The sequence below is a fragment of the Podarcis bocagei genome (assembly GCF_964188305.1).
Source record: "Podarcis bocagei genome assembly, chromosome: 14".
Classification (NCBI taxonomy): Eukaryota; Metazoa; Chordata; class Lepidosauria; order Squamata; family Lacertidae; genus Podarcis; species Podarcis bocagei.
In genome coordinates, this window is record NC_138139.1 from 30,475,169 (window position 1) to 30,547,098 (window position 71,930).

Sequence of the window (71,930 nt, forward strand, 5' to 3'; positions counted from 1 at the left end):
CAAGTTCAGGAATGATGAATGGAGCTTCAGAGCTCATAGAAACAGCAGCACAGTACAGCGGGGAGAGCCTAGAGGGGGAGGGAGGAGATAACTGGCCCAGAAAATGAGAACTTGGGGATTCTACCTTCCTACAAGGTGGAAGAGTTATGACAGACAAGGAAGTGGTGGAGGAGAAGAAAAAGAGGGCCTTGCATGCTCTGCAAATGATATGAAGGTGATTGGGCTATATTGAGGGCCTCCAGCCAGGGGCCATATCCCATCTAGAAGTTTTGTAACATGAAACAATTGGAACCTGTTGCCTTATGGAAATCTCATTTGTTTTCATTTTATTTAGAAATATTTTTGTGTATGAGCTGGACTCTTGTTTGCCTAGTTTGATGTGATCCTTCTAGGGCTTCTTGCTAGTTCCATGGGTGGGAGGACTTTGGAGGCTGAAGCTTCTTCTGGCATTGCATAATTTGCATAATCAGCAAGCTCATTGGGTAATGGTTTGCTGGTTGGACTAGCACCAGAGCACATTTGCAAGGACTTTTCATTCAAAAGAACTGATGCAAGGCAAAAGTAACTACATGACTCTGAACTCAAGAGCAGGACAGTCAGTGCTTTTCTTTCTAGACAAAGAGGTGCAGGAACTTCTACTTTTTTTTGACAGACAACTCCAAGTTGCTGAGATTTTTGTAGAAGGAACAAAAGCTCAACAGCCTCTAACATCAAAGCCATAAGCATCATGCAGCCCAAAGCCTCTGACACGCAGTTATGGGTGCTGTGTCATAATACAGCTGCCAGTATGCTACAAAGAGGTGCTGGAATACACCAAAGAGGTGGTGGAACTCAGTTCTGGTGAGGTCTGCCTGAAAAAAGCCCTGAGGACAGTGAAAACCAAGCCATGTTCACATGTGACGTAGGCGAGGCACCTTAAGCCTCTTTTCATGCCCTGTGGTTCAGATTCTCCACCCTCCAAAAAAGAACCCAGCACCCTTCACTTCCTCACTTTGGCAGCAAGAAGCAAATCCTGGAAAATCTGGTGACCTCTTTATGTACCTATAATTTTTGCAGTCGGTGATCTATAAAACTCCTTCATGTGTAATAACTCTGGCAAAGAATTAGCAGCCGCCCTTCATCGCCTCTTTATCTGTGCTTGTCAATGCAGCTCTCGCCCCCTTCCACAATCCCTTGGCCATGCCTGGAATAATAACGTTGTTAGAGGTTCTTGTGTTGTTTTGAAGTTGGGAGAGAAGGGGGGTGGATCTTGTGAGCCATCTGAGGGTTTACCTTGAAAAAGTTCTTCCTCCCTGCCAAGGTGACCCACTTGACACAGGGACTCTTTTGAACTTTTGATGGAACATTTACTGAACAGAAATAATCCTGGGACACAGACGACTCCTTCCACATGCTGGAACAGGCAGGCATTTGATCAAAATCCTCACTATTTGTGTTCCTGCCTATTCACGTGGGCCTTTTCACAAAAGAACACCACTCCGTACTTCCTCTGTTTTTAAAAAATCACATCCCTTCTTTTCAAGGCTGGAGGTGAATTCCAATAAAATACTAAAATGAAATCAATACAGTAATTGTTACATGCGATAAAAACCAACAGGAACAGCAGCACAGCCCCACTCAGTAGCCGTTGACCTGCAGAAACAGTACACATTTAATCCTCTCCAAAAAAGAAATGGGAACAGATGGGCCCAAATTTCGCCCAGAAGGTCATCCCACAGTGTATTCCACAGCAGAGAACTGCCCCAGCCCCCATTGGGACACTGTCTCAATTTCCCCCAGCTCTGATGTGAGAGATTCTCATTTGCATAGGTTTATTCCTGTAAAGTTGCCTTTGACACATGATAACCTTGTCATGCCACACTCCCATCTAGGCACGGAAAGCAACCAGGATATGCCATTCTTCTCACCCAAGTTGGTGGCAATCAAATGCAAGGGAGTTGAGTCTGTTGCAGAAACTATTAAGCAGTAATTTTAGCATTATATTTTCAAGGCATGGTGCACATGCAAGGAATGTTTAGAGACAGAAACTTTTCCAGCTCTGACCTGGAATTCATCCGCACTTCCTCTTCTCTCACTGCTCCCCCCCCCCCCCCGCGAAAAACCACTCTTTAGCACTTAGTCAGGGCAAATGGCAATTTAGGTTTTCCCTGGAGTGCCATTTGTTCCAATCTATCACTAGAGAGTGGGTTTTCCCTTGGGAAGGAGTGGGGCTAGGGGAAAACCACTCAGACCCATGCTTTCTAGGCATGGCATAAGCAGAAGTGTGGATGAACTCTTGTTCTCTGTTTTCTCTAAGAATGCACCCATTCAAACATTGCATCCATCTAAGGTGGAATGTGTTGACCTGGACCTGTAAAAATTATGGTTGGTGCTGACAGCATGCCTTGACCTTGAATCAGTGATGAAGGGCAGCATAAAAGCAAACAGAATTGGCCTCCACATACTTCCTTGACTTGTCTTTCTTGATCTCTTTTGGACATCTCTGCATAAACATCTCTGTAACAACATCAAAGCTGGTGCTGGAAGCCTCTCTCCTTTTGCATTCCAAATGTCAAAGGATGTGTCACAACAGTAGTCAGCAAAATATCCAAAAGTTTGATCATCTTTGAGCTGTTGGATCTTGGAACAGATATGATACAATCCATCGACCCTCAAGGTGCATAGGGGAACCTTTCCTGGCCGTCACTCACTCAGCCCTTGATGTGCCATTTCTTACTCTTTGCTGCAGGAGACTTTTGGGAGGCAATACCCAGGGGCAGACCTTGGCAATATGTCGCCCTGCTTGAGGGCTTTGGGAAGGAGACACGAGGCTCTGGCAGGGTCTAGGGGGCTGGGGGCTGGAAGCACCAGTGGTGCTTGTGCTGGACCATCTAAGCCCATCCTGTTGCAAAGTTCTGCCCATCTCAGACCTCTTGCCCTGTGCCCTGGAGGAGCTAAGGGGATGGAGGGGGGTGCTTCTTACCTGCCCTGGTCTTGGCTACAAAGCGGGGACTTGATCCTACTTCCTCAGTTGTCCACCATTTCTTGAAATAACACTGGCTGTTGCCCATTTGTCTTTCAGAGATTTCTTTTACCCTTTGAATTTAATTCTGGTTCCTGGCACACTCTTCCTTTTTGGCTGAATCTGAGAGAAGCGGCTCATTAGTATGCAATCTCACCTGAACAAATACCAGCATTTGTTGTCTGCCTTTATCTCCTGTATCACATACAGAAACCTGATTATGACTTGTTGCAATGTGAATCAACTTCTCATTTTTAAAAATCGAAAATGGATTCACAAGCTTTCCTGTAAACACCAGAGTAATTCTTCAGGCAGCTGGTGCTCCACGGACTCTCTGCTTCTGAGTCAGCTGCTTGCATTTTGTCTGCCCCACTCATTTAGGCCCATCAACAAACCAAGAGGGACCCTGGATGCTGTCATCATTTCAGCAACACACTGACTGCAACCCCCTCTCCCTTGCAGGCTATGTGCAGGTTGCCTCCAACTGACTCCTTTTGGGATGGCCTTTTAATGGCAATTCGAGCTGAAAGGCAAGGCCAGTGTTGCTGTGGTGGTTCTGCATGGCTGTTGGCTGCAATCCTTGACACGTGGGGCTGTGAGGAAGCTTTGCTACAAAACTTGCTTCTGAGTCCCTGCCTCGGATTGCCCTTCTCCAGAGACGCCTTCCTCTTGTAGTTCTCCACACACTGTCTGCACAGTGTCAGGGAGACTTTGCAAATATGAAAGATAAACAGCCAACCATATTGTGTAGTTTTGTTCGCCCGAAGCAACAGCAGATGGAAGCAGCTCTGGAGCAGCTGCAATTTTCCATTGGGCTGCAAAGCAGGGAAGAGAGAAGGGAAGGGGCAAAAGTCATAGTGCCCCGCAACCCTTCCTAGAACTGAATACGATCCAAAGAAACAGAACTGGGAAAGGCAGGTGGAGAGGAAGAGAGAGCCTGGTTTGGGGCTGTGGTGCCCATAGCTGCCAGATTAAGGGGCCACAATTCAACTTTTCAGCAGCACGCTGCCATATTTCAGTATTGAAGGAGCAATTGTTGACAAGCCTGGCAGGTCTTCAAATCCAGCAGCAAAGGCATTTCTTTGTTGACTGCTCCTCCTTTCAATATGGGTTGGGCTGTAACTGGCTGGGATTTGTGTTTCAGTTTCTGAGGCTCAGCACCAGGCAGAACTCTTCTATTTGCCAGGGGCAGGGAGCTGTGAAAGGGACATGTCTCCCTGCAGCTCCAATTCATAAAAGGCAATTTCTGGGGAGCCACATCACTCTGTGGGCATTTCCCCCATGGAGACATGGTCTTTGTCACTTTGCTGGCTGGCTATTCTGTTGGAGCAATGAGTTTAAACTTGGATCTCTCTCTATCACAAGGGGAAGGCTATGATTTTAAAAGCTCTTGGGGAGAATGGCTGGCACTGCTTCTCTCTTCACAGCTCTTCCAGCCCATGCCCTGTTCTTTTCTCTCAGTTAGGCTCACTTCCAGTATTAAAGTGAGAGGGAAAGAAATGACCCGGGTGAGTTGGAGTTGATTTTAGACATATTGCATTCCAGAGGCTCTCAAACAGGCACAGGCCCCGTGACTGATGAGTCCTAGATATTTCACTCAAACTCTGAATTGAACAGCACCGGCAGCTTTAAGAATAGAAGCCCACAGATCTTGTGAACAAAACAAGAAAATGATGGACCTGTAGAGGAAGTATAGACGGACAGAGTTACACAACCGCTAGTTGTGGTGGCTCCCCTCCTTGACTACAGGAGGGACCCCCAACTATCTCCTTTCATGGCCATTTGTCTGTGATTCTTTAGCTGTGATTCTTGTATTGTGGGGGTTGGACCAGGTGACCCTTAGTGTCACTTCCAATGCTACAATTCTATGTTTCTATGATTCCCTTTTCTTCTCTTCCCTGCTTGTAGAATTGGCCAATGGAGAGTCTTCTGGTTATTGGCCTTGGTGCCAAACTGACTCTCTTCCAAAACTGCATCTCTTTCAGACACCCCTCATTCCTTTTTCACTTCCCATTAATCTCACCACATCCTCCCCCCACCATTAAGTGCCCTCACCACTTGTGATGTTTTCATACCAACGTTCTAAGCCTAACCACATTGTCTAACCCTATTAGTTTCCTGCTTTTTGATGTACCCGCCTTGAGTTTCCCTTTATGAACTGTACATACTTCCTCTGCACTGTTCTATGAGTCTTGATGCTTGTCCTTTATAAACTTATACCTATAGAAGAGCATACAGAAGAGCCTGCTGGTCCAGGCCAAAAGGGGCCCATCTAGCCCTCTTCTCACCATGGTCAACCAGATGCCTCCAATAGGAAGCTCACAAGCAGGACCTCAAGACACGAGCACCCTTCTTTCCATGGTTTATATAAGTAGAGCCTGCTGGATCAGGCCACAGGGGGCCCATCTAGTCCAGCATCCTATCCTATCACAGTGGCCAATCAGATGCCCCAGTGGGGAACTGGCAAGCAGGACCAGAGCACAAGAGCCCTCTCCCATCTTGTGGTTCCTGACAACTGGCATTCAAAAACAAGACTGCCTCCAATTGTGAAGGTAGAAAATCAGGGTTAGGAGCCACTGCATGATTAATGTATGTGTGTGATTGTGATATATGGGAGCTATATATCTACCATTATCTGGGATTTATGCTCAACCTATCTATCCAATATTTGCCCAGCTCCTGTCCTGTGGCACCTCGTCCATTTCCCAAAACTTTTCACCCATTATCTGGGATCATCTTCCATAAATTTCTCCAATTCTTTTCCTTTAAGGTCCCTAACCTATTGGTGACTGTTAGGAGGTTTCAGCACCACTTTTGCCCTTAAAGTTAGACCTTTCTATTTTCCGCTTCTGATGTGACCATCACATGTCAAGAGATGCTTCTGCTTTCTTCGCCACTCACATCCCCTTTGGACTAAAGTTGCTTATCTGGCCCTCAAAGCACTCAGAGTTCATACAGGCTCTGGGTTTATCAGTTGGGGTCATCCGTCTCACTTCTTTGCATTTATTGAAATAAATCATTCTCTGCCCTTGTTCAATAAAGTAGTGGCATTTGAGCGCTCCCTTGTGCTTCTTCTGTGGTTTAGGGAACCAATAGGTTAGGGAGCTTAAAGGAAAAGAATTGGAGAAATTCATGGAAGATGATCCTGGATAATGGGTGAAAAGATTTGGGAAATGGACGAGGTGCCACAGGACAGGAGCTGGGCAAATATTGGATAGATAGGTCAAGCATAAATCCTGTCTGACTTATCACTTTTGTTGTTAGCTACTAGTTTAGTGGATTGTGGGAATGCTTTGGGTGTAATTTCTCTTGCCTCCAGCAAAGCATTTGACATAGTTCGTCACCCCAATCTCTGAGTGGTGAGAGATTCCAGGGATTCCTTTGCCCAGAGTTAAGTTTCCTTGGAATGAAGCAAAGTCGGTGGTGTCTTTAGGATATATGGTTTTATTTACACTTATATACAACCTGAACATAGGGTGGAGGGGCTCACAGCATTGACACCCCAACAGATCTTGCTTCCCCATTAGTTGCAGCTTTGGATCCACCACAGAGCAAGCATGTACCTATGTCTCCAGCTTCCAGTCTGCTTTCCACTTCCTCACACCCAAGAATTGGAAAGGACTCAGGGAATGATCCAGACTGACCCTCCCAAACTCATAACAATAATTTTGTTAGCAAACTGGATAAATGCATGTTGGCACACCTTGTTAGGGAAACAAGTTGCCTCATCCTGACCCAGATCATGGGTTTATCCAGGAGTGTCTCTACACTAACTGGCAGCAGTGCTTCAGGCAGGGAACATTCCCAACTCTGTCTAGAGATGCCGCTGGGGATTTAACCTGGGACCTTCTGCATGGCAAGCAGGTGCTCTATACCACTGAGCTGCTGCAGCTCTTCCTTGTATGGTGAAGGCAGTTTGACAATGGAGTCCATGGCCTAGAGGGGTGGGTGGACTTGCCCCCCCTGGAGGTCTTCAAGCAGCAGCTGTTGGGGGGGGACAACAATGGGTGGTTTGGCAGCTCTCATGGCCAATAACCACTGATAAAATTAAGAGGAGCCTCCATGTTTAAAGGAAGCCTACTTTTCAGTAGCTTTTCAAAAGGCACCTGGCCATTTGCTGCTGCCAGAGAGAGATTTCTGGATTAGATGGACAGGCAGTTCTTTCAGTTTATTTTTCTGAAATCTATGGGGTGGTTTGGCAAACTGTGGCATACCCCCCCCCCGATGTCATCTGTATGGCACAGGTAGCCCTTTCTGCTGCATCTTCCTCATTGCTCAGGGCTGTATATCTGGGTCTGGAGAACCCCAGGGGCTCTGGCCAGGCTCTGCTTCCTCCGCTGGCCCAGAGATCTGTCTGTTTCTTTCCTTTGCATCCCAGGGTTGACGATGCAAGGCATTGTGGATTCTGGCAATGAACCAGGAGTGCAGGGGAGGAGGGAGGGCAAGGCAGGATGGCTGGGCTGGGCTCTCGGAAACGTCTTGATTAGGCTCCAGTGGCAGCCAGAGAGAAGAAATGTCAGAGGCCCCTTCGCGTGCAGCTGGCGCGGCTGCTGAGGAAGTCTCTAATGCTGCCTGTCACTCAGCAGGTCGAGCATGAACCTCGCAAGACCAACGGCAAAGGCTCAGGAAGATTTATTCTCCCACACCTAATTGCCCTTTTTGGTTTGTAAACATAAAGGTTGAAACGGAGGCCCTGACAGCCGGGGAGCCTTGGCTTTTTTTTTTATCGGCCTGAAATGACATTCATCTTGTTAGCAGATCTTCCTTTGCCTCCACTCTCTAAAATCTCACAAAGCCCACGTGGTTCCTTTATTTTAAAACCACCGAAGCATTACAACTCCCCCCCCCCCCCACTGAGGAGGAGAAAAGGCCAGCAGACAGGAGGGGAAGAGATCTCTTTGAAGAAGAGGAGGCATCCAGCTGGCCTGTTTATTTATTAAATTTCTCTTGTACTTCCTCTTGAGGAATGACCTCTCCAGGCAGGAGAGTTGTCGGTTATTAGGCTGTGTACACAATGGCAAGCTTAAAACACAGCGAGGCCATTCTTTTTTCTCAATTTGGATTGAAGCTGGTTTGGAGGAAAACGCATCAACATTCAGTATTTCTTAAGAAAGGAGTGTGGCGGACATTGGGTGCACCGTGCTTCCCAAACCAGCAGTGGGAGTGCACCGGATGCAGAGTAAACAGGAATGTGGACGAAGCCTTAGGGAATGTCCACACTTCCACCTGCCCTGTGCCTCTAGATCTAGAATTGTGGAATTGAAAGGGACCACGAGGGTCATCTAGTCCGACCCCCTGCAAGGCAGGAATCTTTTGCCAAATGTGGGTCTCGAACCCACAACCCTGCAGTTTCCTTGGAAGTGTGGACGAACCCTTAATTTCTCATACATCTATGAGTGAAGTTGTGTCCCTGTCTGGACTTGCTTTGGTTACTCACTAGATAGTTCTGAACCCGGATACTCTGGCTATTGGGATACTGAGTAACTCTGCATTCACTGCACCCTATTACCTGCTTTGACCCAACTTGGGGGTGGGGTTGCTGTCCCATTGGCTATTGCCTCCTTGGGAGCTGGATCTGCTGCCTTTGCTTGAGGGCTGAACCCCACAGGTCACCGGAGCCTTTCTCATTCTATGTTGCTGGAGTTCTCTGGGTGCTAAAACTCTCTGTGTGTCCAGCTGCTGGACACAAAGCCTTTCCTCCTTCTGGCTCAGTGCTGGGTGCTATGATCACATAAAGGTCGCATATGGGGCTGCTGCAGGATTGGGAAGGGGTCCCTCCTTGTGTGCTGCCATTGCGGCCTGTTCTGAAAGGCAACTGGGACGGGGAGGTCACTTGCTGCCAAAAGAGGAGGGCAGCCTCGGGTTCTTACCATGGGGATGGGAGTAGGTGCATCTGAAGGCAAACTTGCCAGTTCTGCACTCCTGGAAACAAGATGCAAACTGAAACAGAGAATCAGTCTTTGAAATTTACACTTCTCTGAATTTTGCAATGTAGTTCTCCAGTCAGGTTATGGGTAGAGAATTGCATATTATAGTGCTACTATTGTTGTTCTGGTTATTATTAATTACCTGTCCTTCACCTTAAGGTCCTGGGGAGGGTCACAACAATTAAAACACAATGTTAAAATAGTATTAAACAAACTTTGTTGTTGTTGTTGTTTAGTCGTTTAGTCGTGTCTGACTGACTCTTCGTGACCCCATGGAGCAGAGCACGCCAGGCACTCCTGTCTTCCACTGCCTCCCACTGTTTGTTCAAACTCATGCTGGTAGCTTCGAGAACACTATCCAACCATCTCGTCCTCAGTCGTCCCCTTCTCCTTGTGCCCCCAATCTTTCCCAACATCAGGGTCTTTTCCAGGGAGTCTTCTCTTCTCATGAGGTGGCCAAAGTATTGGAGCCTCAGCTTCAGGCTCTGTCCTTCCAGTGAGCACTCAGGGCTGATTTCCTTAAGAATGGAGAGGTTGTATCTTCTTGCAGTCCATGGGACTCTCAAGAGTCTCCTCCAGCACCATAATTCAAAAGCATCAATTCTTCTGCAATCAGCCTTCTTTTTGGTCCAGCTCTCACTTCCTTAAACAAACTACAATCACAGAAACAAGGTGGGTCCTAAAATTATACCTCTCAAGTCTCCAAGGCCAGGTGCATTGGTCAGTGAGGTCCATTCAGGGCCTGATGAACCACCAGTTTGATTCAGTATAAGGCAGCTTCTTACACTGCTATCTCTCTGATCCTTGATCCCATTGGCTCTTCTGGCTGGAAATTGATGTACAATAGCATCTGGACGGTACCATATTGCCTCATCTTAATGCTGGTAAAACAGGCCTAGCTCTGTAGGGACTTGTGGGTCAAATGTTTCCCAGTTCAGAGCATGCCTGGTTGTTTTTACTTATTTATTTATTATTTATTTATCCTGATTTCCAAGCAGACCTTGCAAAGCAGTTTACATAAGATTATCACAACAATAAAACATTGACTGAAGAAAAGTGGCAATGGAATGGAGAAAGGAATTTGTTTACTAAAGGCTGTTCTTGCTTCCTCTCCCTCCCCTCAGGGTAAGAAGGGGCAGCAGAAGCCCCTGGCCAGTGTGGTGAGGTGAGGTCTGGGTGCTTCTTCCCAGCAAGGAAAAAACAAGAAAAGCAGATTCTTGAAAAGCTGCTTGAGAGCCCAGACTGTCAAGCTTCACAGTGTCAGATTAATCAAACTAACTGCTGCAAGTTAATTTGTCTCCCCGTAAAGTACATTCAATAAATGTAAAACAAAAGTAATTGGTTCCATTCCATACAAATTTAATCATACCATAAAGTGTGATCAATGCAAATAAAAGCATTGAGTAGGTTAAGCATCAAGAATCTATAAAGGCAAAATATCCATGTACGTTATATTTGCAGGAATCGAAATCCTGGGCCGGTGCCTGTCCCGGGCATTCATCATCTCTAAATCCCGCCCCACAATAATCTACTGTATTTTACCGGCTGTGATTTCCTCTCTGCGTGGCGCGTACCTGAAATAATTTCCCATTGACTCTTTGTAGCTCTTGTTATCTTTTAATAACTTGTGGATGATATCGAGGAGACGGCGCGTTTTGCATTCCGCGGCAGAAAAGGCCTGCCTCCTTTTCCTATTAAAAAGAAATCCCACTTCAAGGCTTGCTTCCCCAAACATGGCCAGATAGCATCAGCGCCTTTGTGAGGCAGACAACACAATCTGCCCCCGAGCCAGGCAGGGCTACCTGAGCTGGATTGAGAGCTGCTAAATTCCTCCTGAAGAATAAGGCTGCTCTCCCTCTGCCCCCCTATTTCACCCCCCCCCACGCATAATAAAGTCCAGATTTTGCTGCAGCATAGTTGGAAAAGGGCCCAGTCCTCACCAGGTCCACTTCATCTACCCAAGGGAAGGATTCCAGTAGTTTCTTTGAACTTGGCCTTACTTTTCCAGCTGCCAGCGATGATGGTGATGGTGATTGCTACTACTACTACTTATTTGCAATAAAAACAGACCCTCCAAGTGTTCCAGGGCAGTGCTGGAATGACAAAAGCTGCCTTGGTTTCTGATTTGATCCCAGAATGTCCTAGGTTTCCTTTTGGATGTCCCTGTTTTCATCAGAGAAATGTTGGAGGGTGTGTAAAATCAAGGGCCATGCTACTGTGGGCCTCTCAGAGGAAGGCATCCCATAACCAACTTCAGATGGCATCAGCAGGGCATGCAACTGACAGCACACAAAAACATAGGAAGCTTCCTTACTTCTGAGTCAGACCACCAGGGTCCATCTAGCTCAGCATTGCTTACACTGGCTGGCAGCAGCTCTCCAGGATTTCAGGCAGGGGGCATTCCCAACCCTACTTGGAAATGTTGCTGATGATTGAATCTGGGACCTTCTGCGTTCAAGGCAGGTGCTCTACTGCTGAACTATGACCCATCTCCCCAAAACCATGGGAAGTTGCCTTATATCAGACCATTGGTCCACCTGCCTCTTTACTGTCCACATTGACTGGCAGCAGCTCTCAAGGGTTTTGGACAGGGGACAATTCCTTGGAGATGCCATGGGAGATTGAATCTGGGACCTTCTGCATGCAGATCAGATGCTCTACTGCTGAACCGAGGCTGCAGGGATACAGGGCAGCCAGAAGCTAAGGTCCCTTCCCCCACCTCATGGAAAGTGATCCACTGCCAGAGTGTAGTTGGAGTGAAGGGGTGGGGGCTGCTCTGCTATGGTGCCTAAACAAGGCCCACACTCTTGTATTGGTGTGGATTTGTGCAGAAGGTGTCTTAGCCCAGCTCTACACACACACACACACAGAGAGAGAGAGAGAGAGAGAGAGAGAGAGAGAGAGAGAGAGAGAGAGAGACTGGTTTGCTCTTGTGCCCTGTGAAGTTCTCTGCTCACTGGTTGGGCTGCATTAATCAGTTGTAAGAGCACCCTCTGCCCAGATGTCATACTGAGAGAGCTGACAGCCTCCTTCAGCATGTGGCCACCCTGTAGCCAGTTGGGTCCTCCTAATCCATTTAAATGTGCAGCTCTGGAGCAGGAGGGTTCACCTGGATGGGGTGAAGGCAAAGAGGGGTCAGGAGAGAGTGCGTTGCTCCAGGCAACTGTTGCCAAGGGGACTGGGATGCTGGGGAAAAGGAGGTTGTTCATTAAACTGGGGGGAAGAAGGAGGGGAAGGGTGTGAAGCCAGTGAGGGGAAGAGGAAAAGCCAGCATTGCTGGAGTCCTTTAGAGGGATGAGGTTTGTGAGTTGGAAGCAGCTGGCACAGTCTGGTCTAGAGATGTAGTAACACAGCCTGATCTCAGTGGTGGGGTGGGACCTATTTGACCGTAAGAAGAGCCTGCTGGTTCAGGCCAATGGCCCATCTAGTCCAGCATCCTGTTCTCACCAAGAGATGCCTGCAAGAAACCAGCAAGCAGAATTTGAGCACAAGAGACCTCTTCCCTTCCTGTGGTTTTGAGCAACTGATATGCAAAAGCATTGCTGCCTCCAGCTGTGGAGGCAGGGCATAGCCATCATGGCAAGTTGCCATCAATTGCCCTTTCCTCCATGAATTTGTCTAATCCTCTTTTAAAATCACCCAAGTTGGCAGCCCTCCTGTGGAAGTATGTTCCACAGTTTAACTACGTGTTGTGCAAATAAGTACTTTCTTTTATCCTGTTGAGCTCCCACTGTAGATTGTCTATCAACATGGCCAAGGTAGCTTCAGCCCCCAAAGTGGAACAGAAATGAGAAGGGTTGTCTCTAGATCCTGTTTGGTTTCATTCAGCAATCCCTGGTGTTGAGACACTGCCCCTTGATTCCTGCATTGCAGGGAGTTAGATTAGCTGTGATTCCTGCATTGGAGGGGGTTAAACTTGATGAGCCTTTGGGGGCCTTCCAACTCTAACATTCTGTGGTTTTATGGGTGGCTCAGAGTCTGGGTCAGCTTCTATATGCTTCCGTGGAGCCCCCAGTGGGAGATGCAGCCTGTCTGGTGACATTCCCATCAAATTGGGCCTTCTGCTGACCAGCCAAGGCAACAAGGTGGAACTTGCTACCTGAGCAAGCAACAGGGAGTGGATTGTGGGCAAGGCAGTCAAGCCTACACCTGGTTTCAAAGGAGCCTGCCCAGAGCCTCTGAGGCTGCTGCACTCAGCAGGGGAGTCTGGAGCAAGCAGGGCAGTCAAGGCTTTGAACCAGGGGCCTGCTGAGCACCCATCTTTGGTATACAAGGCCTGTGTGCTTCCCCTTGCCTTGGGGATGCTCTGCCTGGAGGAGGGAGGGGAGGGGAGCTCCCAGTCACGGGAAAACCTTTGAAATGCAGATATGGAGGAGATGAAGGGAAGAAGAGAAAGAAGAGGAGACCTGAATGTCCAGGCCCACCTGCCTGCCCTTTAATATTTCTTTCCTCCCAAGTGGCAGGCATGGGGTGGCAGCATCAGCCCCAGAGAGGGGAGGGCTCTGGTGTAGGCAGGGCCTTTGCATTGCTGGGAACACCCAGAAATGAGAGCCTGAACTCTCTGCCAAGCTGGCAAAGGAAAGGAGGAGGAGGAGGAGGAGGAGGAGGAGGAGGCCCCTTCTCAAAAATGGATAAAGCCAGGTTAGGCCAGGGGAGTGTTTGTCTGGTCACCCTCCAGTACTGTCTTACCCCAAACAGAGGAAACCCTCACAGACTGCAAAGGGTGACCTGGAGGGCCAGGCGTCCGCACCTCCTCTGTGGTCCTGGCTCAGTGCTGGCCTCTCTAGCAGATCCTGGGCTGCAGCACCAAGTCCATCAGGGCCATCAAGATGAGGTTTGGAGAGCTGGGGGAGGGAGGGTGTCAAAGTCATGAAATGTAGCTTCCGGTCCATCCCATGTGAAGGATCTCTGCTCTTTGTAGGATGGAGGGAATGGTGAAAGGCTGAAGGTAAAACTGCAGGGGAAGTCCAAGGAGGAGTTTCCTGCCACTTCCTCTCTTAAGACAGAAGCTCCCTGGGAGCCACAGCTGGTTCAGGACTTTTTGCCACCCCAGGCAAAACTGAAAATGCTACTGCCTCCCTCCTCCTCTGCAACTTCCCTTGTCTTTGGTTCTTTCGTGATGGGGAGGGAGCTGCCTGTGATGCTGAGGAATCTCTGGAAGGTGCACAGACCCCTCTTTGCATCCGGCATGAGACTCAGGCCAATGACAAGTCACTTATAATTATGCCTCCCACTCCCTCCCCCAGCTGGCCTCCAAAATGTGTACACAGCTCTGCGTAGCCCCATCGGCCTGTGGCACTTCTGGTTCCTGAGGATGTCAGGGTCAGTGAGCACCGATGGTATTTAGCTTTGCTTTTTATCTGCGCGGTGGTATTTGGGAAAGTGGCTGAGCTGAGCTCCTTCGGCAGCATCACGGCAAATGACAAAGACCCCGTAACTTGCCTGGATCAACAGCGCCATCTTCGCGGTGCCTCCCCCTTGAAAAACTCCAAGGCTACAGCTGCACCTTTGCAGAGATCAGGACAAGCACAATGGCAGCGATTGGAGATAAGTGGCAATAAAGAGCGAGATGCAGAGCGGATGGTTGGCCTTTGAAAAGATGTTCCGATGCTTAAAGAAAGTGCCGTATTTTTAGAACACATGTAAAATTGTTCAGCTTTTAGCCATCGAAGACTCTGACCTTGAAGTGAGAGAAGGAACAGCTGAGACATCTGCAGGAGCTGCAGAGGTATGCCAGGGCGGTGGCGGCAGCCAGGAGTTTGGTCAGGAGAAGCAAATGTGTGCTCTGAAAGGAACCACAAGCATCCTGGCTCAGCACCTTCTTGGCTCAGCACCCAAGCAGGGAAGGCCTTGCTTTTGGGGTTAGTGCTGTCCTTCCTTCCTTCCTTCCTTCCTTCCTTCCTTCCTTCCTTCCTTCCTTCCTTCCTTCCTTCCTTCCTTCCTTCCTTCCTTCCTTGAATTGTAGAATTGGAAGAGGATCATTTAGTCCAACCCCCAGCATTGCAAGAATCACAGCAGAAATGTCCATAGCAGACGACCATCCAACCTCTGTTTGGAAACCTCCTGTGAAGAAGAGCTCACCACCATCCAAGGGAATGTGTTCTGCTGTCAAACAGCTCTTAGTGTCAGAAAGTGCTCCTTAGTGTTTAGTCAGAATCTCATTTCTTTCCATTAGAATCCATTGATTCAGGTCTTACCCTCTGGAGCAGCAGAAAACAAGCTTGCTCCTCCTCCCTCCCTCCCTCCCCTTTGATTGCTTGCTTGCTGTTCACCATAAGGCCCCAGGGTAGGTCACAACACTATAGCATAATGTAATGGTTCTAGGGGTTGCTCGTGTGTAAGCCGGTGGAAACACCTGGCTGGGTTGCCTGAGTGAACCTTTTCTGTCCGGACAGCCACTCTCCCGTGGCTGTCTCAATCGCTGGCAGAATCCGTCAGTGGGCGTTTCTTAAACTTCTTCCAGCAAAGAAGCTCTTTGACGCCTAGTCTCCTTCTACTCTCTCTGCGCGAAAGCCTTCTGCGCAAGGAGGGCGTAGGCAGCGGAGGACCTCTACTCTCCCCGCTGGTCCCCGGCAAGGAGTCATGGGACTGCCTCGCCGATTCCCCCATCTGCCCCCCTTCTCCACTGGTGCTACGCTGATTCTCTTCCCCAGAAGATGTGCTGCTTCTCCCGATCCCTGGACGCTCTCTGGAATCCCTCTGGATTTTGCTCTCTCCCTCCGGCACTGATGGCAGTTCCCTGACACATAATTAGATAAATAATGTTACAATGATAAAACAAGGAAAACCATCCCAGATGGAACAGAATAGGATAGATTCGACAAAATAACAGGTGTATGTGTATGGGGTTTGGGGGAACGACAGAAGTATGTGAAGGGACCATTTCAGACCAAGACAATCCAGCCCTGTGTGCAGGACCCAGCAGGGCCTCTAAGGAAGGAAAAGGTAAAGGTAAAGGTACCCCTGCCCGTACGGGCCAGTCTTGCCAGACTCTAGGGTTGTGCGCCCATCTCACTCAAGAGGCCGGGGGCCAGCGCTGTCCGAAGACACTTCCGGGTCACGTGGCCAGCGTGACATCGCTGCTCTGGCGAGCCAGAGCCACACACGGAAACGCCGTTTACCTTCCCGCTTGTAAGCGGTCCCTATTTATCTACTTGCACCCGGGGGTGCTTTCGAACTGCTAGGTTGGCAGGCGCTGGGACCGAACGACGGGAGCGCACCCCGCCGCAGGGATTCGAACCGCCGACCTTTCGATCGACAAGCCCTAGGCGCTGAGGCTTTTACCCACAGCGCCACCCGCGTCCCTAAGGAAGGAAAAGGGAACCTTTATTGCTAAGGAGCCAAACTCCTCTCCTAAAATTCAGAAGGGATGGGTGAATATGTCAATTTTGGTGTCTCTCAGTTTCTTGTTTTTTCCAATCCTAAATTCATTTCTCATTTCCACATTGGGTTGCATTTTCTTTAAGTCCTCATGAAAATTCATTAGCATTTTAGTTTGAATTTCTCCTAATAGACACATTGTTGTGTGCAGTTTTGCCTAATCTACAACTTTTTTTTGCAAAGCAATTTCCTCACGCACAATGCAATGTCGTATGTTATTTTCATTGATAAATGCATATTTATGCACACTTTACTTAAGTATATTCATTATTGTACACATCACTTGGCTGGAAAAATACATTGTAAAAATCAGAGAAGTCTAACTTTTCAAGTATGGCATTTCCTTCCTTCCTTCCTTCCTTCCTTCCTTCCTTCCTTCCTTCCTTCCTTCCTTCCTTCCTTCCTTCCTTCCTTCCTTCCTGATTTAACCTGTAACCTGAAGGTCTCCAAGCAACTTATAACACTGTTAAAAGCACAAATAAATGTATTACACTACAAAGCAGAACAACCCCCCCCCCAACAACTCCCATAACAACCACAGGAAAGTTTGACTGCACACTAATAACAAACATAATCTTAGTCTATCAAAAGCCTGGGAAAAAAAGGAAGGCTTTATTTTCATTGCACTGGAAAGATGTCAATGAGAGCACCAGGTGGACCCCGCTGGGGAGTGCATTCTACAGAAGGCGAGCCACAACTGAAAAGGTCTTGCTCTCCCAACTCTCCCTCCCTCCCTCCCTTGACCACCATCCTTTGAGCCTCCCTCCAAGAAGGGACCTGGTGAAGGACCTTCCTAGGAAGACCAAGCAGGGGTTTGGAAAGTGCCAATTGGGTCAGCTTACATTTAAACACAAACAGGATAAAATCTCTCCCCCATTGCTACTGGTGAGCCAGATCCAAAGTTGTGTCAGTACACAAAATGGCCAGGAGATGACTCTTTGTGGTGTGCCTTTATTTGGAGCTCCAAGGGAAATAGGAACTGAAGCTAAAGCCCACCCTTTAGGGTGTGCTCTTTAGGGAATGCTGCCCTTGAGATGCTGGTCAGTTTGAAAAGGGAAGCTTTGATCATGTTGGGAGCTGAAAAAAACAAAAAAGGGAGAAAGTGGCTTGGGAGACAGACCAGCCAAGCATAGGCGCACCTAGGGGATGATGAAACCAGCCCCTGCCAGGGGTGCAGGCCCAAAGGTGGCTGCAAAAATCACCTATCAGACTAGGGGGTGCATGAAGTATACATGTGTGGCAGCATGTCATTGCTGTTGTAGTGAAATCAAACAAGGGAAGGCTTTGTTTCCTTCTTGCACTGTGGCAAAAAGGCGTGCGCTAAAGTGATTTTGTGTGTGGGGGTGGGGGTGCTGATACAGCTCCTTGCTGGGGGCACTAATACAGCTACTTGCAAAGGGTGCAAGAGACCCTAGGTACGCCTCCGCAACCAAGGAATGAGGCTCCTCCCTCCTGCCCACTGAGCCAGCCTGCTACAGCCAGAGGGTCAGTGCTGTGGGCATCGGATGGGAAATTAGCCAGAATTTGGGGCGTAAATCAAAGGCTTCTTCATCAGTTCGCATCCCCCATTCTTGGCACCGTCTTTAATTGTATTTTGAGTGGCTTACTCTATATGTAAATGCCAGCTGAAATTGTTTATAGCCACATGGCCTGTTTATGCAAATTGCCTTCTAAAACCACAGTGGTCTTGTTGCAGAATAAAAAATGCCTTTTGTTCCATGCCAACCATGTCTCCACCTCTCCCTCCTTTCTTGGGCACATCTGGGTCTGCTGTGCAGAATAAGAGGGAGGAGGAGGCTCACTTTCCCCAGCACTGTTAGCAGGGACACCAGGAGCCTCTTTTACACCAAGCCAGACCATCTAGCTCAGTATTGTCTACACTGACTGGTAGCAGCTCTACAGGGCTTCAAGCAGGGAGTGTATCCTAGCCCTACCTGGAGATTCCACCAGTGGGGAATGGACCTGGGACTTTCTGCATGCCAAGCAGGTGCTCTATCACTGAGCTACAGCCTTTCCCTAGGGGCGACTGGAAGAAGTGATCAAGGGCCTTCATTGCCTTATTTAAAGGACTGGCACGGATCTCTCATCCTCCTCCCTCCGTGGGCCATTTGTCTTGTGCCCATGTGCTCCCCCAGCATGGCATGTTGCCAGCGGCCAGAGACTCAGGCACGGCCGTGCGCCTGTTGCGGTTAATCAGCCAGGAGAGCCTGGAGGCCTTTTGCCCACCAATTAAGCTGCCTTTTATAGCTTGTCTCTGCAAGTGGTTTACGATCCATGATTTTTTCGCCAGTTAAATACCACTAATGTTAACCACTCCCACATGGCCTCTGCGGCACACTAATGTTAAAAGCCTGATTATGAAATTAATTGCTTTGGAAGAGGTTACTGCAGATTTCTAACCCAAAACGGCAAGTCTTTGAAAAGAAGATGCTGGTCAGATGCTGCTGAACGAGGCCTGTCAGGTGAGTGGCTGTGGATCTCAGGCACTGAGAGTGGCAGGGAAGAAAGCATGGGCGGGGAAGGCTGGGACACTCTATAGCCTGCAGAAGGCTCTCATCCCTGGCCTCCCAAATACAAGGCTCATATCCTCCTGTGGTGAGATGTGGGGGCAGTTTCCTTGTCTCACTGTAGAGGAGATGGGAAAGTTCTGCTTCAGACATTATGGATAAAGGTAGGGGTAATGGTTCTCCTGTATATCCCCCCCCCCGCCCTGTATTGAAGCTGCTCTAGGGACTGTATTTATGTGGTTTCCTCATGTGCTTTCTCCTCCACTGCTTCTACAGCACATAGGGATGTGGATGGCACTGTGGTCTAAACCACTGAGCCTCTTAGGCTTGTGAATCAGAAGTTTGGCAGTTTGAATCCGCACGACTGTGGTGAGTTCCCATTGCTCTGTTCCAGCTTCAGCCAACATAGCAGTTCGAAAGCACACCAGTGCAAGTAGCTAAACAGGTACCGCTGTGACAGGAAGGTAAACAGCATTTCTGTGCGCCCTGGCCCTCGTCACGGTGTCTTTTTGCGCCAGAAGAAGTTTAGTCATGCTGGCCACATGACCTGGAAAGCTGCCTGTGGTCAAACGCTGGCTCCCTTGGCCTGAAAAGCGAGATGAGTGCTGCATCCCATAGTCGCCTTCGTCTGAACTTAACCACCCAGGGGTCCTTTACCTTTTACTTCTGCAGCACCAGAAACTGCTACAGCTGGAGGTTGAAACTGAGTCATTTGGGAAGGTTTCCTTGGGGTGAGCTTTCCTTGCCAGTGGCTGGAAACTGCTGGAGGGGAGAGTTGCTACTGTTGCCCTCAGATCCTGCTTACCATTGGGGCATCTGGTTGGTCTCTGTGAGAACAGGATGCTAGACTAGAGGGGGCCCTTGTTCCTTGATCCAACAGGTTCCGCCTTGGTGCTTAGGAACTGATGTAATTATATTTGGTTGTTGTTGGGGGGCGGTTTGTCAGGACGCATCACCTCCTCCACCATACCCTGGTCAGCCTAGACAGCAAATACTGGAGGGCTCTGGATTGTGGGAAATAATGATGCAGTCCAAATAAAGTTTCATGTGTTGCTAGATAAGCAAAGGGTTAGGATACATGGAGTTCCCCTGTAAATTTCAAGAGAGGGCACTCTGTGGGGTCACATCCCCTGTTTGTCTTGGCGGGGGAAACGTAACAAAAGGAGAGTTCCTCCCTGCTCAGATCTCACTCTCTTTCTTCACCATGTAGCTGAAAGGATGCTAGTCCTGTGTTCTCCTGAGCACAGACTGCATTTTGACCTCACCTCAGCCATCTATTTTGTAATGTACAAGTCTTCTGCCTGTCTTATTTTCACTACTGCTTACTGCTGAAGCAAGTCTGAAGCTTTATGTGAGTAAACGATATTTTTATTCTCACATTACAGACTTCTGTGCTGTTCTTTTGTTTAGAGGAATGAAAAGGCGAAGCTCCAGTCTGCTTAAGCATCCTGGATAATTACTAAGAAGGTTAAGAAGGTTTGCTAACTATGGGGAAAGGGTGCTGGACTAGATGGATCCCTTTGGCTTTCTCCAGCAGGGTCTTCTTATATTCATATGTTCCTTATTGTGAAAAGTCTGATCTTTTGGGGAAGCAGGTTTGTTGTGCAAGAGCTCCCAACCAACCACCACTGCACAACCTGAATTTCCTAGTTATGTATTTGATTTCCACTCCAAAATAGTGATGGGCTGGAAGCACCTAAGGGGAGCAAGACTGCAGGATCCGGTTCCACACTGGAACTGCGTTCCCTTCCTCTCTCTGATGCCTTTGCTTCCTCTGCCCTGAGGAATGCACAGATGTATCTTCTCAGAGTTGCTCCAGTGTGGTGCAGCCAAAGGGGGAATCTAAGCAAAGAACCAGGGAAGGAGATGCAAGGGGGAATGGAGGAGGAGAGAGCTGAGCTGGGCCTCAAGTCAGCAGCAGGTGGTGAAGCCCTTCACTCATGGGGAGAGCTGTCAGTTCCTGCTGCTGCTGCTGGGGCAGATAAAATGCTGCAAGAAGAAAACGGCCTCAGGAATGGGGCTGCATACAGGACTTAGCCATGCGGGAAGCAGAAGAAACCGGGCGGGAGATGCACTGGAGTGATGAAATCAACAGTTTGCCAGACTCTTCAAAGGCCTGGTTGTACTTTCTGTCTCATAAGCTGCCAAATACACATGGCAGAACATTTTCTGAGCGCGGCGTTTCGTGCAGCAAAGAGGTTTTCAATCTCTCTGTGCTCTGTGTTTACATGAAATACTGAGAGTTGTTGCGAAACCTTTAGAAGCCATCAGCTTAAGCATGTAGGTGATTCTGAAAAGCTCTTGTTTCCTTCTGAAAAACAAGCAAAGATTACCCTGTAAAAGCCCACTCCATCACAATAAGTAGATGAAGCTCTCTTCCTGCCTTGTGTAAGGAAATGCAAGGCCAGGAGTCGTCTTCTCACCCTCTCTCTGCCTTGCTGTCACTCCTCCAGCTCGAGGGGCCTGCACAGATGCCGATGTGGCTTGTTCTGATGCAGCCTGGCCCTTAGGGGTCTTCTATGCTGCCTTATTGTGGTCTCAGGTGTCCCAAGGAGATTGCTCTCAGTAGCCCTGTGGACTCTTTGGGCTCCCCACCTGTGATTCCAAGCAATTGTTATTCAGAGACAGAATACTGATTCCAGCAATGGAGGTAGAACATAGTTATCCTGGCTAGTTTTATTATCCCCCATGAATCCAGCTGACCAGTATGGTTCCCTCTGCCAAGGTCACAGGTAGAGAGAGGTCCTTCCCATGGCCCTGACTTTCTGAGAGTGCCAAGGACTGGACCCTGAACCTTCTGCCTGCAAAATAATTGCTCTCAGGCACAGTGGAGACCTTGTCCACCAGCCTGAACTGCTTCCTATGTGCTACTGACAACCCTGGAGAGGTGAGTTAGGAGAAGAGAAGAGGAGGCAAGCAGCCCCCTCCGTCTTCAAAGTGCGGCTCTTCCTTTGAGCATAGGGAGCCCAGCTGTGCAGCCACAGGCCTGTCATTCTTGATGGGGCTGGGAGGGGAAGATGCTGAGAATATTCATATTGTGTTGTTTATTCAATACTTTCTCTCCATTGATTTTAATTAAGTTCACTCTTTGCTGCAAAGCCCGAGGAGACAATGAGCTCAAATAAAGCTGCCCCATAATATTTCAGTGGCTGCCCGTGTCTCCTCAGCACGAATGCAGAGGAAGGCATGCTCCATGCAGCCCGGGCAGAGCCTGGCTCGGCTGGTCTCCGAATAATAAACATAAAATTAAAACCCTGTTCAAGCAACCCGCAAAGTCATTACGAAGCACTGTACCAATTGTGGCTTTGATCCAATCTTTCATGCAATTTCACAGCGTTCAGGAGGAATTGACCACGCACATGCTGATCATGTTAGCTCTGGTTTGATTTTCTGCTCCAACTGAAACAAAGCAGCAGGAATGGCAGAAAAGCAATCTCATCTCTCGATTTGGGCTTCTTTCACACTTTTTAAGGCCAGCTGCAGCGTGGCAAGCTCAGCCGTGGAGGTGGAGCTGGCAGAGGCTGCTGCTGGCAGCCACACAGGCCTGATGTTGTCCCACACCTGTCCCAGGAGCCATGTGCATCTCAGCAGCAGCTGGTTGCATGGGCTGCTCTCCTCATGCAAAATGCACTCAAGCCTTGCCCAGGTTGGTGCTTTAGTGAAGGTGGTTCAGAAGATCCAAGATGAGGCACCTGCTGGAGCCAAGAAAGACCACAGGCATGCAGGGAGGCCACCAGGAGGGGAATAAACCGCCTCTGACCTAAATAGTAATTAAAGCAACTCTTTGCCCAACCTGGAAGTGCCATGGGAAAGGGAAATTCTACGGATGGTTCCAGTTCTAGCAAAATGCACAGAATGACAACAGCAGTCAGGACAATTTAAGGCACAACTGGCTTTGCAGCCTCTAATCTTTCCTGCCAACTTGAGCCCTTCAGCTAGTTTCCTCTCTCAGACCAGGGCGTCCCTTGTGGCTTCAAGCTTTAATTAGCCACCAAGGGCAAAGATCCAAAGATGCACACTGAAGGCTGTATTTCCGAGTAACCTGTCCACATCCTCAGGCTTAGCGAGTTGAAATGTCTCCATAACAACCACCAGACCAGATGGCTCCCTGGCTGCCCTCCTCATCTCTTGACTGCACTGTAACTGTGGCATCATAATCCAAGTCAATGCTTCTTTTTACTGTCACTGTGCAAGAGTGAAGAGGGGTTAGAATTAAACTGATGAGCTGCCCGTCAATTTTGCTTCCTTTCCTCCTGGGCCTCTGCTTCTTTTTCCACTTGCTTCCTCCTTGTCCTGCCTGCCTGCCTCCTTCTCCACCCCCTTGTGTTCTCATCTTTCATTCTCACACGCGCGCACGCACACACTATAATTTTCATTTATATACATTTCAACAATAGTTCAACAATAATTCTAACATTTCGAACCTTGACTTCTTTCCTCCTCTTTCTGCGGTTCCTTAAATTTATTTTCACCATTCCCTGCATATTCCAAGTTATCTTGACTTTTATTCATCTGTTCTCATATATGTTTTTTGAAGCTGCAAGTTATTACAATAATCCTGCCAATATCTTAATCTGTTTACAGTTTGTTTGTAAATATTCAATAAACCATTTCCATTCCTTTATAAAAGTTTGTTGTCTTGATTTCTTATTCTTCCGGTAAGTTTCTCAATTTCTACATAATACATTGGTTTTTGTAGCCATTCTTCTCTCGTTGGGACTTCTTTCCATTTTTGGGCAAATAACATTCTTGGAGCTGTAGTTGCATACATAAATAAATTTCTATACTGTTTAGGTAGTTCTGATCCGATAATTCCAAAGAGAAAAGCTTCTGGGTTTTTGGTTTGTTTGTTTTTTACAAGTGTTATCTTAAACATCTTTTTCAATTCATTATACATCATTTCCCAGTAAGCTTTAACCTTATTACAAGACCACCACATATGAAAATCACTTTTCATCTTTCACCTCCTCCCCTCATATCTTCAATGCTTCTCAGCCACAGCTCATTCTTATGGACATGACATGGAAAGGAAGCCACATGCATGGAAATGTGGCTTCCAAACAGGCAAGGCTTTCTACCATGAGCATCAAGAGAGCCTGGTTGCAGCTGGGTCAAACCCAAGGCTAGTCCAGCATCATCTGCTCCCACTGTTCCCACAAGCAGAATCTGAGTGCAACAGCATCAACTCTACCTACTGCTGATTCCCAGCAACTAGAATCCAGAGGCAATATGGCAGAATTGCATCTGTTGCAGAAGAGACCTTGCTTCTCTTTGTTTCCGTGCATTCAGGCAGTCCTTGTGTTCATTGCCTCATTCATTCTTGGCCCTGTTCTGTTCCTGACTGCATAGGCTGCAAGGGAACCACTCTCCCTTGTCCAAGGCAAACATCTGAGAAGAATCGATGTCTGTTGACATCTCAGAAATGGTCAGGCCTGTCTCAATGTCTTTCTCTGTTGTACTTCTTGGGGAAGGTGCATGGGAAAGTGGTCTTCCAAAGGCAATAGCCTGTCACCTTTCTGAGAGCTTGTCTCCAGCTTCACCCTCATTCCTTTGATGAAGTCACCCATGTTGGTGGACACCACATCATTCTGTGGCAACTGAAATATGATTATTTCCTTTTCACATGATGGGACTGATTTCTTCTTTCCCAAGTATTCCATGGGAAACAGCAGCAGCAGCAGCAGCTCCCCCTGGGTCTCCATCTCCCAATTCTCCTCCCCAGGCCCTCCCAAAGGGACCAAGTGTTGCTTGGATGTCTTGTGATGCCACCAAGTCACAGGCAATTAATATCAATTTCCTGTCTTTGTGCGAGTGCTAATAGCTTGAGCAAGAGGGAAGGCACGTTGGTCAATTAGCAGCAATTTGATCTGACAGCCCAGAGAAAGGGCAACAGCAGGAGCTGCCAGTCCTTCCTGGTAGAAGGCAAGAAGTTCAGGAACCTGTCAGTGCTCTCGTTAATGCAGTGATGGGGAACCGGCACTGATGGGAAGGGACCCCAAGGAAACTGGCAACCTTTGCTCAACCTCCCAAGAGCCAAGGGTGCCACATCCAGAGTGGCTGCTGTGAGGTCTTCACTCCTGACTGACTCTCTCACCCTCATATTTGCTGAAAGATGACACTCGTTCCCTGAGGTTAAGCGGGTGCTGTGGGAGCTGTGGTGATGGCCCAAGAGCGACAGGCCTCTCCTGGCCACTTCAGGGATGCTGCAGCAGAGCTAATAGCTAATGGAATTCTAGGCTGCATCAACAGAAGTGTAGTATCCAGATCAAGGGAAGCAATAGTACCACTTTATTCTTCCTTGGTCAGACCCCACCTGGAGTACATTGTCCAGTTCTGGGTACCACAGGTGAAGAAGGACATTGACAAGCTGGAAGGCATGCAGAGTTGGGTGACCAAGTTGATCAGGGATCTGGAAACCAAACAGCACGAGAGGCGGCTGAGGGAGTTGGAGACATTTAGCTTGGAGAAGAGGAAATTAAGAGGTGATGTGATAGCCTTCTTCAAATATCTGAAGAACTGTCCCATGGAAGATGAAGCAAGCTTGTTTCCTGCAACTCCCAAGGGTTGGGCCTGAACCAATGGATTCAAATTGCAAGAAAGGAGATTCTGACTAAACATTAGGAAGAACTTTCAGATGGTAAGAGATGTTCGACTGTGGAATGGACTATGTCAGAGGGTGGTAGGAGAGTCTACCACCTTCTGACATAATCCATTCCACAGTCGAACATCTCTTACCTCCTTCATTGGAGGTTTTTAAACTGAGGATGGATGGCCATTGGTCAGGGGTTTCTGGACACTGTGGGGGGTTGAACTAGATAACCCTTGGGGTCCCTTCCAACACTACAATTCTATGACTTCCTGCCTAGGCAGGACTGGGTGGCCTTTGTGGTGCCTTCCAGCCCCTTGACTCTGTGGTTCTAGGTCTGGATCACAAAGCTTGCAAACCTTCCACTGTGCATGACCCAAACCTGTGTGTGTAGATGGCCCCCACAATTATTTTTTTAAAATGAGAAGACTTTTACAAAAACAATAAAAGCAAAATCATTCTGACGTTCATAACGTTTCTCAGTACAAAAAAAATTAAGAATGTCCCCCTTCCCTTCCTTCCTACCCCATTAGTCATTCCATATCAATATTTTCACCATAAATATTCAAGAACAAATTGCATCCCTCCATTAATATGTATATATTCTCTTGTAAATTTGTGATTGAATATAAGTAGATTGCTTATTGTTCAACTTCACTATGAATAGCCACCAATCTTGTAAGAGAGGATTCTTCTTTTTCGTTTGCTGTCCAAATATGACTCTTGTTGCAAAAAATGAGCACATCACGGGAGTGTCTTAGAGTTTGTGTCCCCATTTCACCTGCATTAAAAGGTTTCTGGTCCCCCCAGTGCTGAGCAAAGTTGGCTCAATTTCTTGTAACTGTATGAAGCAGGTTCCACATCTGCATAATCCAATAGCATTGTGAGAGAGTGAAATGGAATTCCAATAGGAACCTCTTGATATCCATATATTTTTTAATAGATGGGGTAGGTAGAAATTCTGGGTAACAGAAGTTGCCCAGCTGGAATGTAAAATAGATGCCCCATTTTCTGCTTGGCCTCCAGCACTTCCTAGACTGTAACCCTGTCATGTAAAGTAATATATAACTTTATTAAAGCCATTTTCTTTGGCTGCATACACACCAGACTTCTAAACCACATTCTGCCTACGCCCAAGAATGCTGTGAGTTGTGGTTTACCCCTCACAGAGTTCCCAGCACCCTTAACAAACCACAGTTCCCATGATTCTTCAGGGGGAAATTGTGTTCTGAATGTGCTTTGAAGGTCTGGTGTATATGCGACTCTTAAATTCATGCTTTGAAACCTTGCAGGGAGAATCTTCCTGCCCACTCTACCTAGGACTGGTTGCTCTGAGAAGCTTCCTTTTTGCTGTCCATATGTGCTATTTTAGAAGCCTGAGTCTGGTGGAGCAGCAGGTGCAGAAATGGAGCCCCAGGCTAGATCCATAGAAGAGTTGAAGCCCAGCTTGCAGCCGGGATTCCTGAAATACCATCTCATCCCTGCCCCTTATATACTCAAATGATCACTGTGCTCTGTAGGAGAGGGTGGCCCATGGCAGGTCCCAGGGAGAGGCCAGGCTTTCCATGTCCTTTCAGCCCCCCTGCCCTTTCAGACACCCTCTCATTTCTTCATTGCAGGGGGTTGGACTAGATGACCCTTGGCATCCCTTCCAATCCTACATTTCTAAGATTCTACACATCTGAAAGGCACCACCCCTGCAGTCTTTTTCATCTTCCCTCTCCCCAAACTGCCTTTCTCTTCTATGTTGGAAAAGGAGCTTGCGGCTGGAGGGGAAATGGACTTATGTAAATACACACACAATATAAGCTCATCACCAGAGCTCCCTACAGTTAATTGCTGGTGGATTTACTGTTTTTTGAGGTAGGGAACCTCCCTTCCTTTTCACTCCCCTTTCCTGAGGATGAGGTGGGCTTGCAGGTGTCTGTTAGATCTGTGCAAACCACATCAGACTGGTTCTTTAACCTGGCGCTGCTAGCCAGAGGCTGCCGACCTTCCAGCCTGCCAATCAAGCAGTCTGACCAATCCCTCAGCTGCTTGGACCCAGGGACCCCGAGGGACCCCCTGCCCGCCACCTCTCTGCCCCACTGCCACCTCTGAGAGGAACAAAGGGGGCACCTACTCAAATGACACCCGGGCAAGAGCACCCTTATGAAGGTGCCCCTCCCTCCCCATCTTGGTGAAACCTGAACAAACTACAGTGGTACCTCGGGTTACATAAGCTTCAGGTTACAGACTCCACTAACCTAGAAATAGTACCTCAGGTTAAGAGGTACCCATTAGCTAAAGTGGTGCTTCAGGTTAAGAACGGACCTCCGTAATGAATTAAATACTTAACCCGAGGTACCACTGTATGCTCTGATTTCTCCAGTCCAAATGAATCAGGAGCAAGTGGAGCTTAGATGCCAAAGACCGGCTGCCTCTGGGAGGGCTGAGGGTAAGGAGGAGTGAGCTGGCCTCCAGTGCACCCATATCCTAGCCCTGAGGGAGGGGGCTCTGCATTGCACCCCCCCCCCCGCTGGAGTCCTCCAAGTCTTGGTGGAGGCAGTTCCAGCGCTGGCTTGAAATTCCAGGGAAGCAAAGCGACTTCTCTGCCAAGAGGCTCCTCTCTTCCCCTCCACCTTGTTAAATGTAACTGCTGCTTTTTATCATGCTTTCTCCTCCCCTGCCCTGCATTTTCTTTTATGGCCCTATTATGCTACTTGGCAGGGAGAGGGTGGTGGTGCAGGTCCCGATAGGAAGAGGGATTGTGCACACTTAGTGGGGTGGCAGGGAGGGAAGGGGGTTGCAATTCCCTGCAGCAATGGGAATGGGAATGACTGGTGCTGCTGGAAAGGTGAGTGGCTGTGGAAGCGGGTGGGGGGAGCAGCACAGGTGGCTGTAGCATCTCTCAGAGTCAGCCTCTTGCTGCTGCTCCCCCTCCCCAAGCTTGCCAGGATCTCCTGTGCTGCTTCGGATCACTTCTAGTGCCCTAGAGCTCACCAGATAGGCATACACTCTTAACATTTCTCCAATGAAAATAGGGATGCCTAATAATACAGACCCTCCAAGTGTCCCTGTTTCCCAGGGACTGTCCCAGACTTACAGAAGCCATCCTGGTTTCTGATTTGATCTCAGAATGTCCTCTTTTTCTTTAGGACATCCCTATTTTCATTGGAGAAATGTTGGAAGGTATGGATACCCTCTGTGAATGATTGGGAGATGGACATCCAATGAAGTTAGATTTTGGAAGATTCAGGACAGATAGAAGAAAGTCCTTCAAGCAGCACTGAGTTAAACCATGGAACTCACTTCCACAGGAGACAGTTATGGTCACCGCTCTAAAAAGCCTTTTTAAAGGACTGGGCAAATTCATGGAGGAGAGGGCAATTGATGGCTCCTAGACATAAGGTCTATGCTGTGGCTCCACAAGTTGGAGGCCGCAAAGCTTCTGAATACCAGTTGCTGGAACCCACAGGAGGAGAGAATGCTCTTGTGTTGGGTCCTGTGTGCAGGTTTACCTTTGGGGTAACTGGTCAGCCACTGTGAGAGTCAGGTGCTGGACTAGATGGGCTGCCTTCGAACCTGGCTCAGTAAGTAGATGGACAGCCAGTGTCTTAACGATGGGATCATGTGTTCTCAAACAGACACTCCCGTTAGCAGCCTGGCCACAACATTTTGCACCAGTTGGAGCTTCTGTACCAGACTCAAGGGCAGCCCTAAATAGAACACATTGCAGTAATCCAGCCTTGAGGTTACCAACACATGCTACAATGGTCAGGCTATCCCTGTCCAGGAACAGTCATAGCTGGTAAAACCAGATCAAGCTAGTAAAAGACACTCCTAACCACCGAGGACACTTGGGCCTCTAGGGCCAAAATGTGACCAGGAGTACCCCAGACTACGTACTTGCTCCTTCAGAGGGAGTGTAATCCCATCCAGAACAGATAACTTGCCAATTTCCCGAACATGGGAACCTGTCGTCCAAAGATCCAGTCTTCCCAGGATTCCAAGAGTTTATTGGCCCTCATCTAGTCCACCACTGCATCCAGACAGTGTCTGCAGCTTCTCCTGATTAGATGTTATAAAGATATATATCTGTGTGTCCTTAGCATACTGATGATACCTCGCTCCAAAACACAAGTGCCAGGGGGCTGAGGAACACTCACAAAGTGCTACTTTCTGCGACATGACCCTGAAGATAAGAATAGAACCATTGTAATGCATAGTGGGCTGATATCTATCTCACTAAATCGGTCTAGCAGGATACCATGGTTGATGATTATCAAAGGCTATTGAGAGATCAGGCAGCAGTCATATGCTTTAAGTATCTGGTGTGTGTAGAGTCACAATTCCCTGTGGGGCTTCCACTATGAAGCAACAGGACCACCATGCTGGATCTCACTGTCGTTCCCCTACTTCCAGGGTCACCACTAGGCCAGGGTCTCCTCATTCTTCCAAGGGCTGTGGTTTGTTACCCAGTCTTGTGAAGAGTCCCTCTGGCAAGCCCAGGAGACATACAGAAAGATACTTCCAGTGCAAAGATTCCACCCAGTTCTTGCTCCCCTTCCTCAGGGCCAGCCTGTCCTCCTGACCACTCACAGATCCTTGGTGGGTCTTCATCAGGTCATTGTACCTTATTAGGACTTTTTCACCATGTCCCTCTCAGACTAGAATGTGATTTTGTTTTGCCTTGACCATTTTCTGTGCCCGGCAGAGGAGAACTGGTCTTTGCAATCTTGCAGAAAATTGGAAACAAGCAAGTGCGTTCCGACAACAGATATTGTCTCTGCTGCCTCTTCTGTGTATCTTAGAACTGGACCCAGAATAGACCGTTGCTACTGCAGCTGATAAAGTCCAAGAGCCCTAATTGCTGCTTGCAGTTGCTGCATTTGAAAGTAGCCCTCAAATTGTTTCTGCTTCTCCCCTCCCCACCTCTCACTCACTCCAGAACATGAAACTGGCCTGGGTGCCATTCAGCTTGTACTTTGGGTTCCTGTTGCAGCCTCAAATTCTGCTCTCTTTGCCTGCAGAGGCTTGGGAGAAACTCAGCAGCTCCCTGGGAGGCAGGGTGGGATGGTGAGCAAGCCTCTGGAGGAGCAGAAGGCAGCCAGCATCTTTCACATCATCAACATCAAAGTGCCTGCCTCCTAGACCCCAACACATTGAGCCAGAAAGGTACATGGGTAGGGTGGGGGCAGGAGAGAAGAAACTGGAGCTGCCAGATTCCATGGCCTGGGATGGTTCCAAGGAACATCTCAGCAACACCCCCACCCCAGCTTCAGGCTTCCCGCCTGTCCATATTTTGTTCCCCTTCCTGCAAAAGATTAAACTGTATCACCTAGAACTGGAGAGGGGAGGAGGAGGAGGAGGAGCGAAAGTGTTTTGTGCCCGAGACCATTGTGATACCCAGCCAGGCTTAATTCAAAGAGGAGCAGAAATTCCTGTGCTATAAAGCTTCTGCATTGTTAAGTCAAGGCAAGAGGTCTGCATTAATCAGCCAAGGCAAAGAAAGGGAAGCCCAAACTTCAAGAGAGAAGAGTGTTGGAGGCCGGTCCTCATCTCAACAGGGAGAGCAGAGCCTTTTATACCCAATGGAGTTAATCTCTGACCTCTCCCAACAGGCAATGCCAGGCCCATTTTTGAGGAAGGAGAATTGGAAAAGGGAATATCGTGACTTGAAAATAAATGGCCCAATTAGCATAGAGGGAGTCCCTAATTAACCAGCAATCATCCATTACTGTAACTTTCAATTCATTAAATTGCATAATTACATAAAAACACTGTTGATGTGCTCTTCAGTGTATCTGGTATTGTCTTCTCAATAATTAGTTCCAGAATTGTCAGTTTGACAGGGCAATTAAATATATTTAAAGACGCCATCTCTTGTCCTCCTTTGGTTACATCTGCAGGGCATTTTAAAGGAGCGGTTCTTCTTGAACAGATTCAACTGGACTAACAAGAGGCAACACAGGGGTTGCTACAACGTACACTGTGGATACCCTGGGTGGCATTTCTGCTACATTTCTTTATTGTTTTCAAGTTTTTCCAGGGTTAGCAATAGAAAAATCCCAGGGACAGCCAAATGCTCTCTCCCTTCTGCCCTAGTTGCCATACTGTTTCCAATCAGGTGAATGCCAGACAGATGCCTGGCCTCATTGGATCAAGTTGATCAAATATATGAACAAAACTACACAGGTTTATAAGGTCCAGCCCCATGCCAATCCAAGAAGAACACACAGCACCCAGCCCCTGCTTAAAAAGCACAAGAGCCTCTGGCATAGTGGAGTATATTATCTTCCAAGACTGATTGTTCCCCTGGTGAACTGCTCATACTATCCTAAAGTTTGTCTAATTTTTAAAAACTCGTGTTGGGGTCCTTTGAGACCAGAGCATAGTCATTGTGGCTAGTAGCAAGTGATAACTCTCTCCTCTGTGTATTTCTCCAATCCTCTCTTAAAGCCACCCAAAAGCTGATGGCCTTCACTGCCTCCTGCAGGCTTGAGTTCCATAGTTTAACTAGGTGCTGCATAAAGAGAGAAAGGTCCAAAGGGACCCTTCTAGAGAAGGCAAACAATCCCCTCTCCCTCCATCTCTCCTTTGCCCCCCTCTCCAGCCATCTGTCTCTGTGTGGGTCTTGCCAGATACTCTGAGGAACCAGGGCAACAGTCCAGCCAGCTTCCCTCTGCTCTTTGTCCTAAGCATCTGGTAGTCAGAAGAAGTTCCATTCCTGGTCACTACCAGCATTGATGCATAAATGCTTTACATGAATGTACAAGAGCCTTTCTAAACACAGACCTCAGCTGTTGCCCCCTTGGCTTGCCTCCTGCTGACTCATCCTCTCCATAGAACATCTCCAGAAGAGCACCCCCCCACCCCAAAGGACTGAGAGGCCCCCAGCCCCCTCTTAGGGCCTTACCTCTTTTGGTTGGAAGCTGCACAGCCTGAGTCCAGATGGCAGGTTTCCATTGTTCTCTCATTACTATTTGAATTCACTGCCTGTAATTGCCTTGCTAAGCAGAGTAGCTTAACAATCTGTTGCAGGCCATTCAGCATGGAAGCTGGGCCAGGCGATGGATCCCTTGCCGCCTTCAGAGCTGAGTGCCTGAGTGGTTGCCGGGGAGCCTGTGCCAAGGGGCTCCAGTGTGTGTATCCAAGAAAAACAGAGGTGGAATTTGCGCAGGGATGTGTGTATGGGGGAGAGGGCATTGCAAAGCCCTAGGGATCACACGGGGGGCTGCTCTTTGTGGGTGGAGATGGATGGGGGCCATCTGCTCCTGTAATGCACTAGTCATCATCCTCTCTGCTATGTGTCTCAACACACAGGTGTTTGTTTGCATGTTTACCCATCAAGTTAATGGGCTCGCTAATAACAGTCTGGCCGGGAGCTGAGCATGACTGGGACTTGCCTTGCAACAGATGCAGCGGCTGATGTGTTTTGAGGACTGCAGCTGATCCTGAAGGAAACTCATTCCTGTTTGGGTCCCTGGTTTCTTGTGAGGTACTTAAGCCTCTCTGGAGAAGCTGTGGTTGCCACCTCCAAGGCTATAGACAAGATGATGCCTCAGAACAATGGTCCCTCCAGCCCATCAGCAGATACCTGGTAGATGTTATATGCATCTCATTTGTGTGTCCAGGTTGCTGGGAGGATTTGAGGATGCGTTGGTGGCAATTACGGTACTGTTCTCTCTCTCTCTCTCTCTCTCTCTCTCTCTCTCTCTCTCTCTCTCTCTCTCTCTCTCTCTCCTTCCTCCTGTGAACTCCACATTCTCTGGTCCTAAACTGAGCTCCCCTGTTCACCCGCAAGTGTCTCATCTGGCATAGAGTTCTGGGCCAGGAGCCGGAAGCTCATAAATTCTGATTCAGCCATGATGCTCACCGGGTGTTACCTTGGGCCATCCACACTCCTTCTCAGCTTAAAGGCTTGTTGTGAGGATAAAAGGGAAAGGAGCACAACCTTGTACGTTATCTTCAGCTCCTTGCAGGGAAGGTAGACTATGAATGCAATAATAAAATGAATGAATGGTGCAGGAGTCCACAGCCAAACTAGCAACAGCAGCTCCTCAGGATGGATGCCTCTTCCTTCAGCAGCCCAATGGGGACCTGGGATCCTTTCCCTGGGCCTGTGCTGTGCTCAACCTTATTGATTCTAGGAATTAGGCCTGCATAAATGCGTCTGTTCCTTCCTCCTTGGGATGGAGATTAGTCACCCAAAATAACTCACTCAAAAGAAGGTTGGAAGTGGGGGTTTCCTGTCTCCTCCTGAGCTGCATTGTGCTTCCCAGGCTGGCTGATTAATGGCTAGTGTCACATCATGCTTGCTTGCCACTCAGCATGGGGCTCATTGCCACCCCAGTGCCGGCTCCCCTCAGGACAGAGCAGAACATCCTCCTGGAAGAGGATTAACAAGTTCATAAATTCTCTTTGTGCCACTCACTCCATTTCCCCCTCAAAGAATTTATTGCACAAAACTCTCCTCTCTGCTCATAATAATGAGATTTTAACTCTGATATGCAGGGATCGGGATGGCTGGTGTTATTAAGGGGGGAATAGATGGCTCAGTGTCCAGGGAGCAGGAAGAAGCTGCCTGCTGGCAACAGGGAGGAGTTAAAGGTAAAGGGTCCAGTCATGGCCGACTCTGGGGTTGCGGCGCTCATCTTGCTTTATTGGCCGAGGGAGCCGGTGTACAGCTTCCAGGTCATGTGGCCAGCATGACTGTGCCGCTTCTGGCAAATCAGAGCAGTGCACGGAAACGCCGTTTACCTTCCCGCTGGAGTGGTACCTATTTATCTACTTGCACTTTGGCGTGCTTTTGAACTGCTAGGTTGGCAGGAGCAGGGACTGAGCAACGGGAGCTCACCCCGTTGTGGGGATTCAAACTGCCGACCTTCTGATCAGCAAGTCCTAGGCTCTGTGGTTTAACCCACAGCGCCACCCAGGCCCATCATTGTTGGAAGTCTTTGGAGTGTTTTGGATCTGAAAGGCCTCAATGGGCCTGGAAAGGCCGAGTTACCTGGTGCAAGAAAGCAGAGACCGCAGGAATGTTCTCAGGAGGCCTGAGCAGAGTTGCAGGACATAACATTTGCACTCCCTACTCAGTCCCTAAGTAAGTTTAAATCTTGAGGCACACATGTCTTTTGGAGGGAAGGCATCACACTTGATTTTTCTGCACTTTGGTTTCTCTCCTTTCTAATTTCCCAACTTGGAAAACACAATGTTTGGCAGGGTGCACTAGAGTCCTTGGCTGAGGATCTTAGTTGGGACCTGCCTGCCTATGAGGCAAGTTGAGGCAGTTACCCCGGGGCAGCAGGCTCCAGGCAGCTGGGAGAGGCGGCAACTCCGTCTCCTGTGCCTGTTGGCTGCTGCTTCCTCCTCTGCTGTGCACCTGTCATGCCCACACCTGCTGCAAAAGGGCTGACAAGGACGACAAGGTGGAGGATGAACAATCTTCTGTTTTGCCTCTAGTGGCAAAAGTCCCAGCCCAGTCCTGATCCTAGTATTTGTTCCTTGAGCATAAGAGTGCAGCAGTTATGCATGTGTAGACAAGGGTGTTTGGTTACAATGGACAGGGCCAGAGATGATGGCAGTAGCCCAGGTGATTATCCAGGGGAAATGAGCTGCTTTCGGAAGCGTTTGCAACTGAAGAAAAGGTAGGAAGCACGGGAGCTTGTATGGGTAGCTGAACAAGGCTTTTCAAAATTTGAATCTGGCTTTAAAAACCAATTTCTGTCAAAAAGACAAGGACACAGCATCAGCCCAAAGGGGGCCCATCTCACCCAACATCCTGCTTTCACAGTAGCCAACCAGAGGCCCAGATGGGAGGGAAAGGTCATGCCTAATTCAGCTGGTATTGCTACACCCAGTCTATATAGTAAAAGCTAAGGTTTTCCCAGTAGTGATGTATGGAAGTTAGAGCTGGACCATAAAGAAGGCTGATCACCAAAGAATTGATGCTTTTGAATTATGGTGCTGGAGGAGACTCTTGAGAGTCCCATGGACTGCAAGAAGATCAAACCTCTCCATTCTTAAGGAAATCAGCCCTGAGTGCTCACTGGAAGGACAGATCCTGAAGCTGAGGCTCCAATACTTTGGCCACATCATGAGAAGAGGACTCCCTGGAAAAGACCCTGATGTTGGGAAAGATGGAGGGCACAAGGAGAAGGGGATGATGGAGGACGAGATGGTTGGACAGTGTTCTCGAAGCTACCAGCATGAGTTTGACCAAACTGCGGGAGGCAGTGGAAGACAGAAGTGCCTGGCATGCTCTGGTCCAGGGGGTCACGAAGAGTCGGACACGACTAAACAACAACACCACCACCACCACCCAGTCTCAGCCCCTGTACCTTCCCCTTGTGCCTTCAGTATTAGGCAAATTGATGGAAAAAGGCAGAAATAATAATGTTAGCTAACAGGAACCTCCCTATTCAGAGGCAGTCTACCCTTGAATATAACATGTTGGGGACGAGCAATAGAGGAAGACCATTGGCCTTCAGTTCTCCCCCCCCCTTCAGTTTTGCTTTCTGAAATGTGAGCCTGGCTAGGGGAGGGCTTAGGGTGTGCCTATAGCATTATATATAAGCACACACAGAGAATTTAATTTGTCCACTGGGACCTGCAATGATCTTCTTGGCAATTAATGTTCTGGGGTGGTAGAGATGTATTGGGAGAGCCCCAGGTTCAGTGAAGGGAGACAGAGAGAGCGCTTCCTATTTGCATGCCAGAAGTCTGGAGCTTGGTTACTATAGTTACTGACGGATACACGGATAACAATAGGGAAAGGAGAGAGAGAGAGAGAGAGAGAGAGAGAGAGAGAGAGAGAGAGAGAGAGAGAGATGGATTTCTAAATGGATTGTTTTATAGCAACAATTCTCCTTCACTTGACAGCATTGGCTGTAACTTCAGCCTGTAGAAAGTTCATGCTTCAGGAACAATTTGTCACTACTGAGGAAGTTGCAGGGTGGGGGGGGAGGGGGAGGGAAGCCACAAGAACGAGCCTCCTGCTTTATAGACAAGAACATGATCAAGGCTGATGCTCTGCTGTGTGAAGTTGTGCATTCCCAGCAAAAAAAAAATGGGAAAATGTATGTAAGAGCAATGGAGCTGACTGGCAGTGCCAGTCTAGCTAGTCCAGCCTTCCTAAGGCTGACGTAGCCAATGTGGTGCTGCCCAGATGAACCACAGCTCCCACCACCACCATCCCTGACCATTAGTCATGCTGGCTAAGGCTGATGGAGTCCAACCACAACCACATTGGCTGCCTCTGATTCAAATCCCTCCTTTCGGACATTCCTTGTGGAATGAGCAGGGCAACTGCCCTGCTTGTCTGGCATGCCTAGGAGCACCTTAGCCAATGCCTGGCACACTTTGTGATCCTGTGCAGAGGGAAAGAGGCAGCCACATCCCCCTTTTCAGGCTCTTCTAGTCATCAAGGTACCCTGGACTCTACGCAGGCCTAATTTCATTTCCCTAGGTGGCATAGAAGCAGCTTAACCATTTCAATATTCCTACAGAGTGAGTGAGTCATCAGCCCCAAGGCTCTTTACATAGTGCATCCTGCCTGAAGGAACAAGGATGCGAAGAGTCCTTGAGAAAGGGTGGGGGTGGAAGACCCATAGAGCTGCCATTATGGAAGCAAAATCACCTGTTGCAAGCAGGGAAGTGGGCAGGCAGTAAGGGACCTGGGAGTGGGGGCAGTGGGTTAGGATTAGAGTTTGTGGGCATTCAATGAAGCTGAATGTTGAAAGATTCAGGACAGATAGAAGAAGAAAGGACTTCTTCATATAGTTAAACTTGCTCCCACAGGAGGCAATGACAGCCACCAAAAGGATGTTTTGGGGGCTCTCAATGGCTATTAGCCACAATGGCCTTGCTCTGCCACAGTTTGAGGGAGCAGTGTTTCTGAATATCAGTTGCTGGAAGCCACAGGAGGGGAAAGGGCTCTTGGGCTTGAATCCTGCTTGTGGGTTTCCCACAGGTATCTGAATGGCCACTGTGAGAACCATAGCAGCCAACTACTAGGGTCCAAGGTGCCTTGCCCCCCCATAACATATTTGACTGGCTTCCCCCCACCAAAGGTTTATGGGCATTGCCATTCAAGTGATGTGTGTGTGCGCACCACATCATGTGATCAATTACCTCCCCCCACCCCAATTTTATTCAAGTTGGCACCCCTGGTAAGAACAGGGTGTTGGGGTAGATGGGCTTTCCTTACGTTCTTATATGCTCTTGTGCTTGGGTCCTGTTTGTGAGTTTCCCAGAAGAGGCATCTGGTTCGCCACTATGAGAACAGGATCCTGGATTAGATGAGCCCCATTTGGCCCAATCCAGCAAACTCTTCTCAGGTTCTTATGAGTGGAAGAGGAAACAGAGCAAATAATTAAAGCAAGTCACTTGGAACTGCAGGACAGAACTACTCTTGCTGCTGAAGAGACAAGGCTGTGCGTGGATTCTGGCAACCACTTTTAGTCTGCTAGCCAGGAATATGCAGAATTTCGCCTCGGCTGCAGAATGAGATTTGGGTTCCTGGTGCCTTTGGGAAGCGATGCTTTCAGGAGAAGGCAGGGGCAGCACTTTGGGAGGAGGCAAACTATCCTGGGCCCAGGACAAAATCTTCAGCTCTCTCTTCTGCTGTGGCCTCTCCTTCTATTCTCCCCCCCCCCCCTTGAACACCTCCCATGGCGTCCCATTTGTTCTCTGCCAGTGGTATTAATCCACCCACAGCCCACAGCTGGACTTAATGGGGGAAAGTTACCTAATTAGTCAAATTACATTTTCTTTAAGTCTCTGTGATGGACTCCAAGTCAGACTGGGCCTATTTATAACTCTCCACCTCATGAAGTGCAATATGCTGTTTGCACGATAAGGAAAACAAGCTGCCACATCCGCCTCCCTCCTGCCACTAATTAAGGAGATTCCCTCTGTGGTGCTAATTCCAGATGCCAGAATCAGCCACTGAACCTGGCAGGCTGTCATCAGAATGAGGGGGGCTCACAGCAAGGGAGCAGGGAGATGGGGTAAATGGGAGGGGGGTCTATCATCATAAACAGCCAGAAACTCCACAATGCAGGGCTCTGTGCTGGAGACACCCACTCACCTTCTGGGTCCTCTTGCACTTGCCCTCTGCACTGGCTCCACATCTAACATGCCTGTTGATCTATTGTCTCATAGGGCTCTGCCTCCCTGTACACACCCAGAGTTCTTAGCACCCCCAGGCCCTTTGCTGCCTTCCTCTTCACTGAGATCATAGAGTCATAGATTTGTAAGGCTGGAAGGGGTCCCAAGGGCCAGTCCAACCCTTGTAATGCAGCTATGGAATCCCTGATAGATGGCAATCTAACCACTCTTTAAAAACCTCCAATGAAGGAGAGAGTCCACCACCTTCCCATATAGTCCATGCCACTGTCAAACAGGTCATCAGAAAGTTCTTCCTAATGTTGAGTCAGAATCTCCTTCCTTGTCATTTTAATCCACCCACTTCAGCCAGCATGTCCAATGGCCAAGATTGAGTTTTTAAAAACCCACAGAAGTGCTCAATCTGGATTAAAGGGGTGGGGGGAGGGGGCAGAATTTGAGAAGGCATTTTGAGAACTGCTGTACCAGGAGGTGACTGGCCAGAGCCTCTGCCTGTCTGAGACCCTGCTGCAAGTCAGAGGAGACATCACCAGGCTCTATGGGCAAAGAGTGTGGCTCTCATCTCAGGCAGCTACCTGTGTCCCTCCCCTCATCCTGCACATCCAGGCCATGGAGAGTGTTTTCCCCAGAGCCTCCGTCCTGCTGTTTACAAGGCCCATTTTTCACCTGTCACTTTCTCCTTGACCTCTGCAAAGAATTATGAGGTGTAAACAAAATTCAAATCAGGCAAGGGCTGGATGGCCCCTCTCCCAAGGAAGGGGAAAGAAGCGACAAGCTGAGGAGAGCCAGAGCATCTCTCTCAAGTCTTGCTTAATAAAATGTTGCTGCCTAATTGGCACAAAAGAGGATCTGGCCTTTTTGAGATCTATTATGTGAGCTGTTTTTGAACTCTGCTCACCATCACTTCGCTGGAAGAGCTCATCCCCTCAATGGCTGTTCAGGTCACAAGGCTGCTCCTCCTGAAGCCCTTTGGCTCCCACTGCTTCACTTTGCTCTTGTTTCAGATTCCAGCCAGGAAGAGGAGCAAAGGGAAAAAGGAGAGCAAGGTGCTCCTGGGCACTGGTCCATCTAGATGGCAAGAGAAATCCAGGGGCCTGAGCAAAGAAGGCTCTTTCCCCCCCCTACCTCCCCCCAAGGTCCCAAGTAGAGAATCTGGGCACTTGTACTGCAAGGAAGGGGGCTTCCAGAAAGCTGCTATTTGGAGGTGGGATTCCATCATATACTAACCAAGTCAGGCTGTGCAGTGATGGCCGAGGGGGAGGTCCCACGTAGCAGACTCACTTCCCCAAAGGATGGACTTTTCGCAATAAGAAAAGGGACAAGAAAATGCACTGGAGAGAGTGGAGTAAGACCTGCTTAGACGCAACACTGTCATCTACTATCTCACAAGCAATGCAGAGGAAATCCTCCGTCAAAGGCTGGTCTGGAAGCACCTGGAGGTGCTGAGCCACTGACCCTTCTGTGACAGCTTTGGACAAAGCCAGTATATTTAAGAATATAAGAAGAGCTGGCCAACTCTGAATGTGGCCTTCAGACTGAAAAACATTACCCCTCCCTCTGCTGGCCTAAAGAATGTCTGGATGGGCTTGTATGTGTGTGTGAGAGAGATCCAGATTTGCAGGTAGCAGAGATGGTGCAACTGCAAAGGTGTCCTGGAGAAGTTTCTACTTTCAATGACTTTAGAGCCGCTTATGCAATACCCTCATGCTCGTTGTAGGTATAGGTATAATTATTTCATTACGCTTTCCTGTGAAGTGTGAAAACTATCTTTACCAATCCTCCTAAATTAGTTAAATATAATATTCGGTGAGACAGGAGATAGAGAAATGTTAATTGAAACCAGAGAGGTGTTTATAGGGTGATATAGTGTGGCCAACTGTGACTGAAATTAATGTCTGGGGCCCTTGCAAGTGATTCATATCCCAGAGTTTATTAAATATTTCCACCCGCAGCTTTAGCCAGGCCAAACAACCCCTCTGCAAGGCAGGGAGGGGGCTGATAATCTCCCAGTGAAGGGGGGCAGAAAGGCAGGGGGGCATCTTAGAGCTGCCATAATTGGATTGGGCTTCTTTCTGCTGGGGGGTAGGGTTGTGAGGACACAGATGGCTGTCCCCAAATATAGCCTGTCTCCCACAGCTGCTGTCACTCATTGCCTGCTGTGGGACCCATGAAGCATGGCCCATCCATGGGGCTCCTCATACATGACTGCCCACCCCTCCTGCCTCCTCTCAAGCAGAATCTGGCAGAAGAAGGGGCTTTTCGAAGAAATGAATGTGAACTGTTCTGGGAAGGGAAGGCGCAGTGGGCAAGAAACCAGGGGAAGTTTGGCCTTAGCCACAAACTGACCAGAATAATAGCATCACAGAACCGTAGAGTATAACAAATAAGCAATGCAATGCAATACAATATATACAGGCAGCATAGCTGCCAACTTTCTTACGAGGAGTCCTATTCGGAATAACGGAATTTCCCTTAAAAAAAGGGAAACACTGACAGCTATGACAGGCAGCCATTGTCACGAACACAAGAAAACAAGAAGACTCTTCCAGTGCTGGATCAGGTCAAAGTCCCATCTAGTTATCACAGGGGCCAAGCAGATGCCTCTTCTGGGACGCCCACAGGCAGGACCTGAGAGCAACAATGATTCTTCTCAGCAACATCTTTGATCACAGAGAATTAAATCTGCTGCTGTCCTGACGTTCTGAACTCATAGCCATTTGCTATTATTTCCTGTAAAGTTTCCAGATGTGGCAGGACATCCCCTGCAAGGCTTATTTGCCTCCAGTGTTGTGTCAGTCAGTTCCACCAGAGGTTTCCACATCTCTCCATCAGACACATCCTAGCCAGGCAGAAGCACTCAAGGAGTGGGTGGCCTGGCCAATTGAGGGATGTGCTTGGGAGATGGGGTGGCGGTGGCCTGTGCATCCAGGTCTAGGATGTAATGTTTGAATGTTCCCCGCCCCTGAACCTCAAGATGGGTGAGCTGTGTCTCAACCTACTACAAGTCAGCTCCTGTAACCACATTGTTTGTTGACCTTCCCTCTTGTTTCTCTGGGTTCTCTGAGAATATCAAAACAACCCTGCAGTGCTGGAGCAGACCAATGGCCCATCTAGTCCAGCATCCTGTTCTCACAGTGGCTAGCCAGATGCCTTTCTCTCTGAACATTAGGAAGAACTTCTTGATGGTAAGAGCAGTGGAATGGACTTCCTCAGAAGGTAGCGGACTCTCCTTCACTGGAGGTTTTTAAATCAGATGTTGGATGACCACCTATCAGAGATTCTTTAGCTGTGATTCCTGCATTGCAGGGGGTCGGATTAGATCAGGCTTCCTCAACCTCGGCCTTCCAGATGTTTTTGGCCTACAACTCCCTAGCTAGCAGGACCAGTGGTCAGGGATGATGGGAATTGTAGTCTCAAAACATCTGGAGGGCTGAGGTTGAGGAAGCCTGGATTAGATGATCCTTGGTGTCTTTTCCATCTCTGATTCTACAATTCCATGCTTCTGCATGCACGCCTCACAGTCCATGCACAGATTTGTGCATGGCTAGCAGGAGGAATGCAGTGTAGGGAGAGCGAAAGTGTTGGAACACCTGGGGCATAGCTGTATGGTGTGGGTCCTGGTCCTGGTTGAAATATCCTTTGTGAGGATCAGGCTGCAGTTGGCCATCCTACAGAAGGGGTGGTGGCTTCCACGACAGGCTTGGGAGTGCTCAGACAGTGGCCGGGCAATGGTGGTTGATGTGACAGCATCATGTGCAAGGCAGGCCAAGGCAGGCCGCGACACATTTTCAAGATCCCAGGAGCTTCTGGATCCTGAATAAGACATCAGGCTCTCAAAGGAAGCCAGACTCTCTCTCTTTCTCTCTCACGCTATTTTGGCAGCTTCATTAGAAAACATCCCCATTAGCCCTCTCCACAGCGCAGGCCAGGCTCCAAGATGGATGAGCCTGCTAGAGCGGCTGCTGGATTCAATCATTGCAAACATTCCCTGGTCCCGGTGGGGAGCTGGGAGGCTGGCTGGGAGCTGGAGCCTGTCACCCTTGATGTATTGTTGTCACTCATTGGCTGCAGAGGAGCATTTCCTGCCCATTGGCGGCCGTCATGCCGGGCCTGTGATTCCAGAGGGCAGCAGTGCTGAATTAGAGGGATGATGTGTTGCCTGGTGACTAAGTGCTAGCAACACAGAGGAGATAGACCTCAATATGCGGGCAGCAATTACACCCACTCTGTGTGGGATTCTGGGAACAAACTTCACAGCAGGGTCATGGTCTTCCCTCAGATGTGTCCAACCGTGGCCAGGCAAGTGGCTGAAAGCAGCCAGCCAACTGGAAGAAGGCAGAGGGTGGCACATCCGAGAGCCCCTCCATCATCATCATCATGCATCAAAAAGAGATTTTGCCTTCTGGAGTCTCAATTCCTGGAAGATATCTAGTAGATCCAGGTCAAGTGGACTTGACAGCCCAGTTCAACTCTGAAGTTCCAGGAACAACTGACATAATTCTGGCATCTTGGAACGATCCACTAGCATCAGGTGCAGCATCACCAATGCAATTCAAAAGCAAATTTAGACCCATATAGTCTTTTATGGCTTTGACCTGCCCTGCCAGATTGGAACCTGCTTGGTCTTCTGAGGCCCTTTTCTGTGTGTCTTCAGTGGGACAGGGGTGGCAGTGAGTGGAGACACAGGCTTTTCATGGTCCCCCTAGAAGTTTTGCCTGGCAAGTGTTGGACAGCAGCTTCAAAGCCATTCTGTTTCCCTGGGCTTTTAATGAACAGCCAGGGGAATGCTGGCTGCCTTCCAGTTTTACCTCTGGGCTGTTTCATTGCTTCTTTCTGTTTTTAACAGTGTTCTTTTTCTTTTTTTCCATTTTGAGTATATTTTTATTGTGTATATTTCTCTGAAATTACAGTCATACCTAGGGTTACAGATGCTTCAGGTTGTGTTTTTTTTCGGTTACGGACCCACCAAAACCCGGAAGTACCGGAACGGGTTACTTCCGGGTTTCAGCGGTCGTGCATGCGCAGAAGCGCTAAATCACACTTTGCAAATGCACAGAAGTGCCGAATCACAACCCATGCAACCCACGCTGCGGGTTGAAAAAAATGCTGCGGGTTGTGAACATGCATCCTACATGGATCACGTTCACAACCTGAGCATCCACTGTATAAATATTTTAAGTATATATTCATGTGTGGGGCATGCCTTTCACTGCCCAGGATTTTTTAAGAAACCCCAAATTGTTGTTGTTGTTTTAAAAACGGACAGTTAATTTGTGAGTTTGGACTTGTCATGACAAAAATTGGATGAGGTCATGCCAAAAGCCATGTTTTGGTCAACTATCTTGATTCACACAGGTGCCTGGTGTCCAGACATCAACAAAGACCCCTACCCCACCTCAGAAACCCTTGTGCCAAGTTTGGTGACAATATATCAAGTGGCGGTCAAATCTATGAAAAAAAAATGGATGAAGTCACACCAAAGTCACATTTTCGTCCACAATATTGATTCAAAATGGTGTCTGGCATACAAATAGCAACAAAAACTATCACCTGCATCTTGGGAGCCAACTGCCAAGTTGGGTGATGATCTATAGAGAGGAGACCAAATCTATGTAAATAAAAGTGGGAAGTCATGCCAAACTGATGTTTTGGTCTACCATCCTGATTTAAAATGGTGCCCAGCATCCAAACAGTGATGAGAATTGCTCCTCCCACCTCAGGAACTCTCATGTTGAGTTTGACAACAATAAGAAATGACCACACCTATGCCAAAAAATGGAAGAGGTCCCACCAAAGTCACATTTCATTTCACTATCCTGATTCAAAATGGCCCACAGCATCCAAACAGTGATGAAGACTTCTGAGCCCACCTCAGGAATCCTCGTGCCAAATTTGGCAACAATATCTCAAGAGATGGCCAAACGTATGTCAAAAAACAGGCAAACTCTTGCCAAAATGGCATGTTTTGGTCTGCTACCTTGATTCAAAATGGCATCTGGCATCCCAAGGATGATGAAGTCCACCACCTCACCTTGGGAACCCTTCCTGTCACACTGATGGACAGCCAGCCAGACAAATCATTTTCTGAAATATATAGTAGCTTGTTCATCCAGGTTCCTTTGTAATTCCTTCCTTCTAAGGTACTTTCTGCATCCAGACAAAGAAGCTCTAGGAGGAAGATCCCTTTCACAGTGAGTCAAAAGGCTGGTGGGGCTGGCTAGTGGTCAACTGCATGATTGGGCTGTTGCACAGCCTCTGACACAGACTGTGGCTCTTTCCCTGCCCACCCCACCCCTGCCCTCCCCACCCTGCAGCCACCTCATTGCTGGCCTCCCTCTTTGGAGCTGAGCTGCCTCCATCTTCCCAGTCAAGAGCAGCACAAATGCTCCTTGCTGTTTGTCAGCTGAAATGATTATACCTAATCCTTTTGTCAGGTTGTTAAATTCCAATTGCAGCATCAAATACTGGGTTCCTGCAAGGAAGGAACGTGCAAGGGGAGAAATCCATTCTCCATATCAGCCTCCCTGAGCCACACACCAAACAGCCAGCCTGTTGAATCATTGCAATTCATGAGCTTGCGCCAGGTGGAAGGCAAGTCCATGGCCATTCCCTGTCCTTGGTACTTAACTGTTCCAGGGACCAGTTAATTTGGCTCTGTCATCCCTGGCGGCCCTGTAGCAGCCTTCCCCAGTGGAGCAGTGCCTGTGTGAAAACTCATGCACACCCACCCCTTATTTCCCACACAAGCGCGCGTGCACACACACACCTGCTCTTCTTGGAGCAGGTTGCTTGAGGGAGGCATTGGACCACAGAGGCAAAGGAAGCTGCCTTATACTGAGTCAGATCCTTGTTCCATCTAGCTCAGTAGTTCGAAACGAAACGAAACGAAACAAAAATGTTTATTCGGCTTTACGCCCATCATAAAGCACAACACAACAAAACAAAACAAATAAAACAGATAAAACAGTGGACTCGTACAAGCCACCAGTAATATAACACAATTCACAGCTCACAAGGACAGATATTAGCAAATCAAAAGAAAAATTTAAGATTAAGATTTAGGCACTACGCTAAAATCAATATCTGATGTCATTATAGAAAATTCTTATAACTATCAATAATCGGCTAACATTCCATTCCGTCTCTTGTACGAGAGGATGGCTGTTAGGAATTTCGCAACCTGTAGGGTAATATAAGGATCCACATCTTGAAGAACCCAGGCAATCTGTAGGTCTACTGGTTTGTCAGCCATAGGCTGAATTATGGAGTTTAGTATACTAGCACGAGCTGAACTGTACATAGGGCAGATAAACATGACATGCTGTAGAGATTCAGATGTTTTCATATCACAAGCACACTTTGAAGGGACTTGGCCCTTAGTAAATCTATGACTCAGGACATTTGTTGGAAAAACATTGAACCTAGCTCTAATGAAGGCATATCGGTGAGACGCGGCCATAAGCGATGTTAAGTAGGATGGAGCACGGTAGATAGGGATTATGCCGAAATTTAACGGCGAGCAGGCTCCACCACCAGCTAAGAAATTTTGGTATAGCTCCGCATCATCCAGCCTTTGATTTATACGCCTTTTTACCACATTTAGATCCAGTTTGAGCAATTCAGTGGGCGAGATCTCATAGGACAGCAATTTGGCATGGATTTTTCCTGACCACAAATTTATGAAATCATCCCGCCACATGCATTGAATGAGATAGTGGTTCGGGAGTTTGTGCCACATCTAGCTCAGTATTGTCCACACTGACTGCCAGGGTTTCAGCACAGGACTCTTTCCCCAACTCTACCCGGAGATGCCACAAGGGATGGAACCTGGAACATTCTGCATTCCAAGCAGGTGCTCTGCCCACTGAGCTATGATGGCCCTTCCCCATCAAGATGGCACTGATGCCCACGAACTCCTCGCCACATTGGCTGATGTTTTTACCCACACAGCTGCTCTTCCTCAGATCGTTTCACAGTCCCTCAAGGCATTTGAAAGGGCTCTGCCTCAGCTCAGTCGTAGCCTAAAACCCTTTTCTTGGTGACTGTTGCAGAGGCCCCTCTCTGGCACCTAAAACTGTCAATGCCACTAAAGGCCTGGTCTCTCCTGATTCTGCTGATCTGATGGCCAAAATTGCCAGCCAACAGAGAGATGAAGGCTTGATGGGTCAGCAGCTGCTAAGCCACTAGAGGAGAAGATCTCTGACATTGATGTCGAACTCTGTGACATAGCTCAAAGAGCTCGCTCTGCCATGAATACCAGTCTGAAGCAGCAAGCCAGATTTGACTCTCTGTCTCTGTACATTTTAAAGTCAAAAAAGACTGGGGGCCTTCAAGTTTAACTGGGAAAACTTCAGTGTAGTGAGTGATATTTAAAAATACACTTTAGCAGAATTCTGGAATCTGAGGAAGATGGGAAGGTTGTAGGTTCCCCCAAACACTGATCCAAAGAGCTCCTAGCAGTTCTTCTTCCCACTGGAAGCTGGTTCTGAGTGTGTGCCCCACGCCCTGGCTCTGGAACCAGCAAATCTTGTGCCCAGCATTTAGCCAATGAAGGAAGACAGGTGCCTGCTTTCAGCTGGGTTTAGATTTCAACAGTTCACCATAAAGATCAGATGCCATCTGCAATGAGGAACCTGCTTCTGCAACTTAAGAAGATAAGGAGCCCTGGCTTCTGGATGAAACCAAAGCCCCATCCAGTTGAGCCCTGTGTTTGCAACAGTGAAGCCCACAAGTGGGACCTGAATGCAACAGCAACTCTCCCCAGTTGGGATTCCCAGCAACTGCCTCTGATACTGGAGGTGCTATATTGGTGCTAGTAGTCATTAATAGCCTTATAATCCATGAATTGGCCAAACTGTCTTTGAAGGCCATCCAAGTTGGTTGGCCATCACTACCTCTTCATGTGTTCCTAGCTTCCAGGAAGTTGTGTCTCACTGGAAATGCTTCCAAGTGCTGCTTGTGGAAACAGTTGGGGAGCCTTCCCTCAGTTCAGTGTGCAGCAGGGAAGGGGTTAATATATCTCCTGTCTTAATTGCAGTGCAGGAGGGAGTTGGGGGAGAGTTGCCTGAGCATGCAGATCATAATCATCTCCGCCATATTTTATGCTGATATTATTTAATATCAGTGATGCTATACAAAAAGTGGGAGGACATGGGAAGCAGCTGACTTTCTCATTACTGCTTAATCTCCTCCCTGCAGTTTCTCCCCCCTGTACTTTTTAATATGCTGATATTTGATCAATTAACTCACTGGAAGTGGCTGCCTGTTTCCAGGAGGAGGATCACACCTGGGAGGCTCAATTCACTCAGCCGGAAATGAACAAAATGCAGATCACTCACTTGGGGATCAGATTCCCAGTGAGATGGCAGCAGCAGCAGCGACTGGATTCCCTTTTGGGGCTTCCTAAGCTAAAACTGTCTCTTCCGTTGACTCACCATGGAAGAGTCTCTTCAGCCTCCAGTATAGCAGCTGTTTGGATTGCTTGTGACTCAAAAGTCTAGGAAGCAGGGGGAGGAAGAGTCAGGCTGAGTTCAGAGAATCAGCATTGGTCTTTCTGAGGCTGCTCACCTGAGTCTGGCACAACACGCAGCTTTGATTTTAGACATGCTTTGGCTTGGAATGGAAATGCAGAGGGGTTCTGACCGTGTGTGTGTGTGCTCCTGCTCAGAACTTGGTGCAGGACATAGTTGTGGTCTGACAAAGGGGGGAAAGGGAGTTCATATTTTTGAGGTGTTCCAGCAATGATCGGTCCTCTCAGCACTTCAGCCTGGCGGTGAATCACCTCTGCTGAATTTGTCATTTGCAAAAGGATTAATATGTGTGTTGAGGGGGCAGTATGCTTGTAAGTGCCTCTTATCTGCAGGAAGGCACCGGGAGTCTGTTTCAGCTCCTCTGAATTTGGGTGTGTTTTGAAGTTTCCCGGGAGTGATTGACAACCCCATCCACCTCCCCATGGCTCAGAACTAAATCCTGCCTGGTAAGTTAGATGCCTGCTACATTTGCAGGAGCCAGAGAAAAGCCTCACTAGTGTGTGTGGGGGGGGGGAGGGGAAGTGGCAAGGACCCCCCCCCCCCGCCTATCATAGGAGCCAACTCCTAGGGGCCAAGGTCACTTCACCCCCCCAATAAAATCTTTGAGGGGGCAGACCCCCAGTCGATGGGCATTATCATTCAGATGGTGTGTGTATCCTGCATCTTGTGATTGATTATGCAGGGTGTGTCTTACCTGCCCCCCCCCCAATTTTATTCATCTTGGCATCCCCACACCCATCCTATGTGCTTTTCAGGTGCCACCCACTGGCCCCTTTTGCAGAGAGCTTCCTCCTCCTTCACCACCTGCCCTGGTGAGATTGAGCCGTCTTTCTTGAGGCTGGGCTTTCCATCCACACCAGAAAGTTAATCTCTTCCTCTTCTCCACAAGAACATTTATCACATGGAAGTGGATTGTTGTGGGAAATATTGATCAAAAGCCTGTCTTGTTTCTTGGCGGGCTGAAAATTGAGTGCCTTGCCTAGTCAATTGTTAGGCCTTTCCAACTCTGCAAGGCAGCCAGACAGAGGCAGGGCGTGGCCCCAGGAAGATGGAGGAGGCCTCTCCCAACACCTGTGAGTGCAGGGTACTGATGTCCTTCCAGGGGACATCCTGAAGAGACAAACTTGCCTTGCAATGAGTTTGGCCAGGTTTATTACTGGGAATGTTTGTGCAGACTCTGACAAAATGATCACAGATTTTTTTTTTAAAGTGCCTGCTTGTGTTCAGTACGCCCAGTCTCCTAACTGTCTATCCAGGGTTTGGTAATTTATTTTAATTTATTTATATATATATAAAATAAAGCAAACTCAAACTCTAATCACACACAGAAGAAATCAGGAATTTTTTAAAAAACAAGCATGCATCACTAAATTAAATGTCTGGGTAAGGATGCTGGAAAAAATAGTTTTTTAAGCAGAGATCTAAAGCGGTTTATTTATTTATTTATTTTATTTAAGGGATCTATGTGCCACTTAATTACCAAAATCTTTAAGTGGTGTACCTGCCTAATGTCAATCCACAGGGAGTTCCAAAGCACAGGAGCTGCCGCCTAAAAGATGGACTCCTCCTCATACATAATGAGCTGGTAATGGCCCCCAAAGTAAAAGTGAAGTGTGTGTGTGTACAACAATATGCATTGACTTCCACCCATCCACCTCCAGTGTTGATCCTGGCACTTACAGAAGGTTAATTTCAGATGATGAACTCAGCCACATTGTAATATTTGATTTTGCTCTGCTTTGAAGCACTTTATGCTTATCGATTTTCAATAGAGTTGCTTTTAGCTCAGCAGCCAAATGTCATTTAGGCAAAGGGCTCAAGGAGGAGACAGATTCACACTGGCTGCTTGGACACCCTACCCATATTGAGTAAAGACCCTCCCTCTGCAAACAGGGCTTCAGCAAAAAACACACACACACAAAATAGGTGTTCTCCCTCGGGGGGGGGGGAAGGCTGCCGGTCAGTTGACAAAAGGGCCAGAGTCCTGCTGGCTGCACCTGCTTGGAGCCAGAGGCAGGAAGAGGAAGAAGAGGCTGAACTTTTGCCTGAACATCTGGCTGGCCCACCTTGCTAAGTGTCAGCTGCCTGCCCCAGTCTCTTCAAACAAAGGTATGGATCTGGGCCTCTCTTCCCACCAAGAAGAAGGTGCTCGTCATTTGCACCTAGCACTGGCCTGAGACACTCTCTGCTTCAAGGTTGTCTGCTTCTTAAGCATTCTCCCTGATTTGTTTGCAAGGAGGTTACACGATGACAGCTATTCATTGATTTCATTCCGATTTGTTTTTGGAGAGGTGAGACCACGAAGGGTCAAGCCACTGCTGCCCCCTGCCTTTCTAGTGCATCTCCCTACCACTTTCCTTACTGCAAAAAGTCCAGTTTTGGGTTGGGTGGGATGGGGTTGTTCTGCAGCAGCTCAAAACCAACCTTAATTGTGGGAATTGACTCTTTCCATGAGAATGTCTCACACAGGGAGGCAGATGATAATTCGACTGCAGGAAAATGGCCTCTGACAGCCTCCCATTAATCATGATAGAAGGGGGGGGGAAAGAGATTTTGCAGGGTGCAGAACTGAAGCCCCCATGTTCAGATCATCTCCATGCTTCCTACAAATCTGCTGCCTTGCCTGGGGGCACAACTGACTGTGTTTCGTCCTCCGCTCAGAAGTGCTTGTATAGATTATGATATATAAATTCTTTATTGTTCCCTGCTAACCATCTGAACTTTGATTAGGAGTTGAGTGACCTCAATTTCCCAAGCACTGCTCAGCCTTTGCAGAAACAAACATGCCGTGTTCAGCACAAACGGATGTTAATCGGTGGGCAGGGAAGAGGTGGTGACTGACTTGCAAAGCTGGTGGTGGGTCAGCCATCAGTCAGGGTTCTTCCTTTAAAAAAGTTCACATGGGGAAGGCTCAAGGCAGCTGTGCTGCAAGGGATGCTTTTCAGCCTCTCAGTATTGCCACAAAAACCAAGGGGGCTTCTGGACTAATCACTCCCAGTGAGAGCTAGAACATGAGACCATATGAAGAGCCTGCTGAACGAATCCAATGGCCCATCTAGTCTAGCATCCTGGTCTCACAGTGGCTGATGAGATGTCTCTACTGGGAAGCCCCCAGGCAGGACTGGGAGAGCAAAAGCAGCAATTCTTGCCCCCCTCAAGAACACCTCTATGGTGTGGGGGCTTCAACTCTGCTTCCTTCTCTTGCATTCTATTCTTTAGTGTGGTGGAGTTTTGCAATTTTAGCCCCTGGACTTAATGGGGCATTCCTTCAGGTGCCCCACTTTAGCTGTGAAGCACACAATTAACATTTCTCATCTTCCCCACTGCCCCTACTTGCCATCCTATGCTTCTACATTCCTGGTATGTCAGAGCCAGCAAAAAGCAGTTTGCCAACCTTGATGATAATGATGATGATTATCATTATTAATAGCTGTCAACGTTTCCCCCCTTTTAAGGGAAATTCCCTTATTCTGAATAGGATTCCTCGCAAGAAAAGGGAAATGTTGACAGCTATGCTATTATTACAGTATTTTTTTTTTTAAAAAAATTAGTGTACTCTGAGCATGTGCTGCCTCACATTTATAAAAATTGCACCATCCTGCCTATGGGAATAAGATGTGCTTTGCTTCTGCTCTCCCTGATGCTGGACACATTTACTTGGGGATAATGAGCACCATTTTGCTGTTGGAAAGGATAATATGTTTTTAATGTAAAAATAATAACATGATCGTCGGAAACCATGTCTGTGCCTGCAGGCCTTGACTATGTTTAGAAAGAAAGAAAGAAAGAAAGAAAGAAAGAAAGAAAGAAAGAAAGAAAGAAAGAAAGAAAGATGAAGGGTGTTGCAGCCAGCATCCACGCTTGTGGATCTGACTTGCTCATGACTGACCCAGGTGCTGGAGCAGGGCCTGTTTGCTGCTGCTCCATCACCTTCTGCTCTTGGCGGGGGTGGGGGGGTTGTTGCTTGCCCTGCCCACTGCCTGGCCTGCAGGGCCCTGGACATCAGCCCAAATGTCCAATTGCAGTAGCATCACCAATTCCTTGTTTTTCTACTTATTTATATTCAGAACCCACCTTATTTCTGTAATCTTAAATAATTCTTAAACTGTTTCTAATATTCTAATTGTTGCAACTTACTCTGGAAGCTTGGGGTGAAAGGCAAGCAATAATAACAAGCAAGCAAGCAAACAAGCAAGCAAACAGCAATAAACTGTACAGGGACCATTTTCAAGCCTTAGTTCTCAGGTGTTTTTCGCCAGCCTTCAGCAACCTGTACTTTGGCTGATTATTTTTCTTAAGCTACATGATTGTACATTAAAACATGCATTCTCCCTCCTCAAGGTCACCATTCTGAGCAGGGAAACATCTCCAGGCTATTGACATAAACTTGTTTCCATTTGCTACTTGGCACTGAATGAGCATCCTTTTCCTGCATCAGCTACATTGGCAACGGCCATTAATGCTCACAAACAGACCGATAATATTGTGGATGATCGTAGAAATGTAGCCGGAAGGGACCACCAAGGGCCATCTAGTCCAACCCCCTGCCATGCAGGAATCACAGCTAAAGAATCCCTGACAGATGGACATCCAACTGTTTAAAGACCTCCAATGATGTAGAGAGTCCATCAACAGGAGCAGGACCGGGTCCAGGTGCGCAACCCTGAAGTGTGCAGCACAGTTGCTAAGCACAAAGAATACAGAATGTGCCTGTGGGGGTCCATGCAGGTAAATGTACATGTTGGGGAGGGGAATGTGTAGATAAATGGACACCCAGTGAGAACTCAAGAGCCAAAATCACCCACTTGAAAAGAGGAATCAGTTTCTTAAGTAAACATGCCTCTTGGGGAGAAAGTGCAGACTTCTCCTCCTCCCCTCCAGGCCCCACCTAGAAACTCCCTGCAGCAATTCCAGGTATCCCAACCCGGGAAACCTACAAAAGGAGCCCTAGTGTGGTTTCTCAGGACTTGGCACAGGCAGCCAGAGTCATCCTGCCCCAGACAGCAGCTGTTGGAAACTGAAAAGGAGCTAACTTCTTTGTCGGTCCATGAATCCACTTCATGATTGCTGTTCGTTCTAGAATCCCAGGACTGGGAGCAATTTAAAATAAACATTCCCAAATACTATGTGATATGATCCATGAGAGGCAGTCAAGTACAACATTCCTTGAAATGCTAGAGAAGACATGTGAGGGAATGTTTGGTCCAGTCAGTTGAAACTTCCTGTTCCTCCTGGCTGCAGCATCCTTCCTTTTGCATGTGATAGAAGGTGGGTGTGACCTAACCTGTCCAGGTAACAAAAGGACGAGTCACGCAGCAACCTTTCTCTTTTTGACTTCCTTCTTCCTTTGACCAGCTTTTAGCTAGGACTGCTCTGCTAGCTCTCAGCTAGCAGGAGCACTGGGATTGTTCCCCCATATGGGGTAGATCCACATGTACATATTTATAACTAAGTCTGCCTTCAGGAATCCAACTGTGAACTGATGTAAGTAAACTTCTCTTATTGACTTCGAAAAAGATTGTGGCGTCTTTTTATTTTGTAGAGGGATTCAAGGGAACTTACCAGGAACATACAGTTCAATCTGAGACAGACTGAATTGTATAATAGTGAGAAGCTCACACAAGCTTGCAACCAGCTATCTGCTGTGCATGTAAAAAGGGGGATGTAACTCTGCCAAGGAAATAGCTAGCACAAGTTAGGAAGGATATTAATAAACAGTGTGTATATATATATATATATATATATATATATATATATGCTTTCATAGATTTTCACGGGTACAGGAATGCAGGTTTTGGTGTCTTCGGGTATCTTCCCGTGTAAGAGTTGGGGTGTCTAGGCGACGTTTCGACGAGGTCTCACTCGTCATCTTCAGGCTGGTGCTTTCGGCTTCTTGTTACTAGAACAGAGCAGGATCTCAGTGTTTGAGTTCCTATAAATACTGTTGAGGGGGTGTGGTGTATAGCCTCCAACGTTCTGGGCAGAGAGGAAGTTCCCAGGTTATTGTGCCTTTTCTTCTTTTGTTCATTAATTACTTGAGGGATATCTTGAGTGATTTCTTGAGTGATATTCTGAGTACCACTAGGAGGGTCATTAGGTGTGGATTAGTTGCTAAAGCTTTCGTGTCTTGACCTCTTGAGCTTGTAAAGAGTTTTTCTGAGAAGATGGCTGTACTGCACTTAGTTGTGCTCTGGCTTGGCTTCGTGTATAGGGGCGAGCTGTGGTTTTGTGCCCTGTGCCAGCCAGATCTGTGTTGGGATTGCAGGGGGGTGCAGCATCCGGAGGTGCCACTATGGTTTGGCTACTGGATGGTGTCTGTAATTTATCTGTGGAGAGGGTCTGGGTTTGGGTCTGGTGTGGTTGATTGGAGATGGCGTTCTGTGTGCCTCTGGTTCTGGTGTCGGTTTTTGTGGGGAGGGCTAATTTCCAGATGTCTGGCAGGCGGGACGTGTCGTCACGCTTGTTCATGTTGTGAGGGTGTTTCTCTATCTCGATGGCTTCCATGATTATTCTCTTGTGGTGATGTTCCATGTTAAAGAGCAATTTGGAATCTGCAAAATTAATTTCGTGTCCTGTTTCTTTCATGTGTTGGTAAAGAGAGGAAGTTTTTTCTTCTTTTTTGACGGCATTCTTGTGTTCTGCGATACGTGCATTTATTCGTCTGTTTGTTTGTCCAATGTACGTGGCCGGGCAGACTTTGCAGGGTATTTCATAGACCCCTTGGTTTTCTAACTGGATTTTATCTTTTGGGTTTCTGAGGATATTGGCTATTTTTTGGTTGGTGCAAAAGGCTGTTTTGATATTGTGTTTATGGAGGATTTTGCTAATTTTATCTGTAGTGCCCTTGATATAAGGAAGGAGGGCCATGCCATTGTTTTCTTCTGTGTCTTGGTTTTTTGGGGGTGTTTCTTTTTGGATTAGCTTCGTAACCCTGTTTTGCTGGTATCCGTTGGCGATTAACACATTTGAGAGATTCTGTAACTCAGTTGTCAAGTGGTCTTTGTCAGCCAGGCGTTTGGTTCTGGAGATGAGAGTCTTGGCTACGGAGTTTATTTGTGCAGGGTGGTGGTGTGATTGTGCATGTAAGTAGCGGTTGGTGTGTGTTTTTTTCCGGTAGATAGTGTGTCCTAGGGAGCCATCAGGTTTTTTGTAGATTAGGACGTCAAGGAAGGGAAGTTGGTTGTTGGCTTCTATTTCCATAGTGAATTGTATTTTGGGGTGTAGGCTGTTGAGATGTGTGAGGAAGCTATCTAGTTTTTCCTTCCCGTGTGGCCAAATTACAAAGGTGTCGTCAACATATCTGAGCCAAAGTTTGGGTTTGTGTTCTACTCAGAATATCACTCAAGAAATCACTCAAGATATCCCTCAAGTAATTAATGAACAAAAGAAGAAAAGGCACAATAACCTGGGAACTTCCTCTCTGCCCAGAACGTTGGAGGCTATACACCACACCCCCTCAACAGTATTTATAGGAACTCAAACACTGAGATCCTGCTCTGTTCTAGTAACAAGAAGCCGAAAGCACCAGCCTGAAGATGACGAGTGAGACCTCGTCGAAACGTCGCCTAGACACCCCAACTCTTACACGGGAAGATACCCGAAGACACCAAAACCTGCATATATATATATATATATATATATATATATATATATATATATATATATATATATATATATATAATGATATTTAAAAAAGGAGAGGATATACTGTTTATTAATAAATGTCATATTAATAAACAGTATATCCTCTCCTGCCACCCTGAACATTCCCACAAATACCAGCTTCTGAAATTTCAGTAAACGTGTATAAAGCAGCTTTAAAATGTAATTAATATACCTGTTGTTGTTTAGTCGTCTAGTCGTGTCCGACTCTTCTTGACCCCATGGACCAGAGCACGCCAGGCACTTCTGTCCTCCACTGCCTCCCGCAGTTTGATCAAACTCATGCTGGTAGCTTCAAGAACACCATCCAACCATCTCATTCTCTGTCGTCCCCTTCTCCTTGTGCCCTCCATCTTTCCCAACATCAGGGTCTTTTCCAGGGAGTCTTCTCTTCTCATGAGGTGGCCAAAGTATTGGAGCCTCAGCTTCACGATCTGTCCTTCCAGTGAGTGCTCAGGGCTGATTTCCTTCAGAATGGAGAGGTTTGATCTTCTTGCAGTCCATGGGACTCTCAAGAGTCTCCTCCAGCACCATAATTCAAAAGCATCAATTCTTCGGCGATCAGCCTTCTTTATGGTCCAGCTCTCACTTCCATACATCACTACTGGGAAAACCATGGCTTTTACTATACGGACCTTTGTTGGCAAGGTGATGTCTCTGCTTTTTAAGATGTTGTCTAGGTTTGCCATCGCCTTTCTCCCAAGGATCAGGTGTCTTTTAATTTCGTGACTGCTGTCACCATCTGCACTGATCATGGAGCCCAAGAAGGTAAAATCTCTCACTGCCTCCATTTCTTCCCCTTCTATTTGCCAGGAGGTGATGGGCCCAGTGGCCATGATCTTCGTTTTTTTGATGTTGAGCTTCAGACCATATTTTGCGCTCTCCTCTTTCACCCACCCTGAACATTCCCACAAATACCAGCTTCTGAAATTTCAGTAAACGTGTATAAAGCAGCTTTAAAATGTAATTAATATACCTAACACACCTTAAAATATAATAATTAATATGGGTAGCACACTTTATAATTAATTAATACAGGTAACATATCATACATAAACACATCATATAAAATTTTAAAATGCCCCCCTCTCCATCTTATGGCCCAGGTAGGCATGATGTGGGTTCTGGGAGGCCTTCTCCTCCTCTGCTTCTTGCAATGGATATGTTTGCATGGATATATTTCAATAAAGCCAGGCTTACACTTTACAGTGTCCACAAAGACCCTAATGTGGAAAGTTTCCTGGCAGGTAAAAGCATTGTGGAAGCCCCTCCCACTTCAAGGTGCTTTTCATTAACTCACACAGACCATAATAAATTGTGGTAATTATATTATTTGGAGATTTACTAATCCAAGTTCAGTGAAAATGAGATACTCCCCCCTCCTTCTCCTTCCAATATCTCATTTATCATTTGATTTTCAGTTAATCTCAGCCAGCCATTCTGTGATTCCTTTATTCATTCTAGACAGGTTAATTAAAACAGCTCTCCACAATGAATATTGCTCCCCTTCTCTGGCAGCCAAATGATGAGGGGAGGCCGGGGCTGCTTAGAAGAAGGTAACCCAAAAGTGGGGGCAGAGCATGGAGGGTCACCAAAAAGGCCAGCAACCTCCTAATGACTATCGTCCTTTTTGCCTTTTCCCATCCCTTGAAACTGTAGCAGGTGCTGCTCCTCAGTTACAGTTGCCATTTTCAGATTGCCCTCTGCACATGCACAGTGGTCTCAGTAATGGAACACAGAAGATCTTGGGGCATCTCCTTCAAGCTCCAAAGATCTCAGAAGGCCCCTTCACAGTCACTGGGAACAGGGCCTTCAGCACGGCCATTGCTGGCCTGTGGAATAGCATCCCTGTTGAGACAAAACAAAACAGGCACCTGCTATCTGCACTTTCTGGAATCAATGGGAGATATTTTTGCTCCAAGGGGCTTTCTCGGCCTGCTTAATAGGTCTCTGTTGCGGCTCTCTAGTTTGCATTTTCTTTTTTAAAAAAATTCTGCTTCAACTGTTTCGTTGTTGTTGTTTTTATTGTACATCAGCTTGTGACACTTGTGTGGTGGGAGGTTAATTAAAAAACAGCAACACCATCTGTGTAACAGCAAGTCCTGCAGGTATAGGGCGGTATATAAATTCAAATCATCATCATCATCGAGATTAAAGCACCAACAACCACCATTTCACAGGAAGCAGAAAAGGATGCTGTGAACAGAGAAAGAAAAATGGGGTTGAGGAGATGCAGGCCAAGAGGGCTGCATTTCATCCCTGATCCTGATATTCCTTATACGTGCTTGAACCCAGCACCCTTAAGAAACTTCAGTTCCCAGGGGATGTACCATTCTCTGGTTTGCCTCAGGCAGCAAAATGTCTTGGTCTGGCCCTGAGGAGGAGGAGTCTCTTGTCCATTCTCAGACTCTGGAGAAGAGTTTGGTTCTGGGCCTCTCTGCTCTGCTCTTCTTCAGCTCTGCTTTGCCTCAGGGTTAATCCAAATGGGTGGAGAAGGTGGGGGGGACGACCACAGGTAGCAGCTCAGGGTGAGAAGAGGAAAGCAAGGAGGGAGACAGCCAGTGCCATGGGGACCTTGATAACCCCTCCTTCCAACATTCACACACACACACACACACACACACAGAGAGAGAGAGAGAGAGAGAGAGAGAGAGAGATAACCTGGCCTCAGTTTCCCCCCTCATGGTGATGAGGTTGGCAACCAGGCCAGATTTTGGTTTGATGAGGCCCTAAGCTACTAAAAGTAATGGGACCCTTTATATGTCCAGCTGTCCTTTATCAAGAACAAATTGTCACTGTTTTTTGTGTGTTGAATATATGCTATATGGTAATTTATGCACCTAATACCGTATTTTTCGCCCTATAAGACGCACTTTCCCCCCTCCAAAAATGAAGGGGAAATGTGTGTGCGTCTTATGGGGCGAATGCAGGCTTTCGCTGAAGCCTGGAGAGCGAGGGGGGTCGGTACGCACCGACCCCTCTCGCTCTCCAGGCTTCAGGAAGCTATCCGCTAGCTGTGGGAGACCCAGCTCTCCCAGGGCTAGCGGAGAGCTTGCCTGCACCCAGAAGCTTGGGGCGCGCTGAGCTCCGCAAGCCCCAAGCTTCGGGATTAGTGCAGCGCTCCGCTAGCCCTGGGAGAGCCGTGCGGCTCTCCCAGGGCTAGCGGAGAGCTTGCCTGCACCCAGAAGCTTGGGGCGCGCTGAGCTCCGCAAGCCCCAAGCTTCGGGATTAGCGCAGCTGTCCGCTAGCCCTGGGAGAGTCACACGGCTCTTCCAGGGCTAGCGGACTGCTTGCGCGCACCCAGAAGCTTGGGGCGTGCTGAGCTCCGCACGCCCCAAGCTTCTGGTGTAGCGCAGCGATCCGCTAGCTCTGGGAGAGCCCCGCGGCTCTCCCAGGGCTAGCGGACTGCTTGCCGGCACCCAGAAGCTTGGGGCGCGCTGAGCTCAGCACGCCCCAAGCTTCTGGTGTAGCGCAGCGATCTGCTAGCCCTGGGAGAGCCGCGCGGCTCTCCCAGGGCTAGCGGACTGCTTGCCGGCACCCAGAAGCTTGGGGCGTGCTGAGCTCCGCACGCCCCAAGCTTCGGGATTAGCGCAGCGCACCTGGGGGGGGAAATATTTTTTCCCCCTTTATTCCCCCCCCCCAAAAAAAAACTAGGTGCGTCTTATGGGCCGGTGCGTCTTATGGGGTGAAAAATACGGTAGGTATCTAAAGCCATTTGCACATAACAAAATATGCACATCATAGGAGCTTACACAATACAAAACACTGTTGCTGTATGTAGGTTTTATTTTGTTTTTTATCTTATATTTTGGAAATGCATATCCAGTTTTTTTCTTTAGTTTTTTTTTTGGGGGGGGGCCAAGAGAGTGGGGCCCTAAGCTATAGCTTGTTTAGCTTATACATAAATCTGGCAAAGTTGGCAACCCAGGCTGGCGAGCCCCTGAGATGCAGAGAAAAATGCCTACTCCTTCTCCCCTGGGTAGAGTGCGAGCATAGCTGTTAGGCCACTTTTGGGGCAGCTAGCCTTGAGGAAATGGTCTTGGAGCTGGGAAATTAAGATATTTAAAAATTCAAGCAAGTGATCATAAGGAGTTGGGGGGGGGGATGACAGGGTTGAACCTCCCTGCCTGTAATGAAGTGGCTATTAGCAACCCCATCAGTCCAGAGCTAATCCAAAGTTATGATCCTCTGTTACAGATACAATCAAATGCAATTTTCTCCATTCCATGAATCAGAAACACCGTCTGCATTAAGGGCCTAGTTTGTCTTTTTGTTCCTGCCTTTCCTGGAACACTCTCCCTCTCTCGCTCTCTTTCTCTCGCTCTCTTCTGGTATATTGCTCGGATGTCTGCTAAGGGCGCCTTGCCCTCAAAAATCCCCATTAAATACCAGAGAAATGAAGAAAGTGAAATGCTATCTAGACAGCTGGAAGTAAAAAAATGAAAAGTGTGGCACTTAACTGCAGAAAAAAAGCCAATTTTTATAACCTGAATAGACAGTTTTGTATAAAGAGGAATCCCTCACCCAAATTCAGAAGCAGCTGAGTGGCAGCTAGTGGCTGGTTTGGATCCTGACAGGAGGCTGGGCTGAGGGAGGGAAGGCTCCATTCATTCAGGCACAGGCAGGCAGGGCTCCTCTCATTTGAAACCTTCTCTGTTTTGGCAAGCCTACCCAGACATATGATTTAATTCCCGGTATTTGTTTTAAAAGTTTCATTGGTTTTATCTTTGCTTTGAATTTCTGTTGCCACAGACCTGTTTGTGTGGAAACGGTCTTGTGGGTTTTGCCCTCTACCCCAGTTTAGTCCTTTATTGACACTATATCATTTATTTATCTATGGTATTTATTTATATATTGCATTTATTCCCCGCTTTTTCTCCAAGCTGCTTAAGGTGTCATACACGGTTCCCCTGCTCACAACAGCCCTGTGAGGTAGGTTAGGTTGAGAGGGACTGACTGGCCATCAAAATGAGTGGGTGACACTCACTGGGGGTTTCACGGCTGAGTGGGGATTTGAGATTTGAACCCAGGCCTCCCAGGTCCTAGTCTGAGATTCTAACCACTACACCAAACATGTTCTCGACACGATAAGAGTGCATTGGTGATGATTTTATTCTGCTTTAGCTTGTTCTGTGATGCTTCCCTGATTATGCCAAAAGGCTATTGCTGTGTGGAGGGGCTGTATGGCAACAGAAGTGGAACACCTCCCCTGCTGAACATGTGTGCATGAACAGTTGCAGGATTTTAGGAGGAAGTTGTAGGATATAGACTGATTGGATGTGAAGTGGTGTGATCACCCCAAGACGTTTGCAGGCAAATGACTGCCCTTATAGCATCAAGGGAACAAATCAATTAAAAAAACAACAACACTTAAAATAAACAACATAGAATAAAAAAGTGAGAACATGAAAAGAAAGAAGAGAAAGGTATACTAAAACACTACAAGAATTAACAATTGCAGTTCCATGTATACTTATCTGATATATAGATATTATTATTATTATCCAAATACACACACATTTATCTTTAACCTACTATATTTAGTATAAATGGGCTCCAAATTCCATTATACTTGTGCACGTCTATAAGCGATCCACTCATACATGGCAAGTGTAGTCATGTATTCATTCCATTCATTAAATCGAGCTGTACATTTATCTTTCCAGTGCAGCAGTATCAGTCTTTTGGCCATAGTAAGGGCACAGAAAATCCATTTACATTGTCCAGTTGTCAAATTCCATATCGTAGGCATGTAGTTCAAAAGAATATTATCCTCTGGAAAAAATGACTTTATTTGCACATGAATCATGAATCACAAATCATCCTGAATGTGCAATAAAAAGAAGCCTGGAGGGGCTGAAAGTGCCCAGGGCTGGGGGTATTAACTATCCATTTTAAAGATGCTGGCTTGTTTGGAGTGCAAAGGAGCTCCAGACTGATCCTCCCCTCTCCCCCCTCTTCCTCCTGGCTGCATTTCAGTTCTGGGAGTCCTTGCAATGCGGGGGAAGAGGACAGGAACATAACAAGCAGCTCCTCAGCTTCTCTTCATTAATACTGGGGGTAAGCCAGTTTCTCCACGGCTGCAGTCAGTCTGTCTCCCTTCCACGGTAGTCATCCTAGCCCTTCATCTTATTGCAAGGGGTTGGTGGCCAGTCTTTGTTGTGCAGGGTTAAGGCTAGAAAGCATTCCCTCACCCCCATCAGCACAAGCCAGGATCAAAGTCCTTCCTATCCAGTGCTCTCTCACAAGCTTCTTCTATGAATTGGGCAAGGCCTCCTTGCAAGGCCAGGGCTTTTGGATGCTCACCTGCCCTCCTCTCTGTCCCAGCCTGTTGCAGGCTCTTCCTTCTGACCCTTGGAAGGTTAGTGAAGACAGAGGTAGCAAAGGGCTGGGTAGGCATCAGATTTGCGGGGGAGGAACTCCAGACCACATAATACAATCTGACGAGATCCTAGGCATCCACAGAATCATCAGCAAAACAAGAATGATACTGATGTTGATTCAGACTTGCTAGCAGCTTGTTACACAGAGGTCTGCAAGTGAAATTGCCTTCTCTATATATAAATGCAGCCAGCGCCCCTGCAACCTGATGTCTCCAGATGCTGTTGCACCTGAACTCCACCTTCAGCCCCACCCAGCATAGCGATCTGGAAGGGTATTAGGTTGGGGGAGGCTGCAGTGCAGCTCATGCTGTCGTTGTAGTTACACAGAATGCCCAGGTCTCCTGTTCTATGGGAGCTGAAGGCTTGCAGGGTAAGTCAGGTGGTCCTCTGGCAGGTGTCCAAGGTGTCCAGAGGAGCTTCAGTACCTTGGATAGCTCCTGGGGTCCTGCTGAGATCTGCAAGTTGCTATCTCAGCTGGCACCTTGCTGCAACTTTCTGGAAAACATAATGCTGACTGAAACAGATCGCCCTTATTTGTGGCAGAGCTAGTCTATTCTGCCTTTGTGAGGTGCCAGTTGTGTGCCACTCCTGGGCAACAGTCATTCAGTGGTCCTCAGAATGCCTTCTGGATTAGAGAAATTCATGGAGGAGAGGGCGATCTATAGCTACTAGCCATTGTGGCTATGCTCTGCCTCCACAGTTGGAGGCAGCAATGCTTCTGCATACCTGGAAACTGCAGGAGGGGAGAGGGTTTTTGTGCTTGAGGGTTTCTCATAGGGGCATCTGGTTGGCAACTGTGAGAACAGGGTGCTGGACTAAATGGGCCATTAGTCTGATCCAGCAGGCAGGCTTTTCTTATATTCTGATGCTTGTTTCCTTTTCCCTTCATTCCACCTCCCTGTCAAGCCTGCTTCTGCTTCTGCTGCATTTCTAGCTATGCCAAGGCAAGAAGCTCATCGGATGAATGTGCCCAGGATGCCTTTAAGTAGAAGAGATGCATCTTTGAAGGGGCAATGCTTTGTGGTCTTCATTCTGCTTCTGCTCTTGGTGCTCACGTTGAGAAGCAGAGGGGAAAAAATCATCTGCCAACAAAACAGGAGCGTTTAATTACAGCTAGCGGTTGTTTGGAGGATGAGATTTTGGAACGCTTGCCAGAGGAGCATAAGAAGCAGGAAACCAACTGTGAGAGACAGAACCTCCTGTTTTCACGTCTGAGATGTTTACTGCTTCCTCTGCTCAGGCATTTGGAAGCTATAATTTAGGATTTAACTAGAGGAGAACTATTAAATCTGTTCTGTTTGCAGGGCCTCAACGCCACGCTGTCAGCTCCCTTTCCTGCTTTTCCATCACTTTGCTGGTGAAACTGATGGACCCTGAACCTAGGGAGGAGTCCTCATTATTGTCCTTGATGCAACCTTGAAACATAGCAAATATAATACAGCAAATATAGCAAATATAAAGTGGGTGGTGACTGGGAATGGGGGTGGAGGCTGGCAGCACTGGGTAAGGTTGCAGAGAGAACCTCAGAATGTAATAACAGCCCCACAATTGGATCAAGCCATATGCCTTATCTGTGGGCTGCTGGGGTGGTGGTGGTGCATCTGGCTAGTTAGAAGGAGAATGCTAGAACACATGGAGGTGTGCGGGCGAATCTATTGGCCACATTTTTCTTGCAGTATTTTGATAGGGCCTAATTTATTCCCACATTAATTTGCTGTGATGGAAACTCCTGAAACCCCCCAAGACTAACACACTAAGCATCACATGAACTTTCACAGGCGTGGAACCTAATTGCCTGGATGATGAATGATGCTCTTATGGTTCATAAGTAGCATGCTTGGAAAACAACAGTGACAAACCCTGCCAATCTCATCTCCTCCCCCTAGGAAGCATCTCCTCTCAGCAAAAGTTCATTTTAAACACAGATCCAAATTAAACAAGCCATACACCCCCATCCAGCTTCCTTCTGCCCTACTAACCATTCAGTCTCTGTGTTTACCAGCATTAGGGCTGCTCAGCCAGTGGAAGGTGTGTGTGTGTGTGTGTGTGTGTGTGTGTGTGTGTGTGTGTTGCTCTGATCCCTCCTATCTGTGCGGTTGGTATTTGCTTGCTAGAAGGATGGGCTGCCTCCAGTTCTGCTGTGTTTACTTGGCTGTTCAAACTTGGACCTGTTTTCTCAAGGAAGGCAGCTTCTTGCTTCTTGGCTGCTTCTTGCTTCCTGGGCTGATCTCTTGCACTCCAGCAACAGCAGCAGCAGCAGCAATAGATCTAGTTGTGATGCCACACACTTTCAAAGACCTGACTTCACTTCTTCAGGTGCTTCTTTCTCCTCTCTTGCACACCAGGGCAGGGCAGATACAATGACCCAAACCCTGAATGTGCTAGGGGTGTATATCTGCAACCCTTAATGGAAAGCGATAGGAGGCAGCTGGGAAGGGATGACCCTCCTTTCTCTCACTTGGTGGCCCTTTTACCCTGCAACACACAACAAACCTGGCCAATGATCTTGCCCAAGCAATCCCTACACCCCTCCTAGGGAGAGCCATGGTGTGGTAGTGGCAGCAGCAGCTGCTGCTTCAGGGAAATCAGGTAGGGGAGCTTTACATCAGCAACAGCAGCAGCAGGAGGAGGATGGACCAAAGTGTTGTGGGACTCTGTGCTCCATGGCTGCTGTGTGGTGGGAGCTTCTCCTTGACTTTGAGGTGCCCTTGAAGCCGGTTGCCTGCATCAAATGACTATTTTATTGTGGAGGCATCAAGATTCAGGCAGGCAGCTGCCAGGATCAATATGGTGGCTCTCTCAGCAGCAGCAGAAGCAGCAACAGCCGTGGTCAAATATCCTGTGCCTGGACCAGAGGAGATGCTTTGTGCCATCATATGACGTCCCTCAGAAGATGTCTCTTTGAGCAAGTGGTGGTGGGGGCTGTGTGGCTCTTTCTCCTAGCCTATGTGGAGGAAAGAGGCAGAGGGGTTGGTGCAAATGATGCTGGGGGCTCCAGCTCTTGCAATCAATTGTATCCTTGTGTCATTTGCCATATTTAGTTGTTGTGGCGGCACCAAGAGTGGGCCATAGGCTGCTCTTTTGCCTGGCAAGGAAATTCCCACTAGCGGCCATCCATGGGGCTGTCCAACTTCTAACAAGGGAGCTGGCCATATTGTCTCACAAGGAGTCATGGAAGGACCTGGGAACAACCCAGGCAGGATTGTTTTTTACTTCAAGGGTGGAATCAAGAGTAGAATTGATCCTTCACAGTTAACATTGATGCACCTATTTCAGATTTTAAAAGCAGGCAGGTGCAGGGAGGGCTAAGAGCTACCTGGGACTTGCCTAGGAACCTGCCTGCCCCTCTGATGCTGGTAATTCAGCAATTCCCATCCCTGCCATGTGACTGTATTGTAAGACAAGGCTGGTGTCAGGGCTGCCTCAGGTCTCAGCTCACAAAAGACCAACGCCAGGTTCTTCTTATATACAAGGATGTTTATTGCAGTTCATTATTGCTTTCACAACCGAGGCGCGCAGCCTCGCGTCTCTTAGCCTAGACGTTTTAAGTCCCCTCTGAATCGGTCCCGCCCCTACACCAGCTTAAGAGGCTTGTGCTAGTCCACCTCTTCCTGTCTTTCCTTTTCCGCAGGGTCTTTCTGCCCCCCTGGGTCCCTTCTCTCCTGCTCTCTCCTGAAGCGGATTCCTCAGATGCCTGTTCCCCCCTCCTTCGTGCTTTGGGGCCAGGCTCCTCCTCCGGGCTCTCTCCATTTCCGCGCGCCTCCACATTTGAACTTGGCGTGCGTTCGCTACCCCTGACCTTCCTCTTGACACTTACACTACTCCCTGTACTACTCTCCGCCTCTTCCGGCAGGACGTTCTGCCCCGATCTCCTTCCCCTGTCTCCTTCCTGCTCTGCTCCGTGTGTCACACTGGGAACTCCACTCTCTTCACTTCGTTCCTGCTGGGAAGCCGGCCCCGATCTCCCACTCCCACTCGGGGTTTCCCTGCTGCTTCCCTGCCCCTGGCATGTCCCCCCTGTGAACCCCCTTGGCCTGACTAGGGGCGCCCCCTTCTGGGAATCCTCCGATTCACTTGAGAGACTCATGGAAGACCTCAAGTCATTGTCCTCCTCTTCCTCACAGTCCTGGGATTCTTCCCCATCGCTCTCCGTCTCCCCCCTCACCTGTGCCTCTGTCCCTGAACCCCTGACATCCATCCCCCCCTCGAAGCCCCCCCTTCCCCCCTCCCGCTGCTCGGGCGCAGGTTCCGGGGGCTCCGTCGTTGCGGAGGTCGCTGCCGGACACAGGTCGTCGACGTCGATCTCCTCTGCTTCCAGTTCATTGTTTGTGTGCTCAAACCCATGGTCCTCTCCCAACATGTTCACGTCCTCCCCTCCCCCTGTTGCCTGGGTGGGGTCTGCTTGCCAAGGACCCATCCGCCACCTCGTGCGCCAGTCCTCTTCTGGTTGGTCGTCCCACCAGTAAGGAGTGTCGGTGTCCACCCCCGAACACGATCCCCTTGGAGGGCTCGACTCTGGCGTCGTCTCCTCTGCGGAGGAGAACCCTCGGAACGTGCTGGCGGAAAGTGTGGGCGTAAAAAGCCAATCATCGAAAAACTGTGCTGGCATGGGCCTGTGTGGGAAAAGGGCATGGAACTCGTCCTTGAGGAGGGGTTCGTCCAAAGCGTAGTCCGGCACCCAACTGTTGGCGCTGGCCGGGGCGCCCTCCCTGGTGAGAAAATATTCTACTCCCTCTTCCCCCCATCTCGAGTCCAGAATCTCTGTGACCTCGTTGATTGGTTCGTCCCTAGGTGACCTCCCCCTCTTGGGCGACTCTCTGCTCGGTTCTGGTGCCGTCCCTGACTCCTGAAATCTGTGTGGGGCCCTGTAAGGGGTGAGCACCGACCTATGAAAGACCGGGTGCATTCTGGAACCTTCGGGGAGGGCCAGTCGAAACGCTACAGGATTGATCCTGGCCTCAACTTGGTACGGCCCTAGTTGCCTGTGTCCTAGCTTCTTTTTAGCTAACGACTTGGCCGGCATTGCTTGGGCCGCTAACCATACCCAGTCTCCCACCTGGATGTCTTCCCCCTCCCTCCTGTGTCTGTCTGCCTGCACCTTATAGGCCTGTTTGGCTAGCTCCAAATGTCTCCGTAACTCGTCGTGGACCTCTTGCAATTCTGCTGCGAAATGGTCGGCTTCCTGTGGCGCCCCCTCCCCCATCGTTACGAGCCCCGGGAAGGTTCTGGGATGCCGTCCATTGTTAGCGAAGAACGGCGTCACCCCCGTCGACGCGTGCTTCGTGTTGTTGTAAGCAAACTCAGCCATCGGCAGGTAATCCACCCAAGCCGCGGGTCGCTGATTGGCGTAACATCTCAGGTACTGCTGCATGATCGCGTTGACCCTCTCCGCTTGGCCGTTGGTCTGCGGATGTCTCGCCGACGACAGGTTGATTTTGACGTGCAGAATCCCTAGGAGCTTCTGCCAAAAGCTGGACACAAACTGGCGCCCCCTGTCGGACAGAATGGACCGTGGCAAGCCATGCACCTTGAACACGTGGTCGATGAACAGTTTGGCGGTCTGCTCCGCTGTCGCCACCTTCGCGCAAGGAATGAAATGCGCCATCTTGGTGAACAGGTCTACAACCACAAGCACCGCCGTCTTGCCTCGCGAACTGGGCAGATCAGTGACAAAGTCCAGCGCCACCCTCTCCCACGGTTGCAGTGGCGTCTCCAACGGTTCCAGCAGTCCCGCTGGCTTCTGGTGCACTGGCTTGGACCTTTGGCATGTGTCACACCTGGCGACGTACTCCGCGACCTCCCCTCGCATCTGGGGCCACCAAAAGTCTCTGGCCACTAATTCCGTCGTCTTTTCCTTGCCGAAGTGGCCAGCGCTGGGTGCGTCGTGCAACTGCTGCAGAACCTTCGCGCGGAGATCGTCTCCCGGAACGTAGAGAGCACCTTTACGGGTCAGCAGGCCGTCGCGTATCTGGAACTCGTCATCCTTCGCCGTGCCTCTCCGCACCTCTTCCATTTTGGACTGTGCGAACGGATCCGCCTGCAACGCGCGCCGCACCGCCTCCAGGTCCACGGCGGCTGAAGCGCACGCCCACGCCTGTGGTGCAAAAATGTGCTTGGCTGCCGCCGGTGCCGCTTCCTCGAGATACTGCGGTTTTCTGGAGAGCGCATCTGCTATGACATTGTTGTCGCCTGGGATGTACTCGATTCTGAAATCGAAATCCGCAAAGAACTCCGCCCAGCGTATGTGCCTCTGGCTCTGTAGCTTCGCCGTGCGCCAGTGCTCTAGGTTCTTGTGGTCCATGCAGACCTGCACGGTGTGCTTGGCTCCGATGAGAAAGTGCCTCCATGCCTTGAAAGCTGCGTGGATGGCCAGCAACTCCCTGTCCCAGATGGTGTAGTTCTGTTCTGACTTGCTGAGCTTCCGGGAGTGGAAAGCACAGGGCCTCCAGTACCCCTGCGGGTCCTCCTGCAAGAGGACGGCCCCCACCGCTCTGTCAGATGCGTCAGTCTCCACCCTCATGGGCCTGCCGGGATTCACGTGTAACAGCTGTTCCTCGGACGCAAAGAGACTTTTAAGCCTCCTGAAGGACTGCTCCGCCTGGTCCGTCCAGGTGAACTTCTTCTTCTTGGAGCTGAGAGTGTCCGTGATAGCTGCCGTCTCCCTGGCGAAACCCCTGATGAACTTGCGGTAAAAGTTGGCGAAACCGACGAACCTCTGGACCTCCTTCCGCGTTCGCGGGCTCTTCCAGTCCAACACCGCGCGGACCTTGGCGCTGTCCATGGCTAGTCCCCTGTCGGACAGCCTATAGCCCAGAAAATCCACCTCCGTCACGTCGAATTGGCACTTCTCCAGTTTGGCGTAGAGCCTGTGCTCCCGTAGCCGCTGCAGGACTTCCTTAACGTCGCTCTCGTGAGCCTCCGGCGATTCCGAGAAGATAAGAATGTCGTCGAGGAAACATACGCACTTCTTGTAGAGGAGTCCCGCTAGCACGTGGTGCATAAAAGCTTGGAAATAGTGGGAGCCATTCTGGAGACCAAACGGCATAACTCTGTATTCGTAGGTGCCCAACGGCGTGAACATGGCCGTCTTCCACTCATCACCCTCTCGCACGCGTATGAGATTGTAAGCTCCGCGGAGATCCAACTTGGTGAATATCTTTCCTTTCCGCACCGTCGCGAGCAGGTCGTCAATCTTGGGCATGGGAAAGGCCGCGGGCTTTGTCTTAGAGTTTATGAATCTAAAGTCCACTATCAGTCTTTTTTGGGGCGTGTCCTTCTTCTTCACGAAAAACACAGGACTCCCCCCTACAGCCTTTGATTCTCGGATGAATCCCCGCTGCAGGTTGTGATCTATGAACTCCCTGAGCTCCCGCAGCTCCTCCTCGGACATGGAATACAGCTTCACAGGTGGCAGCGTTGTCCCTGGCAAGAGGTCAATAGCGCAATCGTAGGGCCGGTGAGGTGGCAACTGGTCTGCCTCCTTTTCGCAGAAAACCTCCAAAAACTCCTTGTACTTGAGGGGTACTGCTTGCGCCATGCTGAGACGTAGCTGCTGCCCCTCCTCTTGGCCCTCCTCCTCCTGACCGGTCTGGATGCAATGCTGTGCGCAATAGGACGAGCCGAAGGTGAGCTGCCGCTGGTACCACGCCATGGTCGGGCTGTGCCTATCCAGCCAACTCATGCCTAACACTATAGGTGTGTCTGACAGGCGGGTGACGTTGAAACTGATGATTTCTCGGTGATTGCCAATCTGCATCACCATGGGTGGCGTCTGTTGCACCACCTGCCCACCTAGCAACTTCCTGCCATCCATCGTGACGACGTTCAAAGGCAGCGTGGCTGGTAGGAGCTCTATGCGATGCTGCTTGACGAAGTGCACCCCTACGAAGTCTGCGTTGCTCCCACTGTCAATTGTAATGGGGACTTCTAGGTTGCGTCCATTAGGTAGCTGGAGAGTTGCAGTGAGCTGCACCACTGGCTTAGGTGGCAGGGGGTCTGTAGGCTGCAAAAGCGCTGGGGACTGCCCTACTGACTCGCCTGGCTGTGCCCCAGCATTTGAGCTTCCAGCCAGGCATTGCCGTTTCCCTGAAACTGCTCCTCATGTTGTGCTGCTGCAGTTACTGTTGCTAAGGCTGCAGTGTGCTTTTGGAGCCTCTGGGGACACTCTTTGGCCATGTGCGTCCCACTGTCACAGATGTAACACTTCCTGTTCCCTCTAGGAGGCTTTGTCTTGACTGCTCCGGACGCTGGGGCTCCGGCTGCTGACTGAGCCTTTGCAGTCCCCAGTTCCATCGGCTCCTCCCCTGCCTGCAGCTGAGGGGAGGGACGCGTACGTCCTGGATCTCTGGGAAAGAAGGGAGGCACTCTAGACGGTGCGTGAAGCTGGCTACCCCCCTCATTGCGCCAAGGGCGTTCTTCATGGCGTACTCCAATGGCAAGCGCCCGCTGCACCACGTCTGCCAGGGTTTTAGGTCTGTCCCCCCTTGCCAGTTCGTCTTTCACAGGGCCAGAGAGCCCCTCCCAAAACAAGTCTCTGACTGCCAGAGAATCTTTCTCCCATCGCAGCACATTCAGCAAGGCGAAAAAGCGAGCATGGTACTGACGTACTGAAGCCTTGCCTTGCCTTAAACCATGCATCTGCTGGCGTGCTACATCCACATCCACGCTAGACTGGAAGCAAGTGTCCATGCATTTGATAAATTCATCAGAGTCCCTTCGAGCAGGGCAATCCTCGCGCCACAGATTGCGCAGCCAAGCCCTCGCTTCCCCATGCAAGTGGGACACAATGAAACCCACTTTCTCTTCCTCATCTTTAAAGTCGTCGCGAAGCAAATGCAACGCATATTCTACGTCTGCTCTAAAACTGGGGTACTGCTGCAGGTTCCCATCGAAGTGGGCTACCAAGTTGCCTCCTCTTCTGCCCAGTGCTACTCCAGCAGCTTTGGCCCCCGGGAACCCCACCTGGCATGCATGATCCCACCTGGCTTGCAGATCTTGGCACCGCTTTTCCGCCTCTTCCCCCCTCTTCTGGGAGATCGCTACCTCAGTGGTAAGCTGGGAGACTGCGTTGCGTAGCTCAGCTATCTGCTGCTCCATACTCATGGCTGCCAAACTTCGTGAGCTTTGCAAAAAAAAAATTTGCGTATCTTTGGGAGGGGACTTACTGTCAGGGCTGCCTCAGGTCTCAGCTCACAAAAGACCAACGCCAGGTTCTTCTTATATACAAGGATGTTTATTGCAGTCCATTATTGCTTTCACAACCGAGGCGCGCAGCCCCGCGTCTCTTAGCCTAGACGTTTTAAGTCCCCTCTGAATCGGTCCCGCCCCTACACCAGCTTAAGAGGCTTGTGCTAGTCCACCTCTTCCTGTCTTTCCTTTTCCGCAGGGTCTTTCTGCCCCCCTGGGTCCCTTCTCTCCTGCTCTCTCCTGAAGCGGATTCCTCAGATGCCTGTTCCCCCCTCCTTCATGCTTTGGGGCCAGGCTCCTCCTCCGGGCTCTCTCCATTTCCGCGCGCCTCCACATTTGAACTTGGCGCGCGTTCGCTACCCCTGACCTTCCTCTTGACACTTACACTACTCCCTGTACTACTCTCCGCCTCTTCCGGCAGGACGTTCTGCCCCGATCTCCTTCCCCTGTCTCCTTCCTGCTCTGCTCCGTGTGTCACACTGGGAACTCCACTCTCTTCACTTCGTTCCTGCTGGGAAGCCGGCCCCGATCTCCCACTCCCACTCGGGGTTTCCCTGCTGCTTCCCTGCCCCTGGCATGTCCCCCCTGTGAACCCCCTTGGCCTGACTAGGGGCGCCCCCTTCTGGGAATCCTCCGATTCACTTGAGAGACTCATGGA